Genomic DNA, 72,089 nt, shown 5'->3' on the forward strand with positions numbered 1-72,089 from the left:
AATGTAAAACCAAACTTGACGTATAAAATTTTTTTTTTTTTGTCACAAACTGACGTCACTGCGTAAAATTTTTCTGGCTTAACTTTTAGATTACCGTTTTATATACATTATTTTACTAAAAATATTGAAGTAAAAAAGGAATTGGTACAGGAATAAAATAAAAGTCGAAGATAAAATTAACAAGAAGACAAAGTTATTATTTTTGAAAACATTGAAAAATCTTTCTCGCTAATACAAGAAAGTTGTAACTTTTTTTTATTTTATTTAGGTGCCCCAAGAAGTCCTTACGGTCTAATCACAGAGGACCGCGGATGAGCATTTAATTGGAAGTTCACATCTCTTTCCTAACCGATGTCGCAAAACTTGCCCAGAGGTGGGGTTTGAACCAAGGATCATTTGTTTCTGAGGCAAGTGCGTTATCACTGCGCCTCGGTTGTTACTTTTAAATTTCTTACTTTTTCTCTAACGGTTTTTTAAGATTAGATTTTTAATTGTTATTAATAATTAATCTAAATAAAATTTAATAAAATATTATTGACCAGAAATTTGTTATCTAAATTTTGTCTAGTGTTTGAAAAAAACAGTGGAGAGTAAGAAACAGTTTTACTTCCTTCTATAACCTTTGGTCTTTCTCTTCAAAGTTATACCTGGCTTTGGACCTTTGGTTGAAATAAAATGATTATTAAAGGCCCCTGGTGTTATAGACCCCCGGTAAAAGTGGGCCGTTTATATTCTATGCATTTTTAGCTGAAATACTAAAAAAATGTCGATAGTACGAGGTTTATAGAGCATTTCAGCAATTAGCCTTTGTTCTGCATGTCTTTTATTGACAAGGGCAAGCTGACCACTAATTGTTAAGGTAATACACTAAAAAGCACTTTTTTAATAAAAAATTGGAAGCCAAACACTAATATCTTTCTGGTGAGATATATACCGTAATATCGCCCAAGTTCGGTCACTTAAGCTTTTAACATTTATTTATCACGCATAAATAAAAAAATTTCAATTTTTTTTCTTGAAACATACAGAAAATTATATTGATAATTGATATTGTAAAAATAAAAAAAATGAAAAATAAAAACTAGTACTCAATATTTAATTAAGATGAAAACATCTTTGACCGAACTTTTATTACCATCTCATAAGTTCGGCCGCTATACAAATACTAATGACGTATCACAAACTTAACGTCACAATTAATGAAAACTAATTTTTAAATGTTGTTTTATTGTAAAATTATGATATAAATTCAGGTAATACAATTAACTAAGGAGGGCGTCGCCCCGGGCTTAAAAAAAAATTCTTTTGGGGCAAAAGAAAACTAGAAAGAGCACATAAAAATTTTTTTAAATATAAGCAGTAGTTTTTTTTAATTTTTATTCAAATTAGTCAACTATTTTATTACTTTGGCCATTATTACATTTGCTACGCCACTGGCAAATAAAATTAAAAATATATTTTTCAATTAATTTAAAATGGTTTTTTTCAATTAGCAAAAAAACACTATGCTTTAAATGAGCTTGGTATGTTTATTGGCAATTCTTGGACGTATCGTTGACCATACTAGAACAGCAAGATTCACCCAACCGATCGTCAAAGGATTCGCAACGCAAAAATCCATAATTGTCGTTAAAGTTGTAATTTTATCTCCAAAAAAATTGTCACAAGCTTGATATTTTTTAGAACTCAAAGAACTGTCAGTTAGTTTTGAAATTATGAACAAATTTTTTATTCAAATAAAATACCATGGTGTGTATCAATTACAAAATTGTCAAAATTTACTGGTAAGTTTACAGCTAAAGTTACCGGTAAACTTTACATTCGCAACACTTATCAACATTTTACGATATTACTGCTAATTGTCTCCTTCGCTGTTTATCCATGAATAACCGATGTTAGAGTATTTCAAAATTTCATTTTTATGAAAAAAGTAATTGAGTTGCAAAAATTAATAATTTTTTTTTTTGTGAATATAATTAGTTTGGCGATTCTTAATATTACTAAGATTAAATATGGTAATTTATTTTAATAAATTGCTTATTTTAGATTTTAATACTATGCATTTTTTCGAATTGTTGTTTTGCTAAAGAATTATTTCATCAGGTTGCAAATAAACATTATTACTTTTTATAAAGATTCATATTTACGAACTAATTACAAATATTATTTGAGAAAAAAAAGTTTCTAAAATCTGAGTTTTGCATGCTTTTTTAGATTTTTTCTTAAATGACCAAAGTTGCATGGTGACCGAACTTAGGCGATTTTACGGTATAAAAAAAATAAAATGGTAACCTTTTGCTATGGAAACCAAAAAAATACCAAAAAACAGCAAAAACAGGTTTCACGTCGGCCGATATTGTGGGCAGGGAACAAAACAACTCTAGTTGAAATTTTTATATGGTGTTTATATAGAGTAGAAGAGTGTTAAGTTAAACAGAATTTTTTTTACAAATATAATTTCAAGTACATTGAAGTCTAAGTCCAATATTCAATAATATGGTATTAAAACAGCATAAACAGCAGAAGTAAAAAAAAAACAAAAAACTATTCTACTTAAAATACTCTAAACCATTTAATAAATATCCACTGAAAATTTTAGAAACGGTTCTTAAATGGTTAGCGAGCAATGTTGGACGGCGTCTTAAATCCTTCATAATGAGAAAAAAGCAATCATTGATTTCTTTAAATCTAAAAAATAGTATTTAAAATCCTCCTGGTTCATAGGTTATACTCTCTTTTTCTAAATTATTGTCATTTTTTTAAAAGTTTTTTTTGCTCTATTTAGTTGTCGTCTCAACTTATTCTTTTCATTCATTCTTTAATGAGATTGTTTTATTCTTTTATTGTTTATTTTATTGGAACCTTTAACCTTGAAAACATGGTAACATATTTAATTGTTAAAAAACTAACACTGAATCTTTCATACCAATATCAAAATTTGCTACCGCATCATACGTACCAAATTTCAAATTATCGAGTGACACATACCTGGTCTTCGAAAATTGGTCTCAAATCATACTGTTGAACAATTCATTAGCGTTTTGAGTTTTCCCACCTAAACACGTTTTTAGTTATGAATCTTTGCTAAGATCTTCAATAATGGGTCTAATTTTAAAAATTATGTTTATCGGAAGACCTGGACCGGGTTTGTAAGTGTCAGTATTATTTGCTTTATCAAAGTTGAACTTGTACTAACTATCAATGCCGGAAGAACAGTGAGGAAAGTGCAAGTTATTTGATTTGGAAGATGCAACATGAAATAATGTAGCCAATATGCTTGCTTCTATGTTTCCTGCTATGTTTCCAGCATTTGCCTTGTGGCAATGCCAAGGAAATTTTGCAGATGATCAATTACTGATATGTAAGACAACCATGCCCACCGAGACCTTTTTCTCTTTTCTTTAAATTTCGTAGTCGTGTACCAACACGTTTTTGATAGTGTCCCTCGCATTCTAACTTATTAACTTGAATGTCAGGGCAAGTATCTATGACATTAATGAAACTTTTACTGTCTCCGTCTCCTAAAAAATTCACATATCGCATTTTGTACCTAGATCTTAATTGCAAATCTTATTTGTAAATAGATCTTAAAAATACACGCTTTGCACCAATAATCTCCATACCGCTTGCAGATCCTTTGTAATTATTTTTACAAACGTGAGAGTCCCTCCATTGGGCATAGGCGGAAGGGTTTGTATTTTTAAAAGATCTTTCTTCGAAAAGCAACCTGCACAATGATAAGCAGAAAAGTCACCATTTAATGATGAAAAGTCTCTTTTCTGCCAAATACCATCACACGACACACCAATATCAAAAACTTCATCATTAACAGCATGTTTACACAATTCTGCTACTGCATCAAATATGGTATCTTCAGCAACTTTTTGTGTGACAGCACCTATTTTCACAGCTAATTTATCATAATTATTTTGCGTCATTGGTTGTGGCATATTCATAAAGTGATGACTTTTTTTATATCAGAGTGTCCCTCTTTAAGTGCACGCATTGTATATACTGTTCTACAATTAATATCATATGCTCTATTACATTGTTTTGAAGTATAAAACTCATTTTCATACTTGCATTAAAGCACTTGATAAGTAACATCAAGGCAAGTCATTTTGTGTCTTGCATTTTTTGGACGATGACAAGGATGAACACTCGCCACATTGAGGACATGCTAAAGCACTAATTATGTCTGAAAATATAGAGCAATCTATAATCCTATATCCAGATATTTTTATTCTTGTAAAAGCTCTGGAACATTCAATTGGCTTTAGCTTCTTCGCAGATACAGATGTAGAAAATAAATTTAACTCAGATTCGTTAATTAAATATTTCTTAATTTGTTATAAACATGTTCGATTGTAAATTAAAAATTTTATTGACAGTTTCAATATTTGAATCAGTCAAAACTGTTTTCTCCATTTCATTATTTTTTTTGTTGAGACTGTTAAATTTCTACCCTAAGGAACCTCTCCTCTTTTTTTTAATTATTGCTCTTGATTTTATTTTACACGCTCTACTCATTTTTACTTCAAAAAATATTAAGAAAATTGTCAACTTAAAAAGCTACAGAATAACAGTAAACTGTAATCTGACTTAACAAACCAGACTTTTTTCGCTCGCTGAATGTAAAGAAGCCAAACCAAGCATTTTACTGCAGCTATTTAAAAATACACATTAGTTATTAGGATTTTTAGTAAGATGCTACACCGTTGCTAGGGTAAAACATGCTTAGGTTTTCACTTACACCGTCACGTGGTCAGTAATATCAGCTTAGAATACTGTTTTTTTTAAAGTAAAGTTCAATTGTTGAAATTTTTTAATCGCCATCGGAGACGCTTAAACCATTTCTTATATTATAACAAACATTTTAATGAACATAAATTAGAAGCTCTCCACCCCGTCTTTCTTTTTTGAGAGATTATTTCATTTGTGAGATTTTATTTACTTGTGAGATGGGTCTTGTTGTGAACTAGCCACGTTTTGGAGGTGCAGGTACCGCAAACAGTTGAAACACTACGCGCCGTATATTTCAGTAAGCTAAAAAAACCGGCTAAAATATTAAGGAACCTTATCAAAAAACAGCATGCAATATTTTTCTAGTGATGTCATTCGGATTTAATATCGAAATATTTAAGAAAAAATTGTATACACAAATACATTTACGATATCCTGTCACAGAATTCACATAAAGTTCTGATCATGAACATCTGACGGCAGAACCTTCGAGCTTGCTTCTGGGCGTTGGAAAAAGCCTCAAATAAATACTTTAAAAAACACAGGGAGCGCTTCGCTAGAAAATGCGACCGAGAAAAAACTATTTAAGACGTATTTGATTGCCTTCTGTGTCAGTAAAAAAACCTAAAGCTTTTTACCTATTCCTTTAGATAAAAGTTGTGGAAGTTATTGATTTGTTACTCAATATGCTGTTTTTGTTTTATGAAATTTCTAAAGTTATTATTTTAAAACATTTATACAGTATATTAAAAAAACTTATTTTGCCTGCAGTTGCAATTGCTCTGTTGAAAGAGTCTATCAACTCTTTGTCTTTTCGTTAGCATTCTTTTTGTAACAAATATTTTTTGCAAACTAATGTATGTGTAAAACAATAAATGTTCACCTGTTACATTATTATTTATGTCAAAACATAAAAAAACTTATTTTTTTCAGTTAAAAATATAATTTGAATATTATTATAGTTTTTGTTTTGATTTATTATGACGTTTTGGCTAGAAATTAGCTATTCTAAACCACTGTGCCTTGGTATATTCAAAGCCTAATCGTGAGTATCATAGCAACATAAAAACAAAACTTAATAGAGTACAGGAAAAGTACCAAAACCTAACGCAATTTATTCATACTTCTGATGCAATTAATTGATGCAGTTAATTTCCACGAAATTGTATATATATATATATATATATATATATATATATATATATATATATATATATATATATATATATATATATATATATATATACAATAATAAGTTTTTTTAAAGCTCGTGAACCCAACATTGACTCGGAAAATAGTCTTGTTAATAACATACCTTCAACAAATAATTTAAATGCTTCAACTTCATCAAAGAAACTTGTTAAACATTATTAAATCATAAAGCAACAACAGTATCAACAAAACGAACTTCATTACCTGATAACAGATCGAATTTTCCACACTGTTACATCATGTTGGATAGCTTTGTTTTAAAAAGTTTTAAAATCATAGATGAAATTGTTATGTGTCCTGAATGTCAATTGAGGAGTATTGAACTTTCTAAAGATTTATCAAGAAAGAAAGGACTGTCTGTTTTATTAGAGTTTACATGCACAGCCTCAGTCTGCTCATGGAGTAAAAGGGTTTACACTAGTCAAGAAATTGATGATGAATCTCGAGGGCAATATAAATCGGATGTAAATATGAGATCCATTATTGCTATGAGGGAAATAGGAAAGGGGCATGCTGCTTTAACAACCTTTTGTGGTTTTATGAATTTACCTCCACCAATGCATAAAAAAATATTTCATGATATTCAAAGGAATATATTAGTGGCTTACAAGCAAGTTGCTCTAAACTTTATGAATAAAGTAGCTGTTAAGATTAAGCAAGGTCTTGGTGAGAAAAAGACGGATATTACAGTTTCATGTGATGGCACCTGGCGAGGGTTCTCTTCTTTAAATGGTGTTGTAACTATAATTTCAAGCGATACTGGAAAATGCATTGACTACCGCATTAAATCTAAAGTATGCCATCAATGTGATAAATGGGAAACAAAAAAAGCCACTGATGAATATGATGAGTTTCTTAGTACACATGAATGTAGCATTAACCATAAGGGCTCATCAGGCGCAATGGAGGCAGCTGGAATTGTTGAATGTTTTATATCATCAGAGTCAGACAGAAATTTACGTTATGCTTATTATATTGGTGACGGTGACTCAAAATCTTATCTAGAAGTTGCTAAATGTAATCCATACAAAAATCTTATTGTCCAAAAGTTAGAATGTGTTGAACAATAAGATTGCAGTACGTCAATATAATGGTGGAACAGTTTACCAGTTAAAAAAAGCAAATGGTGCAGTACTTCACCATTGCTCAGATGCACTTACATAAGATAGTCGCCACCAAATGTGTCCAAGAACCCCTGATAGTTGGTGTAAATACCAGTCTGATAAAATAAATGGTACAGCCCTGTATAAAGAAAAACCAGGACTACCCATTGTTGTAAGAGACATAATAAACCCAATTTTTCTTAGTTTAAGTGATGATGATATACTAAGTAAGTGTTTGCATGGGCAAACACAAAACCACAATGATTCGTTTAATGGAATTATTTGGAAAAGATGTCCGAAGGATATTTTTGTTGCTAGAGACACATTAGAAATTGGTGTCTCATCTGCAATCATAAATTTTAATGAGGGAATAAATGGAGTTTTAAATGTATTTGCTATGCTAAATATGATAATGAAAAATTTGCGCAAGAGTTTTGCACAAATAAATATTTTGTAAGAGTCGATAATATGAATCTTAAGTCTACTCCGAAAGTCAAGCTTAAACGAAAAAAAAGAGCTCAGCGTAAAGGATTTGCAGATGCCAATGAAGAAATGGAAGGAATAGTATATGAGACTGGTCTTTTTTAAATTATTTTTTTCTACGTAATTATACAATTCTTTCTACATCATTATATATAGCGTTTTACTAATTTACAATTTATTGCTTTATGTATTTTTATTATTTTCTTGTTTTTAAAGTGGTTTTTAAACTTTGAAGTCTTCTTTCTAACATTTCTAAAGCCAATAATGATTTGAAACAGTTTGTTTTTTTAAAAATAATGCTTTGTTAATGCAATTTGTGAGTTTTTGGCTTAAATTAGACTAAAAGAGTTGGATTTTCTTTTTCTTTTCTGTTTTTCTCAAAATAAGGTTTTTCGAAACGGTGCGATAAATAACTTTTCTCAATTAAATGTTATGGACCTGAAATTTGGTACATTGATTCTTTTAGATATAATCTATTAGCTGAATTAAAAAAAATTATTTCAACTTTTTGGTTCTTTAGTTAATTGGGCTCAAAATCTGTATTTTGGGTCAAAATTGTGCTGCCATTTTGAATTATCATTTAAACAAAAACTTTTTAATATTTTTTTCTCCTTAATTCAGCCAATTCAACTTCCTTATTAGATGATGTACAAAAAAATCCAGAACTGTATCTTTAATCGTTCTTGAGTCATTTATCGCAGCGTAAATGCCCTTTTTTTGGTCCCGCGGATCAAAAAACAGTGTTCCAAAACCAAATTTGAAAATTTAAATTCCTTAGTTTTGTAAGGTTTTTTATATTGCAGCCAAAAATTGGGTTTTTTTATACAAAATTCTAGGATTTAGGTTAAAGGTAGACTACCACCTTAAACAAAAAATTTACTAATTGTGGGCAAAATCTATTTACTAACGCGCTTATATATCTATTTACTATCACGCTTATATATTCGTTTACTATCACGTTTATATATTAAAATAAAAATATAAAACACGTTCTGCTACTAAAACATAACAATTATCTTTAAAACGTCATTAAAATATCTTTTTATACCATAGCACTAAAATAACTTTAAGAAAATTTTCAAATTTCTGAAAATCGAAAAGTATAAGAGTATAATAAAAAATTTATTTTCTTCGTTTATCATTTGCATCGTTTATCGTTTGCCATTTTATTGAGAGCACTTCCGGCTTTAAACCATTCAATTTGTCCAAGGTTCATTGTATGGAGAAGATTGATTATTTCATGAGAACCATCAGAGTGTTTCACCACGCATTTAATTGGCTAAAATTAATATGTAATTAATCAAGACATTCAAAAATATACTTACTTTACAAATACATAACAGCTAAAACACAATCTTAGTCAAACGTCTTATTAAATATCTAAAAATACATATATATATATATATATATAAATTCATTTGTTTCAATTTAAATAAACCAAAACTTAAGGCGTCACACGTGTCATTATCTTAAGGCATTTTGACTTAAGATAATGACAGGTCTAATTTGTTGTATTTTTCGAAATGAACATTATCTAATTATCTAAACATTATCTTGTCGTCTTATTTTTACTTTTCTACTTTACATACATTTTAACATATTAAATATAATAAACATAAAATATAATAAACATAAAATATAATAAACATAAAATATAATAAACATTAAATATAATATAACAAACATAAAATATAATAAACAGTATTTGCTTTAAATTCATTTAAAATCAGTTAAAAGACTAAAACAGGTTTTATGTTGTTGTTTGTTGATTTACGTAAAACTTTTGATATTTGATATACTAGTACTGATTATCCCTGATACTGATTCCCTGCTCTATTTTAATTAATTGCAATTAAAATAAAAAGAAATGTTTACTCAGGGTAACTAAACAATTTCTGATTTCAATTTCCCTGATAAAATGAAACTTCCCTGACTTACCGGTGTAAATTTAACAAATGTAGCAATAAAAAGGCAACAAATAAAACTCACACAACTTTACCCAAATATTAGAATTTCTCAAAAAAACTGATTTCTTTTAATTAGTAAGCATTTTTAAACAAAAAAAAATTAAAAAAAATTAATTTTAGTTTTTTTTAAGCAAAAAAAAAAAAAAATTAAAAAAAAAAAATATTTTGTTGCTGGGTTCATTAAAATTCCCTGAATTTTCCATGACTTTTTCAAAATTTAAGAAATTCTCTGACTTTTTAAAATAGTTTAGAATTTCCATTTTTCAGGTTACTGGCCACCCTATTACTTTCATCAATGTAACTTCACAAGTCAGTGAAAAAGATAGTTGAAGTGAATGAACTATGCTTCAAATTGCTACCTCGAACATCCCCCCAATCTAGCTTCCAGCAACTGCTGGCTTTTTGCAGACCTCAAAATAATGCTCCAGGAAAAGAAATTTCGGCTTAAATGAAAAAGAAAATGTCGAAATTGAAGGTATACCGGGAAATTAGTTAACTCGAAAACTGTAAAGTCCTGAAATTGCTTACTGCCTGAAAAATTGATTTTTTATCGCTATTGGAATGAACGAAAACAATCAGTAATCGACCGTTCATAATATAAGAAAATTTAATTGCAAATTAGACATTCACGATAAAAGAAAAAAAAATTAAACAGTTTTAGCAAGTACAGTAAAATGTTAAAACTCTGTCCTACTACTACTACTACTACTACTACTACTACTACTACTACTACTACTACTACTACTACTACTACTACTACTGCTGCTGCTGCTGCTATCCTACTAATTTTTAAAAATAACTGTCCTACTAATTTTTCTGGAAAATGTAAAAAGTCAGGCTGTATGATAATGAAGGCAATATAATTTATTATCAATCTCTCTTTCTCTGTTGCACACTTTTGCTCTCTTTACACACACACACACACACACACACACACACACACACACACACACACACACGCGCACGCACGCACACACACATATAGACTTACTTTTCCTGGTGCAATAGCGGCTAAATCAATAAGTGATATTTTGTCACTTGGTTTTATTTTTGCATAATCTGAGCTATTTTCAAACGTCAATGGAAGCATACCTATAATGTTCAATATAAAGCAACTTATAAAATTTTTGTATACTTTAAAAACTTTTTTCACTATCTTAAACATTTACAAAATTATATGTGTTATATTATAATAAACACAAACCTTGTTTCTTTAGATTAGTTTCTAAACAAAAAAGTAGAAAAAATTATTCACTATGCTTATTGCATAAAAACATTAAAATAGTTTAAAACAAATGTTACCATGAATACGAGCAAAACTTTTAACAATAATTGCTTTTCCACCCAAATGTCTTGGTTCAAGGGCAGCATGCTCTCTACTACTGCCCTCTCCATAGTTTTCATCTCCAATGACAACCCAACTTACACCGGCAGCCTTATAAATCAATTATAAATTTGATTTGAAGTAGTTACGGAAAGTTTCTTAATAAAAACATCTTTTTTTTTTAAAACATCAAAAAACAATTTAACATCATAAAAGAAACTTTTTTACTGTAATGAGCTTACGAAGCAATGATCTCTCTCTATATATATTTTATCTCTCTATATACCTTAGGCTTCTTAATATATACCTTGTAAAATATAATTATAGTATAGTATATACCTTATAGCTTCTTGCAGTATCTGGTACAGTACCATATTTTCCAGTCAACTGATTTTTGACTTTGTTTGCTTCACCATTTTCTTCATTTATTGCTCTAAATTACCAATGAAAAAAGTGTACAAAATTTTTTTTTTAATAATACATTTTACGTCAATTTCATTTACCCAATAAGCATGTTGTTTGAAATATTGTCTAAATGTCCTCTGTATTTTAACCATGGTCCGGCCATACTAATATGATCTGTTGTGCACTTTCCTTTAGCCTGACATAAAAATAAACAACCCATTTTTAAAAATTTTAAAAAGTGAAGCCCTTTTATTTTAACATCAATTTTTACCAGTCTTGGCTATATAAAAAACTAAAAATTGTAAAAATCAAAAGCAAAAGTCATTTTACAAATTAAATACCTTTATTAAAATAGGGACATCAATTAAGTCTTTTCCATCAAATGGCTGAAATGGTGCTAAAAGTTGCAACCTGTCACTTTTTGGATCAACAACAACTGTGAGTTTTGAACCATCATTTGGAGGAGATTGATAAGTATCCTGACCTGGATCAAAACCTTTTGCAGGTAACTCTTCTCCAAAAGGACTTTTTAATTTAAACTTTTTCCCATCTGAACCTGTAAGCTCATCAGTAATTGGATTAAAAGTTAAATCTCCTGCAATTGCTAATGCTGTAACTAATTCTGGTGATGTAACAAATGCATGTGTGTTGTTGTTAGCATCATTTCTTCCTGTGAAATTTCGATTGTAAGATGACACAATAGTGTTTTTAGAACCTTTTGGAACATCTTTTCTTTAAATTAAAAAAAAAAAAAAGCTTAAATATGGTTTTTTAGTAAAGACAATTAACCCGAAACAAAGAAAAGGAATAAATAAAAATATTTTATTCATTTGTTAGATGATTACCTGTCCCATTGACCAATGCAAGGACCACAAGCATTTGCTAAAACTATACCACCTAAATCTCTCAATGTTTGTGCTATTCCATCACGTTCTATTGTAGCACGAATTTGTTCAGATCCAGGAGTAATAGTAAATATTGATCTAAATAATACGAAAAATAAATTAAAAAAATTGGGTTATAACATTGACATTTATATATAAAAATTTATTTAAACATTCCAAATGTAAACGGAAATAATCATTACTTAGCTTTGACTCCGTGACTAAGAGCTTGCTTAGCAATACTTGCAGACCTTCCCATATCTTCATAGCTACTGTTTGTACAGCTTCCAATTAAACCTTAAGTATTATGTAAAAATAACTATTTTAAACTGAACTTTACCAAATTTTTAAATGCTCAAACATGTTTCAAATATATAATATGTGCTGTCGCTTTTTTAAATATATTTTAGAGTTTCCAATCGGTTTTAACTGATAACCGAAAACCACGGCTTTTGGTCAAAACCAATATAAATAAAAAATATCGGTTTTCAAAAACAATTTTTATTGGCAGTTTTTTTGTATAATGCCTTTTGAATGTTTATTTATTATAGAAAAGTATAAAAAATCAAATTTGTAAGTAATTAAATTTTTGTTTTATTATTTAGATATTTTGCTGGAAAGCATAACATGTCTTTTCATTTTCAAAATTATTCAAGTATTCCAAAAAAAAGTTTGAATATTAAATAAAACACGCAAATATATTCGAATAAAAAGTATTTGAATACTCAAAAAGAATGGCCAATTCTTTACATTAAAGAGTTTTTATTCCTTAAAAAAACATACATATATTTTTAGTGTTTATTTTGGTTCAACAAAATATTAACATATAGGTATGTAATAAAAATAATTCACAATGTTTCTTATCTTTTTATTTATTTTTTATTTCTTATGATGAAAATATATTTTGAAAGTACATATCTTCCAGATAAATCATGTCATCAGTATGGAAATTTGCTGCCCAGCGTAAAATTCCAAATTCAAGAGATGTTGAAGGCATCTGCAATAGATGCGGTTCCATTGTAACATGTTCTGGTGGATCCACAACACTTTGCGGAATCATATTTTGCGTTATGGAATTACTACCAATAGCCCTTCGACTGGAGAAACAAGCAGCAGCTTAAATCCACCATTAGAAAAAAAAAATTAAAACCATGGACAGTTATTTACAAAAAACAAACCTTGTTTACAAACAAAATTGTAGCTGATCTAGCTACAGGCGGTGTTTCGATTAATACGATAACAAACAACAAATTTATTTGCTCATCGATTCAACAAAGAGGATATCATCTTCCTAAAAGTCCTACAACTGCGATAAATTTAGTCCATCAAGATTTTTCTGATAAAAAGGAGGCGATGAAACAAAAAATTATCAAAAAAATTAAAATGGGACATAAATTCAGCTTAACGCATATGAATACACATCTTTGAGGCATTGATACATTGGTGTCAACCTACATGAAAGTGAATGTAAGAAAACCTATAAAACTGGCCTCATTAGGATTTATGGTTTCTGTCCAGCTGAAAATTTAATACAAAATATTAAGGATAATTTGAATTCATTTGGTGTCTGTTAGGGTTTGGGAAAACCCGGCATTTTTAGACCCAACAAGTCCGAGTTGAGCCTAAGAATATTTATCGGGTGCGGGTCCAAAACGCCTTTTTAACTTGCAATTTTAACTATAGTTAAAATGCGTGAGAGCAAAAAATCCTTTCATGCTATACATGAAAGGATTTTTTGCTCTCACGCTGATTTTTAAAAATGGATTTCGTATACGTCAAGGTAAATAAAACAACTTTTTTCCAGTTCAACGTCTAACGTAAATGTATTATTCTATACTTTTATTATAATTTTAAACTACTAAATAAACTTGACATTACTTTTTTAAAAATATCGCATTTTATAAAATGCATGTAAATAGACTAGCAAAAATAAACTCAACTCAATTAAAATACTTGTAAGTGTTTAATACAAAACAGAGCAATTATCTTTACTTAAAAAATAAAACTTTAAAAAAACTAATGCACTTAATGAATTGTCCGATAATCTAGAGCGATTTTTTGTACAGAAGTTGGATGCTACAGAAAATGTTCGTTCGGAATTTGTTGATGCTGGTTTTATCGTCATTAACGCTTGATACAATTTTCCTAAATATACAGTTCTTTTTTTAGTTTTTGAAAATAATAAAAATTCTTTTTTAATATCAGTTAATTTATCTCCGCAACTTGGCAAAATTGGACATTTCGCACTTTCTAATATCTTATGTAGTTCTTCCTCCAGTGTTAATGGTAGTGTGTTTCCTGTAGTATTTTCGTTATTTTCAGCCGAATAACCCTGTTCATATGTATTTTGCAGTTCTTCATCCTCACCAAATAATCTCTTCAGTAAATCTGTTGTAAATAATTGTATTTTCTCTGAAGGCATAGTACCATTTACAAGAGAATCTAATAGCTCTTCTATTTCTTGGTTTTTATGGCTATTTATTTGAGTTTTCATCGTCATTAATAGCTCTCTACTTAAATTAGCATTGGATTCTTTTAAATTTCTTAACATAAAATCAATTGTTAATCGAGCTGTTGCAAGATTAGCATTGTCTCTGCTAAGAGCTTCAACAGTTAATTTAATAGGCTTTAGAGTATTTTCCAATTCATTTAATAATTAAATATTAATATTTTCTATTAAATGTACACTTCCAATATCTTGTAGAGCTTCTTTAATGATATAAAAAAATTTTAAAATCTAGATATCATTTCGATTCATTGAGTTCCAACGAGTTCTTACGTCTAACACTAGCTGAAGTTAGTTACCTAAAACTATTTTGATCTTTTCTTGCAAAATATTATTTCTCATAAAAGAACTTTTAAAAAATTTAACAATTATACGAACACTCATTATATTTTCTTCTACATTGCCTAAACTTGTTAATTCAACTTGTCTGTACTCTTCAACGTCACCGTCGCTCTCATCAGAACAATAATTTTCATCTTGACCATCATTAATATCATGTTGACCATGGTCATTTCTATCTCCATCAACCTCATCTTTATCTTGCAAGACGGTAATACTTTTCTTTTTATATAGTACATCACAAAGAGCTAAGTGTATGGTGTGATTCAAACACAAATTATAGAAATTAGGAGATTCTCGTCCAAATTTTATCATTACACTTGCACCGTCGCCGGTTGAACCAGCTATATGTTTTTTAAAATTAATATTATTTGTGTTTAAATGTTGTTCTACTTTTTCAACTAACTGTACAGCTGTGCACGAGTTAAAAATTTTCACTAAACCCAGATTATAAACTTCAGAGTCAAATTTTCATACTCCTCCATTCATCAAGTGTAATGCTAAATCGTCGGCCTTCTTTAATATTTTCTTATAACAATCCTAATATTTCCAACTTCTTTTTTTCATAAAACTTATGAATTAAATTCATAACATCTCTTTTGGCTTTAGGAAGATTATAACTTGATTTTACTAAACTTTCACGAATAAAACTAGACTTTGTAATCGCCCTAACTGATATACCATCAAGAGCGGCCATTTTAGAGACGATTTCTTCTAAAGGCTTTCTTGAGACGGAAACGAAAGTGTCGATGGTCTTAAATCATTTGGTGCCAGAATTTTCTCCTATTCCTTCCTGTGTTGATAAAGAAATTCCATGTTTAACTTTTAAATGTTTAATCATTGATGAAGTATTTCCATCTTTGTTTGATATTATCGTTGAACACTTATTGCATTTTCCACTTTTCAAATCGGTACATTGAGTGAAATACTGCCACACTTTGGAGTGCTTCAGCATAATGGGGCTGTAAAAAATTTTCTAGTCAAATTATGATATTTCGCTTTTTTCCTAAAATAGAGAGTTAATAAATGAAAAGTGCTTTTTTTTAAAGTTTTTTAAATACGCGCTAAAAGAATTAACTTATTAACTTCAATCTTTCTAATCAAAATTTTTTATATTAGCGAATGCTTTTAAAACATTTTCTAATATAGAAACATATTATATTAGCAAATCCTTTAAAGCATTCGCTTATATATAAAAACATTCGATAAGAAAAAATTTAAGTTATAAAGTTAATTCTTTTAGTGTGTATTCGGACATATATGGAAGCATACATAAACTTGAATGTTCTCAAAACATCTAAAAAGCTGTGGCCAAGTTCAACTTCAAGTTGGATTCACAATCCCTACTACAATATTTTCCTAGAAAAAGTAGAGATCCAGATCGACAATGCACCGCTGCCCTAGAAACAAGGCAAAACATTCAAACCATAAGACTCGCTGAGCCTTAAACTGGGTATCGGATCCGGGTATCCGGTTTAAGGCTCAGCGGACATTGTTGATCAGTTTTGCTTTAATCATGCAATTCATCTTGGTGTATGCGACATGTTGTAAAAGAAAAATAAAGACATAAACATACCAGTTCCCAAGGAAACGGACAGTGATTCAGAAGAGGATGAACATGAAATTAAGGATGATAATTTAAGTTTTGAATCAGTAAACAACGAGATTAATGTTGACTACCCTGAAAATTTGATGAGTGCACGAAAAGGAGTGAAATTCATGAAAATGTCATCAGTTTGTAATCAAATTTTTCAGAAGAAAGTTACTGAGGAATTTGGGAAAGAAATCGAACTGCATCTCGATGTTCGTCATTGTTGGAATTCACTTTTTTCAATGACTGCACCTTTGTTAAAAAAAAAGAAATGCTTATTCTAGACATTTACTGAACTAAATGCTCTTGATGTAATCAACAAGCTAGATTTTGAGTCATTAGCTTCATTACATTATTATTTGATAGAAATTTATTTAAACTATCCTTTAATAATTGTGCAGCAAAAGTTTAGTGATATTTTATACAAGGTGAACATGAACATAAATGTAAATTAATAAAACTTTATAAAAAAAACTTGAAGCTATTTAAAAATTTCTTCAATACATTATTCTGCTTCATATAAATAAACAAAAATAAGATTAAAATCACTAACAATATAGTTGAAAATAACTTTTGAATGAATTCTATTAAAAATGTAATAGCAATGAACTTTGCAGTGCTACCTTTGAATGAATGACCTTTTACTTGTTTTTTTCTTTTCAATTAAGGATTTTTTTAAATAAACTTTATTTATACTTTCATTGTTTTGTTGTTTTTTTATATAACTTGTCCAACCTCATTAAAAATAAGGATACAATAACTTAATAAAACTTACTAACTTAATAAATATTTATAATATGTGTAGTAAATGTAACATATTTAATTACATTTATATATTTTTGATTTTTAAATTTAATGTTTATTTATCTAAGAGGTGCATTAAAGCTATGTAAAAACTGTCATTAGTAAAATTAGTATATATATCACAAATTATTATCAAACAATTTTAATCAAAATGGAAATAAAATTTTTTCAAATTAAAATAGTTTGATAACAGTATTTTAACACAGCGCAACTGAAGTATTTGATAAGTACTTTGAACTTTACAGGAAAAAATAAAAGTTCAAATTAAAGAGGTTTTGGAATAAGAGAAAGTTGACTAAAATATTCTGGTTAATGTAACAAATATAATCAAAACAAACAAACAAATAGTGAATCTTAGGCCTAAGTAGAATATAAATTATATATTTTAAATTTTACAATATATATTATATAATATACATTTTCAAAAAAAAAAAAAATGTCAGAAATTGTAGATTGGGTTTTATATGTATAAACCCATGTCAATAAGACAATTTATGTGTTTGAGAAACTTTGTCATATTATCTTGATCTCAATATAAATCCACTCCTCATCAGATTCTTCTTCAGTTTTGATAGCGCCATGTCTAAAAACTTCTGCAATGATGTCCTCATCTGAAATTTGTTGACAATATCAACATAAAAATCTGTCTATTAACTCTTCGACCGTGACGTTGAATTGAGCACTGAATATTCTTTTAAACAATTCAAGATCATCTTTCAACTCCTCTAAAACATCTACATTACACCCTCCTCAACATCTGCAATACAGCCTCCTCAAAATCTGCAAATCAGCCTCAACATTTGCAGTACAGCCTCCTCAACATCTATATTACAGATTCCTCAACATCTGATTACAGCCTCTTCAACATCTACATTACAGCCTCATCTACATTACAGCCCCCTCAACATCTGCATTACAACCTCCTTAACATCTTTTTCAACATCTTTACTTCCAACAAGGCTGCAAGCAACCACTATTAGAATTACTAGAAGAGAAAAGATGAAGTTTATAGAGCAAGATAACATTTGACAGACGACTTAAAAGATAGCTAATTATATGAATCAGGAAAGCAAGATGAAAGAAGACGAATTCCAAAAAACTGATGTTCAAGGAAAAAAACTAGACGAATAAGCGTTTTTGGAGCACTTAGGAAGAGTCACAAAAAAAGGATGACACTTAATTGAATGACGAGTAACACGAAAAATGAATTCTAGTAGATGGCACAAGAGACGCTAGCTCTTTAGAGCAGTGCTCATTATAGTATTTGTAGAAAAGAGAAAGAGAAGCAACATTACGACAATCTGATAATGGTTGAAGGTTGGCTGCAAGAGCAGGTCCAACTATGTTTACAATGCATTTTTGCACCTTGTCTAAAAGAGAAAGGACATCATTAGAAGATCCGCCCCAGAGATGGCAATAGTAATCCATAAAAGGACGGATTTAAGACTTATAAAGATCAAAAACAGGATCCAGAGTAAAAAAGTGTTGAGCACAATAAAGAGAACCTTAAACCTTAGCAGATACAAACTTTGCAATGGATTTGATATATGGTTTCCAAGAGAGATAGAAAGTAAGAGTTAATCCTAAAAGATGAAGGGTAGATGACTCATCAAGTACATTACTGTTCATAAATAAAGGAAGATCTAAATTAATGGTAATATGGTAACGATTGGCTGAAAAAAATTGGCTTTATCTAAATTAAAGTTCACCAGTCATTGTGAGCCCCATGCTCAAATGGCCCCTCCAAGCAATCAGAGTGTTGGCTTCTTATCATGACAAGAATTAATGGTAGCATTATCAGCAAACAAGGCCACTTTAGATATGAGTATATCTAGAATATTGTTAATGTTAATTAAATGAGCATAGGGCCAAGGATAGAACCTTGAGGAACCCCTGAAGTTACAGGATATGAAGAAGAGTGTTGTCCATTGAGAACAACTTTTATACTAGAATTGGAAAGAAAGGATTCAATAATCTTAAAGATGTTACCTGATTCGCTATAAGAAGAAAGCTAATGAAGAAGACTAGCATGCCAAACTTTATCAAAAGCTTTAGAAATGTCAAGAGCGATAACCTTAACCGCTCCACCTCTATCTAATGCACGATAAAATCTATCTCTTATTAAGTTAGCAAATCAGCTGTAGAACAAGAAGATCAAAATCCATATTGATGGTCAGAAAGTTGTTAGATTCAAGATGAGAGATTAAGTGTTTGTTAATTAAAGATTCAAAAACCTTGCTTATGATAGGAAGAAGACGAATGGGACAGTAGTTAGAAAAGTCAGATCGCTCTCCAGAATTTTTGAAAATAGGGATAACAAATGTTGCTTTCCAGCATGCTAGAAAACAAGACTCTGATAAGCACTTGTTAAATAGTTTTAAAAGTATAGACAACAGCTCTGGGGAACACTTCTGCAAGACTACAACAGGTATGTAGTCCGGACCACAAGCTGTAGAGGAGTCTAAGCAGGAAATCGCTTTAGATACAGAAGTTGGAGTGGTCAAATGTCAAGCAATTGATCAACCAGTTTGTCAGCTATATCAGGTAGAACGCAACTAAAGGAATCAAGAGATGATGTTGATGAAAAGTTCTTAGCTAACAATTCAGCTTTGTCTTTAGGTGAGGTGACAAAATCTGAACCATACAAGAGAGGTGGAATAAAAGATTTACCATTATTATAGATACTGTTAAAGATTCTCCAGAAGTCAAGAGAGCCTAATATTGGAGATGAAATATGAGACTTAGTGACCTGAGAATAGCAGGCTTTGGTGTTAGACAAAACTATTTTTATGGTTTCTAGCAATAGTAAACAGACATCTGTTTTCTGGAGAATTGTTTTGCTGATAGATATGAAAGCAATGGTTTTGATTGGAAATTACAGCAGCACAATGTGAGGTAAACCAAGGAGAAGAGTGAGACTTGACTTGGGTCCATCGAGGAAAATAAAGGATTCCATGCCAGCCTAAATCCAAGAAGTTATGTAAGAAGCACATTTATCAGTAGGAAGATGAAAAATTTCTACCCAAGAGTCATCACAAAGAAAACCATGGAAAGAGTCCAAGTCAGCTTTAAGGTAGTTGGAAGAGGTACGGTGATAGGAGGATTCTGATGATGAAGAAGAATGAGATAATAGTTTTAGAGAGATCAAGCTGTGATCAGAAGCACCTAATGGTGAACGTGTAGAAACTGAGCACTGACTAGGATCAGAAACAAGATAAAAGTCTTGTTTCTGAGTAGAGAAGGTTAATGATTTGGGTTGTCTGAAAAACGAGTTGGAAAGTTGACTATTTGAGTTAGAGATTGAGAAAGACAAAAGTTGTGGGCTTTAACGCCTGCAGAGTCACTGACACAGAGCCAAGCCATTTGGTGGGATGAGCATTAAAGTCACCAACAACAACGATATTCGCTGATGGAAAGGAGAGAGGGCTCGGTCAATTTGATCAGAAATAACATCGAAAAGAGTGCAGTCTTGAGATGAAGGAGAGCGATATAGAACAAAGAGAAAAGCGATAGAGTGAAGTGGTGCTAAATGAAAGCACATAAAAGAATAGTCTGTGGATTCAAACCTAGTTTCCCAACATATGGGTGAATTCTTATGAATGTAAATGCACAGGCCAAGCATGTAACTATTGGAATCTTTACGAATTAAAGGATGATAACCCTCAACACTAAAATAATAAGATGAGACTTTTTTTTTTGGTACTTTAGTCATTTTTAAATTTCTTAAAGAACTTGACTCAAAGCATAGATAGTACTCAGTACACTATTAATAGCCCAAGCAATTGCCTTATTACTATTAATAAACCTTAAGTCATAACAAAGGGCTCCAAATGTGGCCTCGACTACAAGGAACAATAAAAGTACTAACAGAGACACCATCCACGTGCAACATGGCACTGCTAGTACTCTGATATTTTGCAGCTGTTGATGGAATCAGCCTCGCTGAGAGCTACCAGAGTTTGGGAAACCTGACTACAAGCCGGCCTCTGAACCATAAAACTAAGTTTTAGAGCTGTACCCTTAATAGGAGATAATAGAATGAGTAGCCTAGTTATAAAAAAAAGAGACACAAGCAAAACCCATGCATTGAGTCAAGAAGATCCAGCATTTAACATCCTAAACTGGAAGCAATGTATTAAAAATACACCTGTGTCAGGCTAATAGATGAAGAAGGGGTGTGAGAGTGTCAACAGATAGAATCTGTTTACCCCTTAGAGGCCTTCTACAAAACAGTAGCCTGATGCGGTTAACATCTGCCCAAGATGAGTATTTTTATCGAGACACCATCTCTAGCCTTTACTCAACCAAGAGCCCCAGTGCAGGGGGTGTTTAAAGTCAGAGTTAGCTTCTCCTAGCCTTTGCCTAAAAAAGCGTATCCTACAAGGCAGCAGGACACGAAACAGGTTGTACTGGGTTACATGTTACCAGTAGCAGGATGACCTGTCTAGACATTGTTCTGCATTACAGCCTCCTCAACATCTACATTACAGTCTACTCAACATCTAAGCCACATAAAAGATTATTGTTATCAATTATTATCTGCGCCAAAGCTTCTGCCAATATATCTGTTTTTTAAAGTAATTTAAAAAGTTTAATTAGGAATTTCATGCTTTTGTTATCTAAGTTAAGATCAAAACGGTGACTTGCTCTCTTTTTCTGAGGTTTTTGACTGCATATACTTTAAAAAACCTGATAATTCCTTAAAATCTGATAATTCCTTAAGTGATTGATGTTTTATTTGATGAAAAAAAGATGAGCTTCACCCAACCAAGTTTCTGCATGTTTGGATTTTTTCAACACAGATTTATACATTTGCCAGTTTCAAGTTAATTGTCAGACTGGTTTGAAATGCATTTAATTACATTGAGAATACAAACAAAAATAATATAACAATAATACAAAATATTATAAACAGTATTTTATTTAAGTATATAATAAAAATATCCAGCATCTTCTGCCAGGTTACAATTTAAAACATGTTTTAAACGACTCACCAACTTTAACTTCTGTTGGCCAACCATTACTTTTAGCATTCTGGCCAAGCTTGGAGATAGGATGAGCGAGATCTGGTGTAAATGGTCCATTGACAAGGGGCTCTAACTAAATTAATAAAAAACTTTCTCAAAAAAAAAACATTAAGGAACTTATTTTCTTCTGATTTTAGAAACATTTAAATTACCGTTGATAAATCAATTTCAAATTGTTGATCATATTCAGCTCCATTATCAGCTTCTAACAAACTTTTGTATTGCTCTGCAAGCAAAGCTATATCTTTACGACCAGTAGCACTTAAGTAACGGGTCATTCTTTCATTGAATGGAAAAATAGAAGTTGTTGCTCCTATTTCTGCACCCATGTTACAAATAGTTCCCATACCTAAAGATAATAAATACAATACTTTTTTTAATTTTTTTTTACAATTTCTATGTTTTTAATAAATGATATTTTTTTTTAATTTTTTATAGTTTATTTTCATATTTTGCAAATGGCATACCAGTGCATGATATAGAGTTGACACCAGGACCATAGTACTCAATAATAGCTCCGGTTCCTCCTTTAACAGTAAGAATATCAGCTACTTTTAAAATAACATCTTTAGGAGAAGTCCAACCACCAAGTTTTCCAGTTAATTTTACACCAATTATCTAAAATTTGTAAAAATTAAAATAAACTTATAGCTCAAAACAATACTGTTTAAAAATTGACTTACCTTAGGGCATTTTAATTCCCAAGGTATTCCAGCCATCACATCTACTGCATCAGCACCACCTACACCAATAGTTACACCACCCAGTCCTCCACCATTAACTGTATGGCTATCTGTACCAATCAGCAGTATGCCAGGAAAAGCATAGTTTTCAAGAATAATCTAATATATTAAATATTTTTAGAATATTTTGGTAAAATAAATTTATTTAGTAAAAAGAAAAAATTTGTGAATACACATGTTTTTTTTTAATATATATAAAAAAGAATAATTATAGAAAATATTATATATAAAACATTAAACATTTTTAAATGGCAAGACAATCACTTATAAACAAAATTAAAAAAAGTTTATTGAATCAGAATGTTATTAAATATCTATTATCGGAACATGAGAATTTTTATTATTACCTAAAAGTATAATTTTGATTTATGTTTTAAAAGTAAGAATGATTATTGATAATACTTTGAATTGAAATGTAAACTAAAAATAACTTTAAAGAATTTATAAGATACATTTAAAAAATATAGTTTTACAATTTTCTTACATAGCCTGACTTTCTAAAGAAACCTCTCTTAGAACTCTCTTATAGTAGTTTGATGCAAATATTAAATTTTTATAATTAAACAGGTTGTTAAAAAAGTTGAGCCAATAAACAGATGCTGTAGACCAGAAAAAAATAATTATCAAAATTGCTTAAAAAATGCTATGAAAGTAAAACAAGTCAATTCTGAAAGACAATCCAAAATAAAAATGCTTTGATCTTGTTTAAAAGCTGCTTTAGTTTAACAAATGCTTTTTAAAACAGTATAAAATTAATATAGAAAAAATTAATATAGAATAATTAAGATAAAATTAATATAAAAAAAAAAGAAATTGTTTACTCAAGAAAAATTTTAAAAATAATATTATTCTCAAAAATGACTTTTATCTAATAAAGCTCATTTTTATGCTCTCTCTCTCTCTCTCTCTCTCTCTCTCTCTCTATATATATATATATATATATATATATATATATATATATATATATATATATATATATGTATATATATATATGTATATATATATATATATATATATATATATATACATATATATATATATATATATATATATATATATATATATATATATATATATATATATATATATATATATATATATATATATATATATATATATATATATATATATAGACGCACTATATAAATAAAGATTTATTTAAAAATAGATAAATTTAGTAAAATAAATAGGTACAGACTGTTTGTTTTTTTTAAATAAAAAACCTTGAATGATACAAAACAATTTTAAAAACAGAAGAAAATAAGTTTTTAACCCATACTGCTCAAATTATAAAACACACATACTTGATGAATAATTCCTGATCCAGGTTTCCAGAAGCCAACACCATACTTTTTACTTGCAGATGAAAGAAAATCATATACTTCTTTATTGATGTCCTTTAATATATGAAAACAAATAATAACTTGACAACATATCATAAAATTAAAAAAAATAAGCTTACATACTAATGCTAATGTATATACTGCAAAAAAGGTAATACCTTTTTTGATAATATCACCAATATTTCTAAGGTTACTAGCTCCTTCTACACTTACCCACATTGAAAGAGGGATTTTATATCAAAATTTTTCTTCACATAGCTAAGAAACTTTACCTGTACTAGCATGGTAACCTGATCTGAACTTATTTACAAAACTGTAGCTTTACTTACAAAACTGTAACTTTGTTATTTAAAAAATCAATCCATGAAGGTGTAGTACATAATTTATGGAAGGCAGCTGGGTAATTCCATGTCAATTGACCCAGGCCATGTCACCATACATCTCAGATTTTGCTGATTTTTTAGAGTTGAGAGTGCTTAGTAAAATGAAAACTCCTTGAACATTTTAGCCTATGGCTCCAAGAAGATCTTGAAATATGACCATTTTACTTTTAGCATATTGGCCAGGCCCCTCTTATCCCCTCAAAATTGCAATGTTTATTTAGAGGTTTCAAGTTACATAACTTAAAAAAATATTTGATTTTTTTACTTACTTTGATGGTGACGAATCCAATGAAATGATCAGAAGTGAAAAAAAATTTTTTATTAAGTACCTGTAATAATCAATTTAAATATATTTGGGAAATTTTTTATATACCTGTTTTTTATGCTCAAGAAACCCATGTGGCATGATAACAAAAAAAACAACCATGTACCATGATAACAAACACACACACAAAAAAAATACATCATTCAATATTCGTTGATCTCTCAAAAAATATGAAGATTTTGATCTGCAAGTAAATGGATTTCATATATGGATAACAGGATACGGTCCCCATTTTTTTGTAGCGAAATATTGTGATTTTTTACTATCTTCCAGACTAAGCTCTGAAAATTTTAGCCCTTTTGTAGTGCCAATAAATGTGCATGTTAAAATTGTTTTCAGAACCCCAAGACATTAGGGGGACTGGGGCAAGAGCCCCACTTTTTTGTAATGGAATCTTGTGATAGATTTTCCACTACCTTCCAGACCAACTGGAGCTCTAAAAATTTCAGCATTTGTGTAGTCCTGATGAACCCATTTTAAAATTATTTCAAGGGCAGATGACCAGAAGGTCCATGGGGCCAGACCACCACGGGTAAAGCCTCACTTTAAAAAAAATTTTTTTTTTGTGACTTTAACAAAGTAAACTAAAAAGTTTTTTGTTCTGTTTTATTTAATTATTTACAAATTAAAATACAAAAAAAAAGTGTCAGTTATTGTTACAGGTGCATCAATGATATAAATTGTGTTGGTAGTTAAACCCAACACTCATCTGTTTTAGATAACCGGGAAAGTTTGTTAAAAGGCCTATACAGGTTTATAAATGTTGTTATAATACCTTTATCAGATGACAAATTTTAACTTCTTTTCTCCTATGATCATCATAAAAAAATTTCAATAAAATAAATTTTATCATACCAATCCAATATCCAATGAAACGCATCAACACAGTATTTAAACAGAATAAACTCACCAAATTGCAATGTATCAATGTTAGTTTGCTGATTAGTTTAAGAACTTTTAATACCATAAAAAGAAAAAATGTTTGTTATATTAAGATCTTCACTTGTTCATTTAAATTTAAAATAGTATTTATAGGCTCTGGGTTAAATTGATGATAGCTCCTAATGCCAGGAATGGTTCTACTTTTTAAATGATGATGATGGCAGATTGTTAAAATTTTGTCATCTGTTATTCCAGATCTCAAAATTAATTCTTCTCTGGTATCTTTTCTATAACAATCAAATCTCTTTAAATTAGTCTTTCTACAATAAATTAGTTTAAAACCGTATCATTTGACAGTTTTCCAAAATCACACGAATCCTTACTTACTTTAAAACTAACTTCTAAATAACATTTCAGAATTAAAAATGAGAAACCAATAGTAATTAATATAATTAAAGCAACTTAAACATCGTTGTATTGAAAAACAGTGATTGATTTCTTTTATCTTTTTTTTGAATGTAAAAGACTATTTTTGTCTCATTAACTTGTTTAATTGAAATAAATTTATTAAAGCTAAAAATGTTACAATGAATTTAGTAGGTAATAAATTTCTTTTATACTAGTGAAATGACATGTTTTTTCGATACTGTTAATAGTTCTTATTTAATAAAACAATGCGATTTTAATGTTTTAGAATTAAATATCAGTTAAAATAATTAATTCAAAAGGTGATAATTTTCTCTTTTTACTTTTATTTTTATGACAGTTTTTTTGTTATTTTTTACTGTGGATTTTAGTTAACTACAGGGTTTTCAGAGTTTTTCAATCTCTTTGAAGGGTAATTAAATATTTTTAAATAATTATTTAATCCCTTTAAAAGGTAATTTATTCCTTTTAAAAGCATTTTAATCTCAGAAATTTTTGTCTATTTGTCTGGAATCATAAACAAGTCAACCTCCGCCTGTCATTCTCCAATTTTTTACCACTAAAAAAAGTTCGCGTTATTACCTTTGATCTTTTAGTAACTTTAAGTTATCCCAAATCACTGTTCTGTAAAGTGATAATTCTATTACAAACCATTGCGTAAAATTTTAAAATAATTTCCTTTTCATTTTCAATCACTAAACTTTATTTCACTATTTAAAAACCGTCTTTTTGACTATTTGTTAGAAAAATACTGTTTTCAAAATGTTAGGCTCATAATAGATTATTATTACTATTGTTATTAATATTATTATTAAATGTGATGCTAATATTACTTAGATTTTATTTTTATCTTTATTACCGTCATTATTACTTATTAAAATTGTTTAACATTTGTGTGATATTAATTAATATTATTATTATTGTTATTATAATTACTAATATAATCATTATTATTGTCATTACTATATTTAATAGTATTGATATTATTATAATCCTCTTCATTAAATTTACTTCAATAATATGATAGCTATTGTCATTTAATTAGTTTTATTACCTTAGATTAGTACTCGTACTATTAGTAAATAACCATGAAATGTAAACTTTTATTTCAGAATATATATTGTTATTTAATTAGTTTTATTACCTTAGATTAGTACTCGTACTATTAGTAAATAACCATGAAATGTAAACTTTTATTTCAAAATATATATTGTTATTTAATTGGTTTTATTACCTTAGATTAGTACTCGTACTATTAGTAAATAACCATGAAATGTAAACTTTTATTTCAGAATATATATTGTTATTTAATTGGTTTTATTACCGTAGATTAGTACTCGTACTATTAGTAAACAACCATGAAATGTAAACTTTTATTTCAGAACATATATTGTTATTGTTTGTTGTTATTGTTGTTAATTATGTTAAATGTTATGTTAGGTACATCAAATTGTGTTTATAAGTCATTATTTGTTAAGACCATTATTAAGGCATTTAAAAAAGACATAAAAGATTCTTTATTGTAAGCACCATCCTTTTTTTGACAATTTAAAATTCTTGATTTTGAAGCTGCTGCCAAAGCTGATTGATTTTTCGATCGTATAGTTCTGACCACCTTTTGTGGTGTAGTATTTAGTTCACTTCTGCCATATTTGTTTTAAGTTGATGTATTTATACAGAATTCATCCAAAGAAAAACTATATTTTCATCATTAAGAGCCAAATACTCGCAACAATAACTATAACATGTTTCAATATTAGACTCTGTATTTCTTGTGGCAGGAATAAGCTGACAACTTCTGAAAGAATAATTAAATTGTGAAATTTATTTACAGTTAAAGGTTTTTGTCATCATGAAATTAATATTTTTGTCATCATGAAGATTTTCATTTTATTTCTTAAGAGTTATTGAACAACCGGTATCAATTTTATCTTTAATGAATCCAACATGCTCACCATTAAGCTTTTGCAGAATACTTCTCCTTGATTGTAAATGGGCTATCTGACCAGTTCTTTTAAAAAGATTTATGATTGACATAACAGTTTTAACATTTATTTAAAGCTCTTTGAATATTTGTTTTGGTCCTTTATGATCTTCAAGCTTTCTTATAAGTCTCCTTTGTGCATCTGTAATTGTATTATTTTGCCATCTAGCGTCCGCCAGCTAATTTGGCGTTTCTCCCTCCTTGATATTATTTGTCAAATTCATGTTTTCCGAATGTTCTCTTTGAATATTATTATATTCCTGCATTAATTTATGAATAAGTGTTTTTGATCAAAATTTTAAAAAAATGATTAAAACACTTTTTAAAAGGATTAAATTACTTTAGGATTAAATAATTATTTCAATAGATTTAATTACCTTACAATTTCGAAAACCCTGTAAACAACTTGCAGTTAACATTTTAGCATTAAAAAGTATCAACTTTTTTCAATTCAAAAAGTTTAAAATTTTACATTTCAATTTTAAATAAGATTCTGTTAAAATCATTATTTTAGATGAATGACTGTTTTTAATCTGTATACTTGGAAATCAAAATTCTTATAAACATATGAACTTACGTAAAATATATTAAAAAAGATCATTGAATATAGAATGATCAAAAACCGAATGGAACAAGTTTAAACCATAAAGTTTTTTGAAGACAATATTTTAAAGTTATCTTTACTTTGTTAAAGTTAGAAATTAGAAAAAAAAGAAAAAGTGGGGCATGGACCCTGGTGCCCTGGCATTGTAGACCATCTGCTTGTCTGCTCGGAAGCAATTTCAACACACCTTGTCCAGGACTACACAAATGCTGAGATTTTCAGAGCTTCAGTTTGTTTAGAAAGTAGTGAAAAATCTATCACATGATTCTGCTACAAAAAAATGAGGCGTATGACCCCCTCCCCCTTTGTCTTGGGCCCTGGAAACAACTTTCACATGCATGTTCATTGGCACTACAGAAATGCCAAAAGTTTCAAAGTACCAGCTAGTTGGGAAGGTAGTGAAAATCAATTGCAATATTCCACTAGAAAAAAAGTGGGGTCAGTGCCCCATTCCCCATATATGGAAATCCATATAATTGCAAATCAAAATGCTTATATATACTTGCAAATAATCAAAATGCTTATATATACTTGCAAATCAAATGCAAATCGATGAATATAGAATGATGTTATATATTTTTTTGATATCATCAAGGTCACATAAGTTCTTAGGCACTAAAAACAGGTATATGAAAAATTGCCTAAATTTATCTAAACTGATAAATACAGATACTTAACAATAATTTTTCATATTTCTGATCATTTTATTTAATTTGCCACCCGGAAAATAGCCAAATACAAATTTTTAAGTAAAAAGATCAAACATTTTTAAAGTTATGTGACTTGAAATCACAAAACAAATGTGTAATTCTGAGTGGACAAGAGGGGCTTGGTCAATATCTCCCAAAAGTAAAATGGTCTTATTTCAGGATCTTCTTGGAACCAGAGGCTAAAATTTTCAAGGAATTCTTATTTTACTAAGTAATCACTGTAAAAATCAGTAAAATCTGAGATATAGGGTGATATTTTTGAAAATTTCAGGCTCATTTGACATGGAATTACCCAACTAACATAATGCCATTGTTTAAAAATGCTAATAGAGATAAAGTTTCAAACTATAGACTGACTTCTATTCTTTGTAAAACCTTAAATAATATAGAACCAACTAATACATTATTTGAATATAAATAATATATTATTTTCTTATCATGGTTTTATTAAAAGTAAAAGTCATACAACTAATCTATGGATACAGTAACAATAGGTGTTGCAAATGGTAAATCATTTGATATGGATTAAAAAAAAGCCTTCAATAAAGTGTCACACAAAAGATTAGTTCTGGAACTTGAGGCATATGGTGTTACATCTATGTTATTGAAAGGAATGAAGTCTTTTTTAACTGATAGAAAGCAAAGGGTTGTTCTAAGAAAAGGAGTACCATTATGGGACAATACAGTAACAACCCTCGAAATTAGGGTCGGCATTCGGCAATGCCAACCTAAAAGTGTTTGAGGTCAGCAAAATATTGTCAACCTCATTTCTATGTTTTATTGTAAGACATTTGTATTACATTTTTTTTGCCAACCTCTAAAAGATTGACGTCTGCAAATTATTGCCAACCTCATTTTTCCCAATTCCAAGGGTTGCAGTAAGCAATGTGCCACAAGGATCTATGCATGGTTTAATTTTATTTTTACTTTTATTATACATTCATATATAATAAAATACATTCATTGATCTTCATAGTCAACTTGTAAATCAAATAATGATATGTGCAGATGATAACAATGTAATAGCTGAAGTGAACAATAAAACTGATGCAACCTACTTACAAAACGACATTAATATATTAGAAGAATGGGCAATTAACTGGAAGATACAATTTAATTTTGAAAAATGTCATACCATGCATATGGGTAATAAAAATACTTTATGACTAACAATAATGTAAAGCAAGAAATAAGTATTACCATATTAGGAAGTATTAACTTCAAATAATTCAAGATGGAACTGCAAATCAAAATTGCCTCATCTATTGCAAACTACAAATTTACTATAATATCCAAATCATTAAAGTATAAAGATACTGAACTAATAAAGTTGCTGTATTGCAGTTATATTTGTCCGCATTTAGAATTTGCAGTACTGGAGTCCTCATCTTGAAAAAGATATAAATATATTAGAAAATATTCAAAAACGAGTAACAAAATCACCGGAGTTACCAAACTACTCATGCTCTTTAAATGTTTCAGGTCTATCTTTAAATTAATTGAGGTAACAAACATCATTTTTTCACACTGACAAAAAAATATTTAAATTGTAATTGGGAGGGTTTTTTACAAACCGTATGGTCAAATTCTGGAACAGATTGTCATTGGAAACAATAGAAGTTAAATGTATTAACTTATTTAAAGCTAAGCTAGAGTTAATTGAGCAAATTTGTCTTTCTCGTTGTCTGTAATAGGTATGACATGGTGTTAGATCTCAACAGTATGATATTTTTATAGTCAATTAGACTTTTTTTATTTTGTTATATTGAATTTAAACATTCAATGACAACACACATGACAATTTATTCAAGTTGTAACATTTAACCCTTCAATATTTTCTATGTACCACAACATTATCCCTTTTCCAAATCAACGTTGTATAACCTAAGATGTAACCAGGAGTTTATGCTTAACTGCAACAAGTCAAAAACTGTAGAAAGACTTAACTTTTTTACAAATTGGGTTGTGCACCATTGTGCACCATGGAGTGCACTTTCCAGCAACATCATCAACTCAAAATCTGTCAATATTTTCAAGTCACAGTTGCAGCATCAGAACACTAGCAAATAATAGAACTATATATATCAAACTTGTCAGCATAGCCTGGCGCCGAGCTCTGTTAAACTTTATAATATTTTTGTAAAATCTAATTACTAAATAAACTAAACTAATATATAATATATATAAACAAAAATAAAGATTATATAAACAATAACATATATGAAATTTGTCTAGCACTTTGCTGGTCTTTACAATATTTTTATTCAGGTAATATTGTGTATAGGTAGCAAGCGATAAAAAAATAACAACATGTGTTTCTGGGTAAAATATTTTAATGAAAATACTCAGATAATAAAAAAGTGAAAACACTTTAAAACCATTACAAGTCGAAACATTCTAATTTTATTGTTTTTCTTTGTTTGATGATAACTTTATATCTTATTAATATTGTTATTCTTTGATTGATGATTATTTTGTATTTAATTATATTAAAGGACATTTCTATTAGCAACAAGACAAAAATTGCAAAAATTGCAACAACAACAACAACAAAAAAAAAAACTTGAGTACTTAAATATAATAAAAATATCATTTTATTAGGTTTTTTTTGACACAAAAAAAAAAAAAAAAACTAGAAACCTTTGCTCGTGCCAAATCCTTGTCTCCTCCTAGTTGCGCTTCAATCAAATGATCACAATGAATAGTAGATGGTACTGCTACTTTTGGTAAACCACTTGAAATAAACTGGAGCATTGCCATTTGTGCAGTAGCATCCTGCATAGCTACACGATCAGGACGTAATTTTAAGTAAGATACTCCGCGTTTAATATCCTTTAATGAATTGGTTTTAAACTTTTAAAATTATTTAAAGAAAATTAACTCAGTTAAATAAATTTCATCTAAACTGATCCAATTTTAAATATAACCTTACCAATCATAATTTATCCACAATTTATCAAATTCTATTTTTCTTTTTTTACTTTTTTATATTTATCAAAAGTAAAATGAACATATTTGTAATCTATAAAATCAACCTTGGATAAAAATTTAAAAAAAAATTTTTTTAAATGCTTTCATAAAGCAGTTTTATTTTAATTTACTAGTTTTGGTGTGAAAAAATAAATGTTGAATAAAGAGTTAAACTTCATATTGTTTGTAATAAATTGCTTTTTTGTCATACATTTTGTCATTGCTTAATAAAACATTTTTGCGCAAATTATTTTCTTTCTAAAAATCAAAGTTAAGTAAAGAATTACAACAAATATATTAAAAACAATTAATTAAATACTAAGAAAGTAAAAATTAAAGTGAACCATGTTTTTCATTTTTAACTAGAGATCGACCAATACAGGAAATACGACAATCGAAAATTTAGGATATACTAATTCAATACATAAAGTGACATATCAGTACACAATTTACCGTAACTAAAACCAAAATTTTGGCTAAGCAAAATTAATTTTATTAGAAAATATATCTAAAAACACAATTTAACATTTCTTATTTTATTTTTTGACAACTTTTTTCTATTTTATACAATAATAATACATCTAAAGAGTAATCTGCAAACAATGAGTATAAAATCTCATAGTTTGGCCGTAGCTGTAATAAAAATTTCTTTTCAAAGTTTTTTTCAGTTAAAGAGTTTTTCAACTTTTTTCCTATATGTTGATTGAGATAGATCAATGGTAAAAATGCAGATTCAAAGCTTGCAGATAAAGCAACAGTAAGTAACTAATCAACAACTTCCAGTACTTCCTGATTCACACAATCATTATTAGATTTCTACCAATCACATGGTTTTATAGTTTAAAAAGTGTGAATTTTGAAACATAAACTTTTAAAATTTGGCGCAACTTCTGCTTTAAATTCAACCAAACTAAAGAGGAAAAAATCTGGATTCTTTGAAGCTGCAAAATGCATTCCAACCCTCTTTATCAGTTAAATCTTAACCTCTGTGTTTAAGATTAACAATATTAGCCTGGAATTAAACTGGGATCATTGCTTGCACTTTTTGCTTAACTTCTTCTTAGCATCTTGTGTAAGCTTAGTTGTTCATTTTTCTGAAGTTTTTCTATACCACTACACTGTCACTAGGGTTTCTGTCAGCTGTTTAACAGTAACAGTAAAACAGCTGTTTTTTCGCCAAAAACTAAGAACAGCAAACAGCTGTTTCTTTGTAACTGTTTTTTACTGTTTTTTTTTTTAATTTTGATATGTTACCGCGATTACATTTTATTTTTCTAAAGTTAAAGTGATTTGAAAAAAAAAATTTCCATACAAGTAACTACTTTTTTTAAAAAAATCGCGGGGCTTTTCCCTTCGCTTTGAAGAAAGTGATTTTGTCACAATTTAAGTTAAAATAATAACTTATTATAACAAATAATTATTTAACAAAAAGTAAGCTATATTACGAATTAAGTTTAAATATCTTGCACTATTTAATACTTATTTAGATTTCAGCTATGTCTTCTGTTTGGGATTTTGCAATTAAACGCAAGAATGCAAAAACAAAAGATCTCGAAGGTCAATGCAAACGTTGCAACAAAGTTATTAAGTGTTCTGGTAATTCAACGACCACATTAAAGAGGCACTTGATTTCAAATGATATTACGTTTGATAAACCACCTGATACAGCTGAATCCAGTCAACAAGCTGTAACTGAAAAGAGAACAATGATGATCCCTGATATTTTTTCTAAAAAATGACACTTAAGGAGATAGTAAGTGACTTGGCCACTGACAATATTTCAATACATGCCATCACAAACAGCAAATATATCCATTTATCCATATCACGAGATGATTTTAAGTTGCCAAGAAACGAGAGCGACGTCATGAAATTAATTCACGATGATTATGATGATAAGAAACAAAAAATGATCGGCAATATCAAAGAATTGCTGCAGAAGAATGCAAAGTTTAGCTTCTCGGTTGATGAGTGGACAAGCATACGAGGACGGCGATACTTCAGAGTGAATCTTCACAACAATGTTAATAAGCTGACTTTTAAGACAGGACTTGTTCGCATATTAGGCTCATGCTCAGCTATGGATATGATAGAAATTATGAAAAAGCATTTTTTAAGTTTTGGTTTATCAATGAAAACCGATATTGTTGCTGCTACTTTGGATGGTGCCTCTGTAAACAAAAAATTTATTCGTCATGCTGAGATAGAGGGGCAATTTTGTCTAAATCACGGAATTCATCTTGCCGTTTGTGATACACTCTATACGAAAAATAATCTAGTCGGTGATTTGGAATACATTGATAGCGATGATGTATCAGAAACAGATGAATTTGACGAGAATGGTGACCTTCAATTCCTCGAGGAAAATTTTTATGATGTCGAAACTGATTACAAGGACCTTCTTAAGAAATCACGAGAACATGTTAAATTTATAAAAAAATCATCTGTCAAAAACCATGCATTTCAAATTCACGTCAAAAATGAGTTAGAGCATGAGAAAGAACTTCATCTCGACGTTAAAACTAGATGGAACTCAATTCCAACAATGCTTGAGTCACTTATACAAACAGAAAATTCTATTCGAGCAACATTATTTGACTTTAACTCACCTTATCTAATCGATTCCTTGGATTTTGGTGCGCTTAAACATTTGCTCAGAGCTTTAGATTCTGTAAAACTTGCAGTGGAGAATTTAAGTTGAGAAGATGCAACATTAGAGACTGCTGATACAATCATCGAATTTATGTTAAAAAAGCTTTCAATGATGAACAACGAAATAAGTAAAACATTGTACGAGAACTTAAAACGCCGAATTGATGAGCGTTGGACAAGCGATATAATGAATCTCTTGCGAAGCTTGAACGATCCTTCCACGATACCGTCAAAAAACACTTTGATTTTTGCTGGAAAACTTGCATCTCGCCTCTTTGGAATCAATAACGAGGAAAATGATGATGAAATGACAGTCACAGAGTCTAACGATGCCGAGCAAGAAAGTTTATCGCTTCAAGATGAATTTAACATGCTTCTTCAAAAAGAAAAGTCATCAAAAATATTGGGGCAAGATAAATTCAAATGGTTAAAAAGTGAATTTGTCCTTTTCAAAAATACAGGCAAACGAACAGAGCATCTACAAATGCTTTACAATGCATTACTTTCAATTAAACCAACATCGACTGACGTTGAGCGTGTTTTTTCAGTATGCGCAAATTACTGTACAAAAATTTGATCACAATTATCGGACAAATCACTAAATGCACTTGTGTTCCTTAAATATTTTTTATAACAAATCATGTAAGAAAAGTCATACAATATAGTATTTAAATAAAAAGTACATAAATTTACTATTTTCTTTGTATTTTTAAAAAAAACAGTAAAACAGCTGTTAACAGCTGTTTTTTGAAAAATTAGGAACAGCAAACAGCTGTTTTTCGAAAACCACTGTTTTTCAGAAACCCTAACTGTCACCAATATTACAACTGTCAGGTCTGATTAGAGTAAAAAATTTATTAGGATTTATTTAGTAAAAGATTAAAACTAATGTAACTGCTTTTTTGAAAGCATATTGCTCTTTTTTTAAATTATATTGCTAATTCCTAATTGATAAAAATCTTTAGCAAAGTCAAAAACAATGAATTATGAAAGGACTATGAGAAATATAGCTTGAATTTTTTATAAAATAGTTTTTAATAAATCTTAAATACTTACTTGATTTTTAGGGTCATCCAAGTGACTGTAAAGAACTTTTTCAGCTGTAGTAAGTGGTCGCTTTAATCTATAAGATAAATAATATACTTATTGCTTAATTTCAATATCAATCATATATTCTGAAAAATAATGGATATTTACAAATAGTAACTTTACTTATCTTAAGTAAACACCAAAAACACAGATCTTTATATATATATATATTATAACTAATAATAACTATAAAATAGTAATAATAATAATAAATATTTATAGTAACAAACATAAAAACTACAATAATAATAAAACAACAAAAACAATAATAATAATAATAATAATAACAATAATATCAAATAAAAATATAAAGTCACTAATTTTTATAAACACAATACCTAACTATACAAAGTTGGCAACATTAAACTAAACATAAAACACATACCAATGCAAACAAAACATATAAAAACATATGAACTATTCACTATAATGCTCAATGAACAATACACAAGAATACAAAAACAAAAAACAAAACAAAAACAAAACAAAAACAAATAGCCAAATTAGAATAAAAATAAATATATACAGAAAATATTAAAATAAATCTTGTTAACTGAATACAATTATAAAAATATGAAAATTATCTATTAAAAAAATTGCAAACAAAACTATTTATAACAGCAAAGATTTTGCATGAAAAATATTTTTTAAAACTTTTCAAATTTTCAAAAAGTTTAAATATAAAAATAATTAAAAAAACATTTTTACTAAGTTTAAAAGTTTTGATCAAGTTTTTTTTTTTATTAACTTTTTTTCAATTTAAAAACGTGAACCTTGACAAACAAGCTCAAAGCATGTAGTAGCAAGTCAAGTGCAGTACTATCAGGGAGGGGCATGGGGATCAAACTCTTTTTTACAAATTATAATTTACTAAGTTAAAAAAATTTTAACAAACAAAAATTAAAAAAGATTGCATTTGAAAAATGCTTTTCATTCACATTATTAAATTCAATTGCATAAATCAATGTTTGCAGAAAATATTTTTGGAACAAAAGTTTTATTTTATTTTTTTACAAACTTGTACGTTAAAAATTCCAGACATATAATTGAAATGCAAATAAAAATAGAAAAAGTTTTAAACAGATAAAAATGTGTTCGGTGTTACACGATACTTTCATGAAAATATAAAAATGTGTTCGGTGTTACACGATACTTTCATGAAAATATAAAAATGTAAAGATATTTTTATACTTGATAATTTTTAACACTTGCTAACACATAACAAGGTTTTTACAAACAACACATGACATAATGTTTTTACAAACAACACATAACATAAGGTTTTTGCAAACAACACGTAACAAGGTTTTTACAAACAACACATAACAAGGTTTTTACAAACAACACATAACATAAGGTTTTTAAAACACATAACATAGGTTTTTACAAACAACACATAACATAGGTTTTCACAAACAACACATTAATTGTTTCTTTACATTTTATTTTGTAGCAAATTTGACATGATTATGTGGGTAATTTTTGCTTATTTGATGGAATTGCAGACAATAAGAGTGATTTGAATGTCTAAAAATGGATTAACACAGCCAGGAAGATAGTCTTCTTTGTATAAAATAATTAATTTTTTTTTTACATCATTTATCATTAGGATTAGAAGTTTTTTACACTTATTATTTTAACATTTAGGTGTTGTATCGAGACCTACTTAATAGAGGACACTTTTTTTTTACCTTTAGGTGTTACTAAATAGAGAACACTTTTATAAGTACTTCAAGCTGCTATCTCTAGTAATTTTTACTCCACAGTAAATTTAATATTAGTTATAATTTCTCATTCAAGATTCAAGATGTCATTTTGAATTAATATTAAACAAGTTTTTCTAAAACAACTCTTGCTATAAAGCTACTAAGAAAAAGCGTGTTGGTACAAGGTTGTTACATACAGAAAGTGAATTAATAGTTAGTTTTAAAATTTTTAGCAAATACATGCGTATTAAGAATAATTTGTTTTCTACCTCATGCATGTTAAATATAGACACTCATTTGTGGATTTATTTGCTTAATTGTTTAAAGAGTGTTTTGGTTCAACTCTATGTTTTTTGACTATAAAACATTTTAAATGTTTGACTTCACCAATCAAAATGGGTTTTTTAATAAGTAATCAACATTTATATGATAACCAAGTATATATAAGCTTACTTTAGGGTAATATTTTTTTGGTTATTTTTATTATTGTGTGGTTGGAAAAAAAGTTCAGAGTCAATGTTATTCTGTTGTTTTGATGGCATACATATGTAAAGGGACAATTTTATTGTCAAATGAAATCCATTTAGATCAAGTTTTATTCATTTTAGGATCATTTAAAGGCCAGACAGGAACTGTTGCTGAAATTAGCCCACAAACCCTGAAATATGTTAACTTGAGTTTGCATCACTTTTATTTTAATTTCTATGGTGTATGATGTACTTGGTATGTACTTGGACTATACAAAGTTTCTCTTTGAAAAAAAAAGCAAATCTTCAGCAAAATATTTGACATTTTTGATCGCTTTTAAAGTGATGAGGAAATAAAAAGAACCTGAAACTTTTAATGGAGACAAATTGCATCTACCTCTGGTAGAATTGATTTCTTGCAGCTTCATCATACTTTTTGACTAATCAGTAGGTGCTGATCATAACTAATAATGTAATGTTTTTACTGCGATTTCTTTTATACTTGCCAGACATTTATTTATTTCAGGTTATATTCTCAGATGAGTCAACAATTGCTGTGTTGGATGATAGGGTCCAGTCAGAGGAAGAGTTGGAGTTCAGAAGAAGAGCAGATGAGTTTAAGATTAAGAAAACATTGAAGTTTTCTTAAGGTTAAACTCCTACAAAGATCATGGTATAGGGAGAGATATCAATCTATGGAATGAGCCATCGACATCGACGAAGGAATGATGAACCACAGAAAGTTTATAGATTACCAGATATGAACCCAATTGAGAATTTAGGAACATTTTGAAGGGCGAAATACATTAAGTTCTTATCAATACGAAAATGCAGCTCATAGAGAGGTTAATCGATGTCTGGTTAAACAGCAAGAGAATCACTAAATTATGATGTGATTTAATTAAGGACATGCCTAAAAGAGTGAAAGCATTGAAAGGTGCTAAAGGTGATGAAACCAAGCATTAAAAACTTTGATATACCTAGAGTATATAACCTGTGACTTAATTTTTAGGTTATGATTGTTTTTGAAGTGAAAAACTTGAAGAATATTTAAAAACTGAAAAATTCATAACAATTTTTCCAGTACTGTAAATATATACTGCAACCTGTTTTATGGGTCCTGACATCTAGTTAGAATACTGAAAGAAACACTTAAAATTAGAAATAGCCCAGTTAAACCGATCACCAAGTGCTGAGACAAGTTGTATTGAATATTACCATATTTAAGAAAAAGTTGTGTTCATATTCTTTATAATAAACGTTTACTAAATTTTCTTGATTATAACTAAATAATAAATGCACATCAATAAAAACTTAAATTAAATGTTTTTAATTTAAGTTTTTATTGATGTGCATTTATTATTTAGTTATAATCAAAAAAATTTAGTGGTTACTTGTCTTGTCGCTTAAGGATTTCTTTAAGAAATCTTATTATTTTCATTAAATTTTATTTTTTAGGTTTATTTATTTAATAGTTTGTTTATCTAAGATAAAAACCTGTCATTCAACATCTTACAATTGTTATTTTAAGATATATATTGTTATTTAAAAACGCACCCCTTCTTTATCTATTAGGCTCGCACCCTTTCTTCATCTATTAGGCTGGCGCAGATGTATTTACAATACATTGTTTCCAGTTTAGGATGTCGAATGCTGGATCTTCTTGACTCAACGCATGGGTTTTGCTTGTGTCTCTGTTTTTATGACTAGGCAACTCATTCTATTATCTCCTAATGAGGATACAGCTCCAAAACTCAGTTTTATGGTTTTGAGGCCGGCTGGTAGTTAGGTTTCCCGAACTCTGTGGTAGCTCACAGAGAGGCTGATTCCATCAACAGCTGAAAAATATCAAAGTATTAACAGTGCCATGTTGCGCATAGATGGTGTCCCTGTTTGTACTTTTGGTGTGCATTACGGAGGCCACATTTGGAGCCCTTTGTCACAGCTTAAGGTTTATTAGTAGTAATGAGGCAATTGCTTGGGCTATTAAACAGTGTTCTGAGTACTATCTATGCTTTGAGTCAAGTTCTTCTATCTAATTTTAAAATGAATAAAGTACCAAAAACTATAAAACACAAAAAACCATCATCACCAAGTTCTCTAAACCTATCATTCAATAATATTTGTGGTCTTCGAAGTTACTTTCCTTCTGTTGAGTTTTATCTCTTGCAAAGTTCACTAGACCTACTTGCTCTTTGTGAGACTAATTTGAGTTCAGCTGTCTCATCTTGTGATCTTAGTGTTGATGGTTATCTTCCTTTAATTCGTAAAGACTTCAATAGTCACATGGTTGGCCTGGGCATTTACATTCGTAAGAATTCAACCGTTTGTCGTGAAATTAGGTTTGAATCCACAGATTATTCTTTCATGTGCTTTCGTTTAGCACCACTTCACTCTATCGCCTTTCTCTTTGTTCTATATCGCTCTCCTTCACCTCAAGACCGCACTCTTTTTGATGTTATTTCTGATCATATTGACCAAGCACCCTCTCTTTTTCCATTAGCTAATATAGTTGTTGTTGGTGACTTTAATGCTCACCACTCTGAATGGCTTGGCTCTAGTGTCAGTAATTCTGCAGGCGTTAAAGCCCACAACTTTTGCCTTTCTCAATCTAGAAAACCTAACTCAAATAGTCAACTTTCCAACTCGCATTCCAGACAACCCGAATCATTTACCTTCCCTACTCGACTTACGTCTTGCGTTCTACCTGGTATTGCCAACAAACAGGTTGATCCATTGCTTGACATTCATATCACTCCAGCTTCTGTATCTAAAGTGATTTCCTGCCTAGACTCTTCTACAGCTTGTGGCCAGGACAACATACCTGTTATTGTCTTGCAGAAGTGTTCTCCGGAGCTGTCGTCTAAACTCTCAAAACTATTCAATAAGCGCTTATCAGAGTCTTACTTTCCAGCCTGCTGGAAAGCGGCATCTGCTATCCCTATCTTCAAAAATTCTGGAGACCGATCTGATTCGTCTAACTACCGTCCCATAAGTCTTCTTCCTATCATAAGCAAAGTTTTTGAATCTTTAATTAACAAACACTTAATTTCTCATCTTGAATCTAATAATTTACTTTCTGACCATCAATATGGATTTCGATCTTCTCGCTCTACAGCTGATTTGCTAACAGTAATAACTGATAGGTTTTATCATGCATTAGATAAAGGTGGATAGGTTAACGCCATCGTTCTTGACATTTCAAAAGCTTTTGATAAAGTTTGGCATGCTGGTCTTCTCCATAAGCTTTCTTCTTATCTGTATCTGTGTATCTGGCAACATCTTTAAGATTATTGAATCCTTCCTTGCAAATCGAAGTATAAAAGTTGTCCTCGATGGACAGTACTCTTCTTCTTATTTTGTAACTTCAGGGGTTCCTCAAGGTTCTATCCTTGGCCCTATACTCTTTTTAATTTACATCAACGATCTTCCAGATCTTCTCACATCTAAGGTGGCATTGTTTGCGGATGATACTACCATTTATTCTTGTCATGATAAGAAGCCAACACTTTCTGATTGGAGGGGCCATTTGAGCTTGAAAAGTGCCTCACTTCTGCTACAGCATGGGGCTTACAGTGGCTGGTGAACTTTAATTCAGATAAAACTCAATTTTTTTCAGCCAATCGTTATCGCATTAATTCAGATCTTCCTATATTTATTAATGGTGATGTACTTAATGAGTCATCTACTCTTCATCTTCTAGGATTAACTTTTACTTCCAATCTTTTTTGGAAACCATATATCAAATCAGTTGCAAAATTAGCATCTGCTAAGGTTGCATTTCTTTATCGAGCTCGTCACTTTCTTACTTTGGATTTTATTCTCTATCTCTATAAATCTCAAATCCGGCCTTGTATGGAATACTGTTGCTATATATGGGGAGGATCTTCTAATGATGCCCTTTATTTTTTAGACAAGGTGCAATAACGCATTGTAAATATAGTTGGACCTGCTCTTGCAGCCAACCTCCAACTATTATCACATCGTCGTAATGTTGCTTCTCTTTCTCGTTTCTACAAATACTATAATGGGCACTGGTCTAAAGAGCTAGCGTCTTTTGTGCCATCTACTAAAATTCATTTTAGTGTTACTCATCATTCAATCAAGTGTCATCCTTTTTCTGTGACTGTTTCTAAGTGCTCCAAAAACACTTATTCGTCTAGTTTTTTTCCTTGAACATCAGCTCTTTGGAATTCGCTTCCTTCATCTTGCTTCCTGATTCATATAATTTGCAATCCTTTAAGTCGTCCTTCAATCGTTATCTTGCTCTACAATCTTCATCTTTTTTCTTTCAGTAACTTCCAACTTTAATTAGTGGCAGCTTGCAGCCTTGTTTGAAGCGAAAATGTTTAAAAAAAAAAAAAAATTTAAAATACTGAAAGATAGGTTAGTTATTATCTTAAAATAACAACTTTACAATTATTATTTTAAGACTAATAACTAACCTATCTTTCAATATTTTAAAGTTGTTACTTTAAGATAAAAGATAACTAACCTGTCTTTTACTATTTTAAGATTGTTATTAAGCTTTTCATAAGGCAGGTATACATTTGGATCAAACTTACTGATTGCAACCTTAAACAAAAAGTTTACAGTTTAAGTTATATATAAAAATTAGAATTAACAAACAAGTTAAATTAGAGTAAATTAGATTTGTATCTTATAAAAGAAATAAAAACTTATAAAAACAAACTCTTTTACACTGCAATTTTAAAATGTATAAAGTTAAAACTCAAAACCTTTTGAGAAGCATCTCTTGCCACTACTTTTATATAGCGAATTTGGTTGAGAAATGTCTGGAAAAAATTAATTTTTTAAAAATAATATTTTAAAACTATTTTTTAAAAAGTGATTGAAAAAAATTCTGAATCAATACAATTAAAAATTATAAGTTTTCAATTTATATGTACTAAACACTACTAACTATCCATCAAAAATTAATCAGTTAATTAACTTTTTTTTTTAATAATTGAAAGTTTTTTTGTGGAAAAACTGATGAAAAACAATAAAAAGAAGAAGAGAAAACTAATCAAAATTTAAAATCACATAACAATGTTATGATAAGAACATTAAGACAAACCATTATTAGCATTATTAACAATTTTTTGATCTGGAAATTGTTCAAGATTAATTTGTTATAAACATGTCTGAAGATAAAACAATCATTTGAGAGATAACTGAAAGTGGTGAAATACCTCTAACACTTCAAAAAATAAATTTGAACTTTAAAAATGTTTAATCATAAAGTAAAGAGTTTGCAAATAAAAGAATTTAAAAAATTTAATTGTATCTAAAAAACCATTCATTTATTCAGAGGAACATTAATATTGAAGAAGATGAAGAAGCCTTTTTTATGCAATATACACACAAAAACTAAAATAAAAAAATAAAACTCCATACATACAAAGTATTACAACTTTTGACAAAGATCTAAAAGTTTATTAATTAAAAAACTATAAAAATTCAGATTTTACTGATGACAAAACTTTACATTAAGCAATTTACTCTTAACTAGAAACAACCCATATTAATTGACCAGAATCAAGCACTAAATAATATTAAGCATTAAAACAAAACAGAATATGAGAAAAATGTTCTTATTTGGCGTGCTATTTTTCCAAAAATCATGATAACAAGTGATCTCAGACCAGGTGGAATGGTTATCAACCAAGAAGTATACGTCAAAAAGTGTATAATCAAGCAATTAGCTATTAATTTATTTAGGATCACAGCAATGGTAAGTGAATATGTTGCACTGATACACACACACACACACACACACACACAAACACATGAATCAGGATGTTAAAGAAATAAAATTTTATCACGTTTTTAGGATACTAGAAATATTTATTGTTAATATTCTACAAAATATTAGTAATTTTTATTGAAATTGTCCAATTACTCAAATAAAAAAAAAAAAAGCGTTGTTAAACTTTTAGAATTTTAAACCCATTGGGAATTCCGCAATATATGTGGTGCCATTAGGCTGGCTAACATATATATATATATATATATATATATATATATATATATATATATATATATATATATATATATATATATATATATATATATATATATATATATATATATATATACCAATTAGGAATGCCGCGTTTAAACGCAGAATTCCCAATAGTTTAAAAAATCACCATAGAAAAAAACAACCTATATCAACATGTAAAATAATGTAATTAATATGCATGAAGAAGTGATAGTATGCAAGACAAATTAAAACGATCAACAACAATGTTTTTTTTTAATGTGAAAAAAAAGCAAGATCAAAAGTTAAAAAAAAACTTTTTTTAAATTAACGTCAGTTGTTTTCTAGTTTAGATTTTTTAATGTTTAATACATTACTTTCTTTTTTTTTTTTTTAAATTCATTCATATTGTTTAAAAACTCTTTATTTCCATTTTTACTGCTGTTTATCCTAAGTAAGGAAATTTACAAAAACCTTTATACACTAATAATACTTTAAAATATATAACAATAAAAACAAATAACATAATAACAAATAATACTACTACTAAAAATATACTAATAGTAAATATAATCATAATAATACTAACAATAATAATAATAAACAATAGCGTTGTCATACTTTCCCTGTAAAAGTCAAGTTATATATTTCTTTAATACTAGCTGACAGGACCCATAAAAATATGGGTTTTTGTTATTCTATTCCATACCAATCTTTTCTATACTTTTTCTTTATTTATATATACTAGCTTTCCAGGCCTGTAAAATACGGGTTCTTACCAAACTTACTATCTCTATACTTATCTAATCCACACCCAGTCTTTCACAGGAAGACGTGCGATTGTCTGTCATTATATGACCAGGCAAATCACATTTTGCTTTGACGATTTGACTGCGGCTATTTCAAAAAACATTTTAAAAACGCGCTGAATGAAAAATATTCTGAATTATACCTTGAGTGAAATAAATTATATCCAAACTTCTAAACAAACATTTTTATTAGTGAAATACTTTTAAATAAAGTAACAATTTATTGATAATTATTTTTTTTTTAAAGTATAATTGACAGTTGTACATTTTTTAAATTTATATTTTATAAATTGTTTAAGTATGAATTTTTTATAATAAGCGTTATTAAAAAATAAAAAATAATTTTGTTTTTATAAACGATGACACTCTATGACAACATAAGTCTTTCTTAACTTTTAATACATTTAAAAAGATAAACAAAATTTCATTGAAAAAAAAAGACAAATTTTTGAATTAAATGAGTTTGATCTTTTTTGCTTTTATATTATCAAATGCTTTTATATTATCAAAACACCTTTTTAATAAAGTAACAACTTCAATGAAGTAACACTTCTAATGAATTTTTATATTAGGTATTAACAAACTGTTTTTTTTATTTATTTACATAATTATGCATTTTTTATAATAAATGTTAATCTTTTGAAACGTATTAAAAAACAAAACAAAAAAACAAAAACAAAAAAAACTATAAATGTTAAAACAAAGTATGAAATGATTTTTTAATGCATAAATTAAATAAACTAAGCATTTTAGTAATTTTTTTGTGTTTTTGCTTTAGTTAAGTTTGTTTTTTTAACATTCTCTTTAGTTAAGATTTTATTTTAGATTAATTTAGATTAGTTTTTGTAATGCATTATTAAATTTTGAAAACATGTCAAAAGCCATGGTCAAATTGTCAAAACAAAGTATTTTTTGCATGATCATATAATTGCGTGCGATCGCATGTCTTCCTGTGAAAAACTGACACCAATCATTTCTATATCTATTTCTTATTTACTTCAATATTTTTTAGTAAAATACTTCATTCTGCAAAATTGCAAAAAATTAACATGCGCACCTTTTCCGGATACATAGGATTTATAAGAGATTTATAATTAGGTTTGTTTTTCCCCTAAATACATATCATTTATAGTGGTTTAGTGTGCTGTCATCAGTGTCGTTTTGGGAGATTTAAGAACTCCCTTTAGCACAACGAATTTTGAAATTTTTTCAATCTTGTTTATATATTTATAGCAAAAAAATAATATAGCAAAAAAAGATTTTTAATTGTTAAAATAAAATTTTTAAGTTTTCCTTTCTTATAGATATATTTTACATGGTTGTTTCATATACTGCCTGCAAACTCAACATAAATATGCTAAAGATGTTTACACTTACAGACGTTTGTACATAATGCTATACAAATGGCAGAACTAAGAAGATCTTGCACCTTTACAAATATAGACGCGACCTTAGCTATAAACCGCTAATCTAAAGCTAAGTTAAAAAAATTTTGCACAGTGACATCAGTTTATGGCAAAAAAAACTTTTCCAAGTCAAGTTTTGACATAATCAAAAAATGTAAGATAAATGCTCTTGCATTTATCTTACATTTTTTGATTATGGTGCATACAATTGCACAAAAATTTATAAAACTGGTACAGATATATCATTTCACGGATAAGAATTTATATTTATTGCAATAGTAATAAATAAATAGTTTTAAAGAAATAACATAGTATAATTACTATGTTTAGTCTTTATTAGAATATATTCCATAAAGATAAAGTCGATATATTTTTAATAAAAGGAATTTTATTAAAATGCTTGAACAAAAAAGACTTGTAATTATTAGAAAAATTTTCTTATTTTACACACAATCCTGAATAAAACGTTATATAAGTAAATTTTTTACATTTGCATATAACATATGTTTATATATTTAAGCGCAACTTTACTACCATGCAATAAAGCTGCCCTTTAAACCCGCTTGAAAAGTGTTAATAATGGCAATCAATATAAGAGTTTATAAACTGGTTTGTTTTTCAATTACATGCGCAAATTCGATAGATCAGTGGTTTAATGTGCTGTCATCAGTGTCATTTTGCAAGGGTTCAAAATGTCTTTTTCTTGCTAAAGGCTTTATTTATTTATTTATTTTTTTGCCTCCACAGCAGCACCTTCTGGAGTAGCAGGACTGTCTAATTAAATTTTTTCCATTATTAAGTTTCAGACCATAATTTTTTTCAGGCCATCTGCAGCTTACTAGGACTAATTACCTGAGAACATTAATAATATAAGTATCTAAATTATGACACATGCGCAACAAATTTATCCCAGTATTACGATGTTTTCAGAATTTTTAACTTGAATGTATCAATCCCGCGCGGTTGCACACCTTGTTTGTCCACATTTAAAGTAATTTTTTTAGACACACTAACCACAGCAGTTCGCATCTTTTAAAATTTTAAGTGTTTCAATAATTCACGGCAAAAAGCTAAACATATCTACTGAGAAAAAAAACTATTCTAAATAAAGGAATCAAAATTGTAACGAAATATCAAATTTTAATCAAATAAACTAGAAACATTTAATAATTTTAAAACATATAATTATTTATTATATAATTTATAAAATTTTTATACAACTTTTGTTTTCTTTTTTTTTTAGGGTGGTTGTTATTTTTAGCTACCAAATTTGATACAAGTTGGGGAAAAAAACATTATATTTTATAACAATTTAACAATTAAATGCTTTGATATGCAATTAATTCACGATTTTTATCAGCCTCTATAACTAAGAAACTAATTTGCTACGTATGCTAAAACTGAGAAGTTTTGTTAATTTTTTTTATTACATTTATTCATTTTCATGTCTTTCCACTTTTAAAAATATTTTTGATATACTTGACATTTTTTCTCAATACTTATATAACAGGAAAATAAGAAAATAAATTTATTTGTTTGCTTTTTATTTGTAAAAAATATTATTTGAATAACAAATTTTGTAATGACAGAATAAATTAAATAAAAGATATGCATGGTTTCTTTTATAAATGTATTTGATGCCTGTCTGAAATTGTTTCCTTTATAATGCCCAATTTCCAACGTTAATACGAAATACTAGAGATAATGAACATAACAATTGCTTTGTTTAAAAAAATGTATTTAAAAACTTGAAAAAAAGTTTAAATTGGATTCTGAAATTTCATTAAAAAAGTTCAGTAAATTACAAAGCACTAGCCCACAAGAGCATCGTCAATAACAATACTTTATCAGGAAATAAACTGTCGGGTTTAAATGCATTATTTGCAGAATCCAACCAAAGTGCAGACTATTTTAATGGGGGTAGTGAAAACAACCAAATATAGGTATTAATGACTTTATTTTTTTACATGAAAAACTTGTTAAAAATTAAAAAAAAATTTATTACAAAGAAATAGCAATTAGTTTTCTCCCTTTCCTGTGTATTGATAAAAACAGTAAAGTTTAGCAAAAACATTTGAAAAGAATTTCAAAATTCTCCATATTACTAGCGCAAATAATGAAGTGTTTCCTTAATATACTGACTCATAAAAGTTGCAAATAAATTGTATATTAAAAAAATGATTTTATTTTCATTATATTCTTATCTGCTTTTTTCCTCAATTTATCAATTTTGGTAGTGAAAAATAAGAAACGCTTTAAAAAAAAAACAGTTAAATATTTAGTTATATATTTTTTTGACAAAGTTTTCCTTTTTTAATATTCTATTTTTTTTTTGTTTATTTTATTTAGATTTTCTATTTTGTATAGTATTCATTTCCTTTCTTTGAGTATTACTGTTTTATTCTATGTAGTTTCTTATAGCTTTTTTTGTCGCAAATTTTTAAAACACTTGGTATATAAAAACATGGTCAAGTTGTCTAAAAAATTTACTTTAAACGTGGACAAACGAGGCGTGCAGCCGCACACGTTTTCCGGGAAGGCTTGTGTATGTATGTATGCATATACATTTATGTATATACATATGTTAATGTTGCAGAATAGAGGCGTAAAATCATTTTATTTTTTTGCTTACAAAAAATCTGAGATTGAGTTGAATTAAAGTAAAAAGTAACTTTTTAAAACTTTAACATTCCATTAAAAAATTCCATTAAACTATATGATTTAGTATTGTTTTTTTTTTATTTCTCTTAACAAAATATGAACTATTTCTTTAAAGTTTTTAAAGTTTATTTTTTAAATTTTTTAAAAGCAAATGTAAAAGCTCGTTAATTGTAAATTGCAATGACAGTAAATGACAAATGTAAATTGCAATGTACATCATAAGATCTATGTAGATCTTATCTTCATAAGTTTTTTTAGCATAAACATTTTGAAAATTTCCTTTGTTTTCACCATATATCTATTGTCTTGGCTGTCAATACTCTGTTTAAACTGTAAAATAATCATAAAAAAATATATCATATTTAATTATATAAAGTTTATTTAACAGTATATTAATAAATGGTAAAGTAAGTATTGACAATAAAAACATATATTAAAAAAATTCATATATTAAAATGAAAAAAAAAAAATTAATTAACTTTCATTCATTTAGCTGACATTTTTAGTTCTCCACAAACGAAGAGCAAAAAGCTAAAAGATAAATTTATTTTACATCGCTATTCTGCAACATCATACATTATATTGTGCAATATTATATTACAATATATTCATCAATGAAAACCCCCGAAAAAATCCTTTGAAGGGATCAAAGTACATCCATGGGATATCAGAACAAGTGATTTTAAAATCAATGATTTCCCTCCGTGAGAGAAATTTGCATTTTAAGTTTTTTCTTATACCGACTAAATTTGAGAGATGGGTTTTTGACAAAATTTTAACTTTGGCAACTATACAAAGATTTTTTCTTTCAAAATGTTTATTTTCTGAATAAATAACAAAGGAACAAGAACAGACCAAGACATAAAAACGATTTTTACTTCAAGAATGACTTCTTAGAATGCTTTACTCTAATAGCAAAAAAGTCATTGTTTTAAATATTTCTAAAAATGTTTACTGTTATAATCTACAACACAGTTAGCCAAATGAGATCCATATTTTGGGTGAGTCCTGTCTCTCTTGTACCGCTGCCATCGAGGCTTGAAGTTTGAATGCAGAGCTTTGGTGGCCTGCTCACTGTAAAGTCCAAGAGCTTGATTGCTGATAGAGATGAACTGAGACACATGGAAGAACACAGTATGGGCCTTTGGAGTGATTGAGATTGGAAGTGCCAGATAGGCATCTTTGAATTTGTCAATGTGCTTTTGAAAATTGTCATCCAGTTCTGTTCCAAAGCAAGCTGTGACTACCTTTTCAAATTGTTGAAATGCATCAACAAATGAAAGTGCTGCATCTACAGCTGCTTTTTAAATTTTTTGTTTTAGAACATCAACATTTTTCAAAAGCTTGTGACAGTGTTGTCCATGAAAATGACCACTGTGAAAGGGTTGAAGAGGTATGTTTAAGTCCATAGGCCAATCCTTCCCATCTGGTTAAATGTTGGTCAGATTCTTGTACAGATAGTTGACAACTCCCAACAACAAATGTAACTCCATAGGTGGAATTGCTTTCAAAATTAGTGTCTCATCTGTTGCATTGAGCAGAGGTGTGTTAATGACATTTGCAAAATGCTTCGCACTCTTCAAGTCATTTCCTTTCTTAACAAATGCTTGATGAGCCTTTCTGATACTTCCAAAAGTTCTTAAGGAACCACAAGTGCTAAGGTTTGAGGAGTCAGCATCACACCAACAGCAAGGATGTCTGCTGGCATGGGATTGAAGACCACAGACAATGTTAGCTACTTTCATGTCACATGACAAGATAAAGGAAATAGAATTAGCACCTGTCAGCTTCAAAAGGTTTTTGATATTCTTATATGTCTCAGGCATTCCTTCTGATATAGCTATTACTAGCTGTTTCTTTACTCCAGAATCCTTTAATGAAGAGCTGCAAAGCCAAGGAGACTTCAAAACATGAGTGTTTGGTGCTGCAGCTATCTGAAGAACACCAAAACTCATCTTTAGAAAGTCACCCCCACCATCTAATCCAACCTTTACAATGTGTTCTTCAGGGACAGCTCGTGCTGATAAAACAAATTGCAATAGGTGACCAACATTTTTACAATACACAATATCTCTTAGAGTCTTAGGTTAAACATTTTATTTTAAAAACAGTAAAATGATCCTTGAGCATCTGTTCGTGTTGTGCAAACTTCTTAGCAAAATTTGGCTCAACAAGTCTTTGAGGGGCAATAGAGTTGAGGGTTGAGACAAGTTGTGTCATCTTATTATTGGACAGTCCTGTATTAAGTTGCACAGTTGCAAGGCTTTCAACTGGAAGAGGATCTCTGAACAGTAGAGTTGGAGTAGCTTTGCCTGAAATTTTAAGAGACTTAGTGCATAATCTAAAGCTAGTGCATTTAATTAAATCCATTAATGCAAGGAGAAATCATCAAATAGGTAAACCTTGCTCAAAATAATAAGTACTGTCTTATCTAGGGTTTTTCATTACTGTTTAACAGTAACAGTAAAACAGCTGTTTTTTGGTCAAAAATGAAAAACAGTAAACAGCTGTTTTTTCAGAACTGTTTTTAACAACTTTTTCATGTTTTAAAAATATTACGTATTGGTGATAAGTTAGTGTTTTTCCTTGTGTTTTTCAAAGAGAAGAAAGTAAAATCTTGGGTGTTTTTAAAAGTAACACATTTAACAGTACGTATTAAATCATTTTAATTTGATTTAAGAATACAATAACAATGCTTATATATTTCAGCAATGTTGTCAGTATGGGATTTTGCTACAAAACGAAAAAATCCAAAAACAAAATCTCTCGAAGGACAATGCTCGCGATGCAACAAAATCATTGTCTGTTCTGGAAATTCTACAACTACATTGAAAGCACATCTTAAGACACATGGAATTGATTTTGAAAGGTCAGCAGCTGGCACATCCAACGAAGAACCAACAGCAGAGAAAAGAACAAAATCAATTTTTGAATTTTTCAATCGAAAATCCCTCAAAGAAATAGTTACAGATATGGCAACTGATGGTATTTCAATTAGAGCAATAACTAGAAATAATTATATTCGTCAATCTATATCACGAGATGGTTACAAACTTCCAGCTAATGAACGTGGTGTCATGAAATTAATTATTGAAGATTTTAACGAGAAGAAAGCAAAGTTGTTGAAATAATTAAGGAGAAACTTGCTAATGGAGCAAAATTCAGTATGTGCGTAGACGAATATACAACAATAAGAGGAAGACGATTCTTTGGAATTAATATACACAGCAGCGATGATAAAGTCACTATTAAAACTGGTCTTGTTCGCATTGTTGGATCTTGTTCTGCTGAAGACATGGTTGTCGCTATGAAACAACATTCAACTGAATTTGGAATTGACATGAACAAAGATATTGTTGGCTCAACTCAGGATGGAGCAGCAGTGAATAAAAAATTCATTAGACTTGTGGATATAATTGGCCAGTTTTGCCTAAACCATGCTCTACATTTGGGTGTCTGCGATACTTTATATAAGAAAGAGAATGAAATTGAGGAACACTATTTTGATAGCGATGAATCTGATGAAAGTGATTGCTTTGATGATTGCCTTGATTTGCTAAATGATGACGACATTGAACAATCTGAAATTAGTTATCACGATTTGCTTAAAAATTCTCGAAAGCTTGTCAAATTCATAAAAAATTCAACAGTTCGCAACAACATTTTTTTGAGTAAAGTGAAAGCTTTAACAGGACGTGAAATTGAACTACATCTTGATGTAAAAACTCGCTGGAATTCAATTCCAACCATGTTGGACTCGATTATTAAGACTGAAATGGCAATTCGAGAGACTTTATTTGAGTTCAATGCAACACACATTTTGGATTCAATTGATTTTATTGCTCTTTTTAATCTTTATGATGCTATGGAACCGATAAAACTTGCAGTTCAACGTTTAAGTCAGGAAGATGCAACATTAGCAAGTGCTGAAATAATTTTGGAGTTTATGTTTAAAAAATTGTCAATGATCGACAGCAAAATCAGTGAAGAATTGTACAATAACTTGAAAATCCGTACTGATGAAAGATTGAACAAGGATGTTATGAATCTTTTAAAGAGTTTAAAAGATCCTTCAAACACTCCAACAAAAGCAACATTGATATTTGCAGGTCGTCTTGCTTCTCGATTGTTTGGATTTGATGAAGAAACTGAAATAGATGAGTCGATACAATCCGAATCTGAAAATGTTAGTCTATCACTAAACGACGAATTAAACTTGCTTCTTCGTAAAGAACATACAACAACAACAACTGGATCAGATTTCAAATGGTTAAAATCGGAATTCACTCTTTATAAGAACACTGGACAACGTACAGAAAACCTTCAAAAATTATTCAATGCACTTTTAAGTATTAAACCAACATCAACTGACGTTGAGCGTGTTTTTTCAGTTTGCACAAATTTTTGCACAAAAATTAGATCGCATTTGTCCGACGAGTCACTTAAAGCTCTTGTCTTTTTAAAATTTTATTATAAAAAATGAAGAAAAAATTGTAGTTTGTATTCGAATAGCTGAATAAATAGTTAAAGTTTTTCATCCTTTAATAAAATTAAAAAATTGTGTTTTTTAATAGCTTTATTTATTTAGTCTTCTTCAAGTAAAGCTTCTAAATTTATTTTTGTAAATGACATTGACAAATATAAGGACATTTACATTTTTTGCTCCTTAACTTGTGTCATTATTTTAATTTCTTATAAAATTTTAAAAAACAGCTGTTAACAGCTGTTTTCTTTGAAATTGAAAAACAGTAACGGCTGTTTTTTCAAAACCACTGTTTTTGAAAAACCCTACTTCTAAATTTATTTTTGTAAACGACATTGACAAATATAAGGACATTGATGTTTTTTGCTCCTTAACTTGTGTCATTATTTTAATTTCTTATAAAATTTTAAAAAACAGCTGTTAACAGCTGTTTTTTTTGAAATTGAAAAACAGTAACAGCTGTTTTTTCAAAACCAGTTTTTGAAAAACCCTAGTCTTATCTAAGAGTTTATTCTTTCTGAAATTAGAATTTAAGTTTGCAACAAACAAGAAACTCTCTGCCTTGTAATTGTTCATTTGTTAAATTGGCAAAACAAAATGCAAAGCACCATCTCCATTGGCAGTTGATACAAATCATGAAAAGTCAACTAAAACTGAAAAAAGATGTGCAAAATGTCTAACATTATTTGGGCCAGGATTAACCCATAAATGCACTGCTGGAGCCAGAAGTTCAAATCTGATTGCCCTAACAAAAGCAAACACAAAAACTGCTGAAATTGTGGCATCTTCAGTGTTAGGAACTCAAGATGCATCTCCAAATGGAACAGTTCGACTCAGTCAATCAGGTGAAGGTCCATTAAAACTTGGTAAGTTTATTGGTAAGTTAATATTGGCACATATAAGAAATGGTGCTTTGCATTTTGTTTTGCCAATTTAACAAATAAACAATTACAAGGCAGAGAGTTTCTTGTTTGTTGCTTCACAATGATTGAGTTAAAATCATTGAGCTTGGAAATGGCTTTGTTGATGTTCCTTTGTCTATTTTTTGCAAGTGAAAACAACAGTTTGTACACATGCCATATGGAAGGCGATCATCTGCAAAGTTTAAGAGTATAGAGCTATGTTTTGTCAATCTGTTGATCAGGAAAGGTGTTAAGGAGCAATCACTCTTTGACATGCAGAGAATGCAAACAGAGTTACGACATTCGGAATGAGTTTTTGCAGAATTCAGCATTTTCAATAAATTTAAAAGTTTTTAATGAAATTTTTATGTCTCCCAATGTGAAAACAAAGTAAAAATAATTATCAAATGTTTAGGATTAACTGGAAATCAAAACAAAAGTAGAGTAGAGTAGAGTAGGGATGTGGCAACTCTAATTTTGAGAAATGCATTAAATGAAAATTTTTAATTTTACATACTATTGTTTAGAAATTCCTGTAAAATAATAATGTTATTTTTGTTATCAAAATAAAAAACTACATTTTTAAAGAATAAAAAGTAATGAATTATAGCCAAAGTTGAAATTTTGTCAAAAACCTATTTCTCAAATTTAGCCGGTATAGGAAAAAACTTAAAATGCAAATTTCTCTCACGGACAAAAATCGTTGATTTTAAAATCACTTGTTCTGATATCCCATGGGTATGTATTTTGATCCCTCCAAAGGATTTTTTCGGGTGTTTTCATTGATGACTCACCCCCAAATTATGGAACAGTGATGCCACAAGATGAAAAAACTTATTCATTACAAATAAGAATAATAATTTATAATATGTTGTTGTGTAATATACCAACAGGTAACATTCCATATCTTATGAGCAAAACAGGGCATTATGTGGGTGTTATTTTTAATAATATTCCTCATCAAAGTACTGTTGAGCCGAGGGCTCGTGAACTTGGCAGTATTTCAGATTTTCAAGCAACAGAGTGAGCTATGCATAATAATAATCTTACTCTTGGGTTTGATGCTACAACACAAGAAAGTGTCCACATTAATAGCATTAACTTAACATCTAAAGATAAATGTCTTGTTATTGCTCTAGATCAGTTACCAGGAAGAACAGTATTTGATTATGAAAGTCATATATGCACTTCAATTGATTATATGGCATTTGTTTATTCAGATTTTTACCAAAGTAGCTTTGATGAATGTCATAACTCGATTATTGAAAATATATCTAACACAACGTCAGACAGAGTTGCAGACAACTATCTTACTATAAGCAAAGTTTGTGGGGCAACCTGAGGCAAGAATTTGAATGAGCTGAACTGCCATTTGAACACATTTGAACTTCTTGACACAATTGCAGTTTCATGTCACTCAGCATTACAGTCTCTTGAGAGTGAGAGTTGTTAATTATTTGGAAATGATTGCATGGCAGTTAAAATTGTTTTAAATTTGTTTAAAATTGTTTAAGAGGGACATTTTGAAATAAAACTGCCATAAAAGAAATGTGCATGCTTGAATTGTTTGCAAAACTCCTTACTGAGTATTGATTTTCTGATGAAAAAGTTTTATGGTTTAGCTGAGAATGCCACTTTTGATCATGTTTCTGTTATTCAGTTAGTGAAAAAAGTTTTGCTAATAATTACAAATTGTAAATCTAATCCAGCTGCTGAGTTTTGCAGAAGAACATATTTTTTTGGTAATATTCTTCCCCTTAACATTTTAAAACCAATATATGCTCCATTGCTAACCACTAACACTCGTATAAGCTTCATTGATAACCAGCTTAAAAAAATGATTTCTGTTTGTCTTGATGCTGTGCAAGTTGTCTTGAAGCAACAATATAAAAGGTATTTCTCACTTTCTATTACAGAGACACTAAAGAAGGTAAGAGACGCAAAAGGGAGGAACTTGGTAGATATCTTAATGATGCTGTAAATTTGTTTTTTTAAATGGTTTTTTACTAAATAAAATTTTTTATAATTTTTATTGAACTTATTTAATGATGAAAATTTTAAAAATTAAATTTACCAGCTTAATGTACGTCATCACTGCCATCTGGCACCCAGAGTGAAAACCAAAACCTTCTTGGTAAATTTTTTACGTTTTAATTTTTGTTTTTTACTTTAATTTGTCGAACACTCATTTAATTTTGGCTTGTCTAGGAGTGATTTCTTGGTTTGGCACTGAAGCCACCCTGGGCCTTAATCAAAAAGGACCTTCTACGTATGGGCCCAGAATGGAGGTAAAGACCTGCCTTATTTTAAATACAAACCTCCTGGTGGCAGAGGATTCAGAAAGTAGTATTGTAGTTATTAACAACTACAAATATACTTATTAATAAGTTTATATAGATTCACTAAGCCAAATCTATATACACTTATTGATAGGTGTATACATACACCTATCAATAAGTGTATATAGACTTGGCTATATATATTTATACATGTGTGTGTGTGTGTGTATATATATATATATATATATATATATATATATATATATATATATATATATATATATATATATATATTTATTAAGTTGATACTTGTATACAATCCTTTTGTATATTAATTTTTTTATATAGTTGAGTTAGATTTTTTTTAAAGAAAATTTGTGTTTTATATAAATACTATTTATTATTACAAAAAAATAATATTTAAGTTTTAACCCACCCTACCCAAGGTGTGAGAGGTGTAGAGCTTCTAAATAATACCCTTTTGCACCCTTTTCACATGTTTATCCTTAAAACCTTTCTTTCTTTTGATACTAAATTACATGCATTTAGACATGAAGATACTAAGTAATAATCTTGATATTGGATCAGAGGGTGCGCCCGAAGCCAAAAGGACTTCTGGCCTATCAACCTAAAGTACCCAAATCATATTTGATGGTACCCTGTTTGAATATATTAAAAATACAAATAAAAATTATAAATTTCAATAAATAATATTTTCTTTTAAAAATTCTACATTTTTCAATATAATAAAGAGTTTTGTAGACCCCCCTCTAGCACCTTACACTCTTTGTATATACATATTGCCCTTTGTAAGACTTTTGATACCAAGTTGTATATATTTCGATAAGAATTGACCTAGTTATGACGTTTTAAATTAAAAAAACCTCAAATTTGATCAAAGTTTTTTCAAGAAATCCATATATCAAAAATTTGGTACTCAAAATGCTATAACTTTTTGTAGAATTGTTCAATTTTGATAATTTTTTCACCTCTAAAATACTGAATCAAAAACCTTTATAATGATATATAACAATCTAGTGTTTAATTAATAAAAAAATATCATGTCACATACCTAATATATATATATATATTAGGTACGTGACATAATATTTTTTAATTATATGTCAATAAATATATCACGTACCTAGTATATATATATATATATATATATATATATATATATATATATATATATATATATATATATATATATATATATATATATACATATATATATATATAAAGTGTAATGTAATATATAAGTGTTATGTTAGGGTAATAATTTTTTTTTTCCCTTACCAAAGTAAGGAAAAAAAAATTGTAAATTGTTGAGCTGTCTTTGTCTCTAATGTGCTTAAAAATAATTTATGAAATTATTTTAAAAAATTGATTTTAAACTTCAGAGTTGATTTAGATGTCTCCTGGTTAATAGATTTTGCTGATTGTATGTTTTGTGCTATTTTAGCAATGGTACGACAAAAACTCAAAAAGTCAAAGTTGCCGAGGTCTTAAACGTAATAAATAATTGTCATTACTGACCTTTGAGACCAAGTGTAAGGTATTTTGGGGTAAAATAACACAACAATTTTTAGTATTTAGAATAAAAATTAGTATTTAGAAAAACTTACTGCTGCGACTCTTGACACTGCTTATGTAAGTAACTAACTGCTTAAAATTAGATTTCCAAATTATTGAAAACAAAATTTTAATAAGTACCTGTGGTTTTGAATTTAACAACCGAAGCATTTTTTAAAGCTAAAACGCCAAGAATTCTTTTTATTCTAAATTTAATTAAGCAAAAGCCCAATTGTGCTGGGTGCTGGCTAAAAAGCACCAACTTATGAGAATGTCTGACGTAAAATTTGCCTTCAGTTGAACATATTTCGCAATAGGGTTTTGTACAGAATAAGGCAATAAAAAACGGCACCGAATATACTCAAACAACTTTTCACTGTTTTTTATATACCGTATTTACAGAGTATTGGTATAGCTGCTTAAAATGATTTCCTGTAAAAAATAAGTATTCCCCCAATCATTTAAGGCTAGTAAATAAGTACTTCTCTCAGTAAATAAGTAACGCTATATAAACTCTAAATAAAGTGTTTATTACTAAATTTTAATTTATTATTATACTTATCATATAAGTTATCGTATTAGAGGTACTAATTAATACCTTGGAACAAATTTTAACATGCAACTTTTTTAGCTACAATAGGCTTTACATTTTTTAATTTTGTTTATCTTTAACTAAATGAATAACTGAAGTATATTTACTGAAGATATTAAAAAACCTGGCTAACAAAATCTAAAGAATAAAAAAATGAGAAACAGTTTTCATCATCGAACTAAGGGTAACAATTTACAACATTGATTTTCAACACTTTTGCTTATAAAAATGACGCCACATGTTGATTTTATAACAATAGAAAAAAGAGCTTAAAATAATCTATCCTCAAGTAATTAAAGATGATAAAAGAAAACAGTCTAACTTCCAAAAAGCTACGAAGGTTTAAAAGTAAAAGCAATGGTCTTACACAGTTGAAGGGTTATAAACGATGCCGGATTAAGCTAGGGGATAGGGGCTGGTTCAAACAAAAACATACTTTTAAAAGAAACTCTGAGAATAAAATCTTTGATTAATGACACAGAAAGGGTCTCCTGCTTTAAAATAGCCCCGAGCGCTGAAATATTTTAATCCGCCATTGGTTACAACGCATTAAAAATTTTCTAAAAGGTTCATTAGCACAATATTAAATTTGATGATAAAGAATTCAACAATGTAATCAAAGTTAAAAACATGCAAGAATAACAAGTAAAACTTCCACAATTTTCATAAAATCAACATTTGGCATTATTTTTATGTGACATTATTTTGTATTTTTAACCCGCCAGGAGTCGATTAGTTTAATTTTAACATTTAGTTACTTCTATAGAATATTGTAAGAAATTAAATTAAAAAGAAGATAAATATATAAAAAATTGAAAGAATGGACAGTACGACCAGTTGAAAACAATCAAATATTAAACATTAATAATTATACGGTACCATAAGCGTACTCTGGCGCTATTTTAAGAAGAGTTGGATGTAGATGATGATTCTCGGCAGCTATTGATGTTGAAATGTCACAGTATCAAGCAGAAAGGAAATTAAATACTATTGTTGCAGGTGTGGCGAACCAATTTTTATCGAATTGATTACAATGGTGGTCTTAAAGAGCTACTCGCTTTCCCATACTAGCTCATACGACAAAGAAGATATTATATATTCATTTTGACGCCCTCTAAACCATTTGCACCTAGAGTTAAAGTCTCTGTTATATGCTAATTTAGCTTCGATTTCAAGCTAAAGTTGATCGCTAAAAATCAATCAGCTATAATCCCTACTGCAAAGTTCAAGACAGTTTAATTGAGCTAAGTTCATATGTTTTTTTAGATATGCTATTTTACAGCTTTATATTTTTAATTTGTTTTTTACTAAAGCTTGCATCGAAGCAAGATGTTATTGATCACCCAAAAAGTTTTCGAAGAAATAAATTTTAACGATATTGGAAAAACTTTTGATTCACGAGAGTCTGGACAAATTGCGATAATGATACATGAGTAAAGGTTAAAAACTTTGAAAAGAAAACCCTTTTTTTATTTTACAAAATAGTTTTAATGCTTTTTTTATTTAAAATAAATGTATGAAAATATATAGTTTGAAATAAATGTATGAAAATATATAATTTGAAATAAACGTATAAAAATATATAATTTGGCTTTTATGCGTAGTTTAAAAGTAGTTTTTAGAAACTTCACCATTTTTTGAAATGAGAAACTGCAATAACAACATAGCTGGAATCGTACCAGTTACCCAGTGGGCTACTCTTAGGGTTCCCAGATGGATGCGGCCAAAAGGTGGCGGGATTTTGGAGGGCATCCCATATTAGTCCCAGTAGCAAATCCATATAGGTCCCGTACGGTTTTTATACACACAATATATATAAGACCTATATGAGATACTGGTGGGCAAATCCATATAGGCCCCAATTTCCAATTTGATTCCTATTGGCGACCCCTATGGTTCCCATACGGTACCCATGTACCCATACACTGCTCCCAGATAGAGGGTTTAGGTTAAAGGTGAAGGTACCTGGAATTTTTTTGGCAGAAATATTAGAAAGACATACTCAAATAACCCTAGTCAAAAATTAAAGTATATATGTATCCGCTCCTAAATTGAAATTTCTCGTTTTTTTTTTTTTTTTTTAATAATAAGTAGTTATGTACCGAAACTTTGTTGTCTTTGGCACTACAGTAGCCTAATAAATTTCAAAATATAATGAGAATACATTTATTTTTTAGAATTATATATGTAAACATATATATTTAAAATTTAAAATGTGCGGGGAAAGTATTTCATGTACTTTAGCAGGGAATAATTAGTACTGAAAAAAAAAAAAAAATGAATCGGAAAAGAAATCATCAGGAGTGCAAAGTCTGTTTTGGATGTTGCAACAAGAACAAGCAATCAAATTGCTTTAAAAATCTAGGAAGGAAGCATATATATAAAGGTTTTGATGTTAAAGTGAACTCCTTTCCTACTGTCCGAAGTGCAAGACTGCAATATATAAGAAAGAGGTATTTATCATTTTTTTGTCATTTTTAAAATGTCAATATAAAATTGTCACTTTTTGTAAAAATATTTTTTATTTCTTAAATGCAAGATAAAAATATTTTTTACAGAAAGAAAAAAGTGTTAAAAGTGCAGAAATCTCCTGGAAAAGAGGAATAGTTACTATTTCAATGCTTGGCAGAATACAAGTGGTGTCGGAACAAATGTCAATGCACAATCTGTAGTCTGGCAAGGGGCACTAGAAGTAACATGAACTTAAGGGAGTACATTGACCCAATCTTACCACAGGAGAGAAAAAGTTGTCCAAGTAATTCAAGTTCTCATACTACTGCGTCAATGTGTGGAAATTATTTGTTGAATAAAATAAAAAAAGGTGTTGCTCGATCAGGATTTGAAACCAATGTGGAGATTGGTGTGAATAGAAAGTCCCATTCAATAAATCAGTTTTATTGCGTTCAGCAGTTGACATTTCAGCAAGGTGCGAACATACAGAGGTTAAAAAAGGTGAAGTATATGTTGAAGATATACCTATGCTTGTTGATGAAATATGCAAACAAAGAGATATTGTTCTCCAAAAATTAATTGTGAGGATTGGTATTGACGGCGGCCAAGGGTCAATTAAAGTTGTTATGAGTCTTTTTCAATCAGAAAAACTTGAAGATCAATTAAGGAAAAAAAAGGACTCGAGTGTAAACAAAGTTATTTTATTTGCAATTGTCCGACATGTTAAAGAAAGCAGCTACAATGTAGCCCAAATTGTCCACCTTCTCAAACTGCATGAATGGAAATACTTCCTTGCATCAGATCTTAAGCTGATCAATATCATGCTAGGATTATCTGCCCATGGTGGGAAATATGCCTGTGCTTATTGTGTTGGTGCAAAGGATAAATTAGGAGAATTTAGAACTTTTGTTAGTTTATCCCATCAGTATCAACGATTTGTTGATGCAAGGAAACCACACAAGTTGATGCAGAGCTTCTTTAATGTCATCAACCCGTGTCTTCTCAATGAGCGCCCCGATAGCCTGGTGTTGGATGTTATACCTCCACCAGAGCTGCATTTATATGAGCATATTTATATGAGCACAGGTGTCCAAAGTACTATTTTCAGATAATACCTTAACTAAGTTCTTAGAAAAAAAACTGTTACTTAGCATGGCTACAATGGTGGAGGACTAGATCGACCTAATTGTCAAAAAGTTCTAATGTCATTAGATGAGATGATAACTGTAACACCGCTGAAGTACCATGAGTGTATTAACACACTAAGAAAATTTAAAGCAGGTAAATATTAATAAATACAATATTATTAACATACTAAAGGATCTTAATAAGATGTATAATTTTATTTTTAGTGACTGTTGTTTTGGAATGACATTAGATCCGTCTTATGGTTACGAAATTAGAGTTTTCATAGACTCCATGGACTACATGAACAATTATGTTGAAGAAAGGTTTAATGTAACTCGGGTGGAAGTACCATATCATTAAGTATCACTTGAATGGTTACTTGGACCGCCATCTGATGTCTCTTGGTCTGACATCAGAACAAACCTTAGAAGCTGTTCATAAGAACATTAATAAGACTATCAAAAAGTTTAGTGTCTTTGAAAGTAATCCTTGGTTGATGAAGATGAAGAACTTGTATATATATAAAATACTAAAATATCCTCATAAACGTCTTTGAATCTCTTTTCCTATATTTATACATTACCATTATAATTTTAAATTGCAAGATTACTTCTGCTCCATAGGGCCTATTTAAGCTATCTGTAGCACCATAGACAACAAGGTTATGACGATAAAAATATTATCACACTTAAAAATAAAAAAACAATCCAATTCTTAATTTAGGAGCGGTTACGACTTTAATTTTTGTTTAGCGTTAATCTACTATATCCATCTGATAGTTCTGTGAAGAAAAAATCCAGGTACCTTCACCTTCAACCTAAACCCCCTATCTGGGAGCATATCTCAATGCTGGCTGGGTAATTTCATTTAAAATTTGCCATGTTCGCTTAGCGATATGTTTAAACTTCTCTAATAAGGTTGAGTAGTACTTTTTTTTAGTTTTTTCTTTAGTTTTCAAAATGCGTTGTGTGATTTTTACGGATCGCCTTATTTTTGTCGGTTTTTGGCTTTAATACTTGATATACAATTTTTGTTTAATTTATTAAGTTTTTTTAAATAAAAAAAAAATTTTTTTAACTAAGTTTTAATAATTAAGTTTTTTATTTCCTGAGTTATTTGGTAACCATGTTGATCTTTTTAAAGTTTACTTTGTATTGTGGGAACTTTTAAATGCACGATTTATCACATCGTAAATAATAATTAACATTATTTATTTAGTTCAAAATTAAAAAAAAAATCAAATTTTATCCTCCTTTAAACAATAACATCATTGAAATAAGAAAATTGTCAAATTCTATAGTTTTGTAATACTTGTTTCAAGTTAAAGTTTCAGTAACTTGAGGGCTAATTTAATAGACAATCAAAAGTTAAAACCTACTGTTCTGTATTCATCAAATTTCAAAAGACTGCACAATGAAAGTGACAAAAAATTGGCAAAACAATTTTAGAGTTTGGAAGTTTCAGATTCAGTTCTAATTAACAATCAACATCAGAAAGAAAAGCACATTAAAAAAAATACGGAAAAAAATCTTATTGAAAACTCTTGACCTTTAAAAACGATCTTCAGAAAGCAACTAAGTGGAAAGTCTAAAATGACAAATCATATTAAAAGCAGCAGCGTAGCAACCTATAGGCTACAAGGGGCAAAGCTCCGGGGCCCTCAAGCTCAGGGGGCCCTCAAATGCTTACCAGAAATCTCGATCGAACTGAACTTTCGGAAATTTCTCCCATTTTCAAAATAAATATGACAGGTTGCAACTTGCAACCCCACTTTAATCATGACAACTCAGTTGAGAGAAATTCAAAAGTTATGCCAAGGGAATTCCCCTAAATTCTTTCTGTAGTTGGCAGTGTTGTCAATTTGACAGATAGTGATATGTGCGTCATTCCCCAACGACACTTGTAGCGTACCAGTGTGTTTCTCTTTCCTTTTATTTTACTTTTAACGTCGTCAGTGAATATATTAATAATATTAACAAATTAAAGCCGACAATTATTTTAGCGTTAACGCAATTTTAATTTGTTGTTATTATTATTTTGAAAGTCCGTTGCTCATTGCTTCTGAATACACCCGCAAAACCCTAGGTGACCCAGACTGGATCACAGCAGGAGATGGGATGTTAATCAGTAGCTACTGGTTGCTTGGGGTGGGCCTCATCACGCGTTTTAACCAATGAAAGCATTTGTTGCGAGCCTTTGAGAGTTGCAGTGCGTCAATTCTAAAACAAATTTGTTTAAAATATTTAAAATTATTTTAGTTTATTTGATTATTAAATTGTCAAAAGATATGTTATTTCATATATTTATGTCAAGTTTATTTATAAAAATTTTGTTTATATAAATAAAAAAAATAATAACTATAGACAAAATAAGCTTTCTAAATAAATATGTGCATAATTATACTTCACATAAATATGTGCATAATTATTACTTAACATAATCGGAAAAGTTATTATAGTTGTGTATTTCTTCGACTGTTGAAAGCGAAAACATTCATAAAATTTTTAGAACGTTTTTGAATGTTTTTGACTGAATAAAAATGTTTTTATGATGTAAACATTCTTATTTAGTCAAAAACATTTAAAAACGTTCTAAACTTGCGCGAAGTTATTTTTTTAACAATCAAGCGAATAATTTTAGTAAATTGTTTGCAACTTTTGTCAAAAAACCGTGAAAAGACTAATTTTTTTTTATTTGTTTGTTTGATTCAAGTGAAACTTTGTTTTTTTAATGTAGATTAATTTTAAACAGAAAATATCTTGTGTTAACATAAAAAATGGAAAAAGGTACAGAATTCTTAAATGGGCATTTTTATTTTAAACTATTTCCAGACGGTGGAGTTGATAGAATAAAGCTATTTGTAACCACTGCAAAGCTGAATTATTATTGTAGTGCTTCAAGTTTGAAGTATCACTTAAAAGCAGCACACACTCTTGATGCTAGCAAACCACCTAATCATGCGATTAGTCGCGATTAAAAATTTTAATCATTGCCCAGCACTAATTGTATTATATTATTATATTATATATTGTATAAACAATACAATATCAGATTATCTAATATTGTATAGTTTAAATAAATTAGAAAACTAAAATTATGGATAAAAAGAAAAAAACTCAGCGGTGCATTTAAACGCAAACAACGCCAAGAAAGAGAAAATAGTAAACAAAAATTGCCCAAAATTGAGAAGTTTTTTAGTCAGCCTTCTGCAAGTACAACCTCTACATTTTTCGAAAATATGTACGACAAATCTTCTTATGATTTGGGAACTTCACGAACTAAATAATAAGTGATAACGAAAAACGTCAAATTCTTGATATGGGGCCTTTACAGCCTTCAGGACCTTTTCCAACAGACATCAACCAGAACAAAAGGTGTTTTTCAAAATTGTACTACGTTTCGTGTTCTAAATATGGGCCAGTTAATCATTTTCGGTTGTGTTATTCCAAAATACTAGACGCTGCCTATTGTCAACCCTGCTGGTTATTCGCTTCACAAAGGAATAATGTTTGGTGTACGGGAATTCGAGATTGGAAGCATTTATCAGAATGAATTAAACAACACAGTTGTTAGAGTGGCCATTCGCTACTCGAACAACTGTGTTGTTTAATTCATTCTGAGTATGAATTTTGAAAAAAAAAACGATATTATTACTATCGACAAGGAACTTGAAAATGAAATTCGCAAAAAAGCATCATTTTGGAAAATGGTTCTTCAAAGATTATTCAATATCATACTTACCTTAGCAAAGAGTTCTTTGGCTTTGAGAGGACATCAAGAAGACTTAAGTCAGAAAGGATACCACGGAAATTTTCTGTCCTTTGTAGAGCTTGTCGCCCAATATGATCACATTTTGCAGCAATTTTTGGATATGCCTAAAGGTAATAATAATTATTTCTAAGTTTTTTTATCGTTTTATTTTGTTTATAATTATTAAATGTTTAATATCAGGACTTTTTTGAAATTATGTTTTTTTATCTTTTTAGGATCTACAAGATATCTGAGTGCAACAATTCAAAATGAAGTGATTGCTTGGGAAGAGCTTGGGAACCAAGCTCGAAACCCATCTACAAGAACAAATTAGAACGTAACCGTTTTTTGCCATCATAATGGATACGACACAGGACATATCGAAGGTAGATCAGCTAAGCATTGTTGTAAGGTATGCAACAATAAACAGATCGGAAAATGGACAGCCAATTGATATAGAAGTAAAAGAAGTGTTTCTAGGCTTTTATGCAGCCATCAAACATTGCGAAGTAGATTTAGTTAACCAAGTGACAACATTATTTATCTACAAAAATATTGATTTAAAAAAATGTGTGGGGCAAGGCTATGATGGAGCCAGTGTGATGAGTGGTGAGTATAATAGTGTACAAAAACATCTTAAGGATATCCAGCCTAACGCAGAGTACGTACATTGTGCCACTCATAATTTAAACTTAGTGATGAATGATGCCGTTAGAGGTTGTGTGGAAATACAGATTTTTTCGCAACGTTGCAAGATTTGTATAACTTTTTCGGTAACAGCATCAAACGTTGGGATCTACTGTCAAAATTCACTGGTGAATCGGACACCACTCTAAAAAAACTAATTCCGACTAGATGGTCCAGTAGGGTCAATACGATATCTGCTTTAAAACTTTAAAGCATTATCAGAAATAGTTCTAAAGAGTCCTAATAAAGATGAGCGTCGTGAAGTAGAGAGTATTAAAACAAAAATGCTAAACTTCGAGTTCGTGTTGCTTTGCAAATTCATGCACAGTGTATTGAACGACATCAATTATGCATCCAAAACTTTGCAAAAATGTGACATCAATTTGGGCTAGGCGTTTAGCAAAAGTTTTAGGAGAGACCAAAGCAAAGTTGCAAGTTTATAGAAATGATTTCGAATTATTCAAGTGCAAAGCCATTGAAACTGCAAGAAAATATGGTATTGATACCCATTTTCAAGAAAAAAGGCAAAGAAAAGTTAAAAAACATTTTGATGAATTAGCTGCTGATCACCGATTTCCAAACCGAGAAAAATATTTAAAATTGAGATTTTCAATAATATACAAGACACTGTAATATCTTAATTAAATACACGTTTTATTAGTATTAGTGCAGTCTGTCACATATTCGATTTTCTGACAACAATATTTTTATTTCATGTTGATGAAGCAACTTTATTACAAAAGTGTGACGAATTCTAAAGAAAATATTTAGATATAGTAGGCCCTAGTTTTTCACTTCAATTTATTAGTATTTACCATCTAGTTTTACCTCAACTAACTCAAGCATGGACTGTTCACCAATTATGTAAGAAAATAATGAGCAAATATGGAGTGCTAGAATGCGACCAAACGGAAGTATTTACAGCAATGTTATTATTCTTTATAATTCCTGTCACTTCTGTAGCAGGTGAAAGGTCATTTAGCAAATTAAAAATAATAAAAAATTATTTAAGAAATAAGATGGGCCAAACTCGACTCCGACATTTATCGCTAATAACAATTGAAAACAAAACCGCATCAAGCCTTGATTTAAACGAAGTCGTTGATACTTTTGAGAAAACTAAAGCTAAGAAGAGTTTTTAAATATAATTTTTATTTAGTCAGTTGGTAGGCCCGATCTTTATATAATAAACCCTTGAATCTTCTCTATTTCGTTTTATTAGTCAAACCTACACCAAGTATTAATTGTAATTTAAAAAAATTTCCCACTAGGTAAAACAAAAAAACAAAAAAACGACATAAATTTGCAAAATGGCCCCCAAATTTCAAAATGGATCCCTAAAATGAATGGGTTCCTAATGTATCCAGATATATAAACACATGCTGTCTTGTTTCTTTTAAATCAATTAGTATGGTAAAAATCTTCTTCTGTTTTTTTGTCGAACAAAAATGATGCTCTGAGAGTCATAAAAGTCTGTATAAAATATTAGTAGTAATTTAGCATTCTCAACAGCATGAAATAAGTTTAGCAGAAATAAGTCATGCATCAGCAGTAATTACCTTCCTTAATTTACCAAAGGTTTTCTCTAAAAGATCAATTGAAATATCTCCAAGAATAATGAATGATCTTGACTGGTTTCAAGTAAAAAAGCCTATTTAACTCTATTAAATCTTGCAATGTGTGAGATCTTGCTGTAAATGTAAAATTGAAACTCAATTTATTTAGCTTTTTTTTGTCAAGCCAATTTTTAGATTTATTTTTCCATATTTGGACATAACTAGATTACAAAAAAAAGTTTGACATAAATTCCAGGGTTTATTTGGAATGGTAACAAAAAGAACAAAAAATTACCATTTACTTGATCGTTATCACAAATTAATGAAGAAGCCTTTCCACTACACTGTTCATTTTGGAAATCAAAACCTAAATTAGACACAGGTACCATACAATAAATGTAGGTCCTGCAAGTAAGCGATTACAACAAGAAATGTTTGGGAAAGATTTTCTAGGTTCTCTTGAGCATGATTTTTCCACCATTAAATGTAACAGTTGCTTTAATGTATACCTCATCGACTGTTATAATGTTAGAATGCTGTTTAGTAATTAAAAATTTGTGCCCAATTTACTTGAGGCCAATTTTGTTGAATATTGTGCACTAGGTAATTGAAAATTATTTTTCAAACGTTTATATAATGCTCAAATGTTTATATAATGCTCAAGATTCTTAAAATACTCAAAAGCTAAAACAATAATATCTAATGAAAGTTTCTATCAGTCATAGTTCTCATTGCAAATAATTCTTCTTGTAGAATTTCTGTTTTTTTTAGTCTTTTCAATATTATTTAAAAAATAGAGCTTCAGATAAAGAAGAATTTTTCTTGTTTGGTTCTGTGAGTGTTGAAATAAAACATAAAACCCATATGAAACGCTGTATATGTTGTATCACTTTTGATTTGAAGAAGAAATTTAATAAAATAAGACATGTACCAGAAAAAATCTGCACGTGTTCTGATGTGGTGTTTACGGAAACCGTGCATCATTTTAAATAGCTAATTGTTTTAAAATGTCATTGTATTAGTGTTATTCAAAAATTTAAACAACTCTGTTATTTAAACAATTAGTTTTAATAAAATATCATCAAATCAAGATAAGAAGCGAGAAAAAGCTTTGCATTTTCTCGTTGAAAATCCTGGTGTATCAAACAAAACAATTTCTAAAGAGTTGCAGATTGCTTTGAGAACAATGCAGAGCGTTGTGAAACGATTTCAGGACACTGGTACAATCAAAAGGAAATCAGGAAGTGGAAGAAAAAAATGTTTTGTAAGACGAGATCTTCGTAAAAAAGTGAAAGATGCCATAGACAGAAAACCGGAGATTTCTGTTCAAACTTTAGCAAATAAATTCAAAACAAGTGTTTCCACTATACAAAGAGTGAAGAGAAATTGTGGTTATAAATCTTACAAAAATAAAAAAGTTCCTCGTCGTGTAGAAAAGCAAAAAAATGTCGCAATTTATTGTTCAAAGCTGCTCTATAAAAAATTATGTGCCAAAAAATCTTGTTTGATTATTGATGATGAAACTTATTGTGCTGCATATTTCCGATCTCTTGCAGGACACCAATATTACTCAGCAATTAATCGCAAGAAACTGAATTCCAATTATAAATGCAGTGAAATGCATAAATTTGCCAAAAAATTCTTAGTTTGGTAAGCAATTTGTGAATGTGGTGAAAGAAGCTCTTGTTTTGTGACTACGGGAGCAATTAACACCAAAATATACATAAAAGAATGCATCAAGAAACGTCTTTTTCCCGTTATTTTAGCCTGATTTAGCATCATGCCACTACTCTGGAACAGCTTTAAAATGGCTTAGAGAACGTAAAGTAGATTTCGTTGAAAAATACTGCAAACCACCAAATTGTCCCGAACTACGTCCTATCGAAAGATATTGGGCTCTTGTCAAAAGAAAACTAAGGTTCAATGTAAAAGAAGCCAGAAACATTAATGACTTCAAAAATAAATGGATTAGAGCTACCAAGAAAGTCCAGCCGAAAACCGTCCAAAAGCTGATGTCGAGTGTAAAACGCAAAGTGCGAGCGTTCTCACGTACAAAACTTTACAAACTTTTATAAGTGAAGTTTAAGAATATTAATATATGTACTTTCAAAATATATATAACATTCAATATCGGAATACAATAGTTAAAAAAATATCCTTTAAAATGTCCGCGCAGATTTTTTCTGGTACATGTTTTATTATGAACATATTAATAATATATCTACAATTTTATCAAAATATATTACTATTAGATTGTTACAAATTAAAGACTTTTTAATTTTATTCTATTTTATGACTTGAAAAACGTTGATCTGCATCTAATATATTATCATAAAAATCAAAAAAATTTTAATTGGAAAGTTTCTCACCGGTGTACTATAGTTCCTTGAATAAAATATCTTGACTGTAAGAAAATGTCATCATAACATTATTTTTACTCGTAATTTTGCTGGTACTGTTAGAGTTTGACCTAAATTATTGTTATGAAACATTTCGTTGTTTCTTACCATTAATCATTATTAAACAAACATTTTTAGGTAATTGTTTAGAGCATACAACAGTACATTTTGAGTTAGATGTTATCACTTGGAATTGCTGTTTTGTCTTTTGGTAAACGATATACAGAAACCCTGTTCTTATTCTTTTTGTCATAGTTGCACAAACGAAAAGTAACAAAACACTTTAGAAGTGCAAATATTCATTTTATTAATTAAAATTATTTTTTCAATTTCTTTTCAAACTTCACATTAAAAAATTAGCCTAATGTCTTTCCATTCGATTTCACGGTCTGTTGTAAAGACAGCTTTGGCTAGATATAAACGATCGCAGCGGTTCTCCTCTAGCTATGACAATAATGCAAATATGGAGGTTAAAATTGCTCTTAACCAGATCCATGTCTATATATAATGTATGTATATATATATATATATATATATATATATATATATATATATATATATATATATATATATATATATATATATATATATATATATATATATATATATATATATATGTATATATATGTATATAAAACAACTATTTAGTTTATTTTGTGTGCGTGAAAAAAACCCTTTATTTTACATTCTTAAAGGAGAATGCGGAGCAGTTCAGTCACAAGCGCGATTTTACCTTGCTTTGGCACTGCTTAA

At 29.2% G+C, this 72,089-nt stretch overlaps 1 protein-coding gene across 1 annotated transcript; it reads right to left on the bottom strand.

The window, feature by feature from the left end:
• Positions 1 to 8,537: 8,537 nt before the first annotated feature.
• On the bottom strand, positions 8,538 to 59,194 carry LOC100203396 (probable aconitate hydratase, mitochondrial). The gene is made up of 19 exons (XM_065803632.1): positions 58,915 to 59,194; positions 43,412 to 43,468; positions 43,168 to 43,247; positions 36,467 to 36,533; positions 32,429 to 32,620; positions 24,436 to 24,528; positions 23,072 to 23,230; positions 22,856 to 23,006; positions 22,541 to 22,737; positions 22,356 to 22,461; positions 12,325 to 12,418; positions 12,083 to 12,220; positions 11,579 to 11,969; positions 11,336 to 11,433; positions 11,172 to 11,265; positions 10,811 to 10,943; positions 10,713 to 10,733; positions 10,500 to 10,600; positions 8,538 to 8,820 (listed from the first exon to the last, which is right to left on the bottom strand). The coding sequence occupies exons 1-19, from the start codon at positions 58,942 to 58,944 to the stop codon at positions 8,680 to 8,682; spliced, it is 2,343 nt and encodes a 780-aa protein (XP_065659704.1). The 5' UTR covers positions 58,945 to 59,194; the 3' UTR covers positions 8,538 to 8,679.
• Positions 59,195 to 72,089: the final 12,895 nt, after the last annotated feature.

The sequence above is a fragment of the Hydra vulgaris genome, chromosome 08 (assembly GCF_038396675.1).
Source record: "Hydra vulgaris chromosome 08, alternate assembly HydraT2T_AEP".
Taxonomy (NCBI): domain Eukaryota; kingdom Metazoa; phylum Cnidaria; class Hydrozoa; order Anthoathecata; family Hydridae; genus Hydra; species Hydra vulgaris.

What these genes read in the sequence shown, in the direction of transcription:
- LOC100203396 (XM_065803632.1), bottom strand. Translation starts at nt 58,944, where the DNA reads ATGCTTCGGTTGTTAAATTCAAAACCACAG. An exon ending in TTGAAATTGATTTATCAACG is followed by an intron (nt 22,462 to 22,540) that starts GTAATTTAAATG and finishes TTATTAATTTAG; the next exon opens with TTAGAGCCCCTTGTCAATGG. An exon ending in AGTCACGGAGTCAAAGCTAA is followed by an intron (nt 12,221 to 12,324) that starts GTAATGATTATT and finishes CGTATTATTTAG; the next exon opens with ATCAATATTTACTATTACTC.